We start from the raw sequence: 72,089 nt of genomic DNA on the forward strand, positions 1-72,089 counted from the left end.
CGGTCCACAAAGATCTTCCAATCCAGTAAATCTCGTACTTGTGAACGTTACTTTCATGCAACGATACTTCACGAGGACTATCGTTATAGCGTGGAACTACTTGTTCAAGTCCATACTGCCGCATCAGTCGAGAAGGACAATAAAAAGTCAGTTTTGAGATACTAAGAACATGGCAATATGGAGTATCATTCGCTCCAACCATCCTAGTAAGCCTCCACCAAGGCACCACCCAACGAATGGAAAATTCCCTCTTTGCAAAGAAATTTTTCCAGTCTTCATACGACATGTTCACAGAGTAATTCTTCTTCCTGCGGACTATATCGTTAGGGCCATATTTTTCAACATCGTCGGGGGCTTCAAATAGTTATAAACGTTCTATCAACCAAATCTGCAAAAAAAAAAATTAAATAAAATAAAATAAAATCAGTCGTTGATAAAAAAAAAAAAAAAAAAAAAAAAAAAAAAAAAAAGTGCAGATTCCCCTGACACGGCAGATCTCACCGTGTCACGGCAGACACCCACCGTGACACGGTGCCTGTTTTGTGTCACGGGGGCTAATCGGAGCATATTTTTACCTGTAGCAGTACTAGAGAGCCCTTCCTGATGGCTTTTCGGTCAGCTTTTGCCTCGTCAAGGCCACGAAATGTTTCTGATGGCGTTCAAAATCTTGGTAATAATATTCACGCAGGGTAGGCATGGCAATAAGATTTCTAGCAGGAAATCCAAAGATTGCACCGAATTCCTCCGGCAGGGGATAGATTTCATCGTAATCAAATTTAAAACAATGTGTTTCTGGACTCCAATAATCTAATGCTGCCCTAAGAAAATCATGTTCAATAGCTACATGTCGCAAGGCTAGTAAACCCCTGACATGAAATAATTCTAACTCTCTTTTGTCAGCATTGGTCAAAGAATAAGACCAGTCGCGCAATGTATTATCAAAATTCTGAGACATAATCATTGAAGTATGAAATTCTAATGATTTTGTGTTTCGTAATTATGCATATCATGAATATACGGGTCCTATTTTATAGCAAAAGCGCTCGAAACTACTCTGAAATTATCTTTTTGTACGCGCAAACCACACCGCCGTAGAATACGCGTACGGTGACACGGGAAATTCCACCGTGTCACAGGAACTTTTGCCGCGACAAGGCAGTTTTTGCCGTGACACTGTATATAGTGCCGTGTCACGGCACCCCACGCGTTTTCTTGTTTCATCTTTTCCCATATCTATCCGGATTTGTTTTAGTATTTTATCTTCACCGTTTATTTTTCAGTTTTATGAGAGTTTTATTCCTAATAAAATTCTCAACTTTTTTATTTTTATTTTTATTTTTATTATCTTTATCATCTCATTTATTCATCACTTTAATATTTTATTTTTTATTTCTCTTTATCATTTTATTTATTTATTCTATTTATTTTTACTTGTCTTTTTATTTCTTTTTCTTTTGGGGAAGGTCGGTACCCTCCAATTACTCCACTTACGTTTTTTGTCGCGTCATTAATAAATACACGATCACACACAATCAGTCTCAAGCACACACTAACAAACAATAATAAACACATAAACTGTGAATAATGTACAAAATGAGTCATAATAAATAAACAGCGTCAAGTGTCATCATAGTATATACAAATAAAAACCCTCGGTCAAAAGTCTCTAGAACTAGAATCAGTATCATCTCCACCCTGTGAATATGGGAACGGTGAGCCAAAGAGTCCCTCCATCATACGAGTACGGGGAGTAGTGTCCCTACTAGTCCCTGTGACCCCAGCAGTAGTCAAACTCAAGGCAGGACCCGTCCAACCGGCAAACGGTGTAGACTGACTCAAAGACACGGGAATCGTTGGTGAAGGCATCGTCCCATACATCAGAACTAAGAACAAGCCCGACACCGGTGGTGGAATCCCAGACAATGGAGCTGAAAATAAACCAGGATCCACGGGAGTCAAAACAGACCCAAGCTCAGGCTGTGAAAACGACTGCCCGCTGCCCCTGACTCTGGCCCGGAAAGCGCTGGGAAGACTAAGGCTGCTGCCACTGAGCCTCCTAAAACGGCTGAGTAATCTGAGGCTCTCGCTAAGAATGAGAACGACGGTGAATCTCAGGAGATCGTCAACCGCGACCATGCTACTCCTCGTCTGAGCCTCTATGCCTCGAGCGCGAGCGGGACCTCCGTTGCTCCTGAAAGATACAAAATCAAAAGGTGTCAACAATGCAAAATAAAACAAATGGTAGAAGTGAAAAAAATGAATGATACCTCAAGAACGTCGCTAGAACTGCTCCGACAACTCGCACCACGCCGAAGCTTGATGATGCAGTACTTCAGGGCGTCAACCAGCTTCATGAATCACATCATCTCCGGGCGGTTAGGCTGAGGATAAAACAAAGAAAAGTCAGTAACAAGCGGTGTTAAAAGGATGAATAATGCATCAAAAAAACTTACCGGCTCAAAGACCTCGGGCAGAGACTCCTGCGCCTAACTGTAACCCTCTGGCGCGTCAGCAATATGGTCCTCGGTAATACCAATCGGCCCCGGGTAGCGGACAGACTGAGGCGGAATCTCGATCCTCCCCACAGGGCGAATAATCGTCTGAAAATATGATCGGATAATCAAGTTATTCGACTTTTTAAAACAGAGACTAGTAACAAAGATCCTCAAAAGAAATCATACCTAAGGAAGACGGGGTGGAGGAGCCAGAGAGGGAAGCAAGTCCTGCGCATAATCACCCTCCATGTGCACAAGCTCCTGCCAAAGAAAAGTGTAGCGCTCTCCCCTGTTAATCAACTCCCTAATCAAGCGCGAGTTCAGCATCGACTCCGGTGGAGATGAGGGTACCACCAAAGCGATCGCCGCTATGCTGACGAACGACACGTTCCCCCAAATACCAGAAAAAGCGTCCGGTACCAACTAAAATGGTGCGGTGCGCTGAAAGACGCAAGGCCTCAGGAAGATCAGTCATCCCGGCCCAAGGACGATACTGAACATTAATGGCAACCTGAAAACCATAAAAAGTTGGCATGAAACATCGGAAACAACGTTAGAGGGAAAATAACAGGCAGCAAAACTAATTCTTACGCCAATAGAAGAGGTGCCTCGGCGTAGCAGCCCACGCAGCGCAGGGACAGACTCCACCCGTGACTCTCCTCGATCACGCCCGCTGGCCCCGATAGGGAAATCATGAACCGCTCCACGACGCCGGCGAGGAGCCAAGCCTGGGAAGTACTCGTAGAACCATAGCTGCAAAAAAAAGTAATCTTTGAGCACATGAGTCGAACAAATTAAAGTGAAACAAGAAGAAGGAAATATCATCACCTCTACGACTCTCCACAAACCATAGACAGTGATAGGAGACTCGTCGTTCAGCTGCCGACAGTCATGACGTAGCGATAAGAGAAGGTCGGCGTGTCCGAGGCTGGCCTAGCTATAGGATCCTATCTCATGGATCCTGACCAAAGAAGGGAGGTAGCAAAGGAGTACGCGTGAACTCCTATCAGGAGAAAGAGTCATAGAGATCAAAATCAGAATGAAGATCCGCACTCGCTGCTCAGCCGATGTCTCCTCCATATCGAAGCCACGAGCTAGAACTGAAGCCAGCTCCGATCGCCCGCTCCTAGGACCACCTCGAGACACTGGTCGGGTCCTAATATGCTGAACGATCGGACCTAACAAATCGGCTGCCTCAGCCGATCCCCAAGACATATCAGACATCTGAGCTACGGCCCAGTCAGTGAAGCGCAGCCCGCTAATCATACTGAAGTCCAGAGGGGTCACTGTCATCTCCCCCCAAGCAAAATGAAAAGTGTTGGTAGTATCCCAAAAATACTCCAACATTGCGCAAACGACCGTCGCACCGCAACCCCGGGGGCCGCGAAATCCTACGACTGCCGTATAGAAATCTACTAAACCAGCCGATTCCCATAGGGCGTTCGTAGCAGGATCCCTCGTAATGATCTGGTGAAGTCGAGGAATCAAATCTCCGGCTCCAGAACCGTGGTGGCGAAGCGTGCCGTCGACTATGCCGGAGAGTGGACGATGAGAAACATGGTTTTCACGGTAGAAAACCAACTGGTCTGGGGTCCACAGAGGTGGAACCCACATACCTCTACTCGTAGAAGCCCGAGGCTCGAACTCTAAGGCATCGTCGTCCATACCCTCAGGAATAGTGGGAGTGTCCTCTCGAAAAGCCTGACGTCGGCCGTGGGTGGAAAGATCGCGATCCCGTCGCCTAGGCATGCTATTATAAAAATAAAGATCTAAATGCTTAGCATCATTTCCTAAGACATTTAATTCGAGTTGCATTTTAATAAAAAAATCTAAATGCTTAGCATCATTTCCTAAGTTATTTAGTTGTTTATTGCATTATACGCTTAATTTTTACCTCAAGGCTAAAAATTGGCAAAATTATGGAAGTATTTATAGTATTTAGTTTCTCCATGACAAACTAATACTACAGTTCACCTAGCCGCATGATACTATGTTCTCCATGACGATATAGTACGTACGCGAAATATGTTTCGGAGTTGCACAAAAACAATGAATCAACACATCATCTACCATCAATATTTCACCATTTCAAGTGCAAAGAAGTAACATGAACAATAAGAACATCATTTCACAAAAAGTAGTACCCAAAAATGGTGATTTGCTCAATTCTCCATCAAATCATGCAATTTCACACAAACGCATATACGTACATATACAAGTAAATTCATGGCAAGAATTTCAACATAAAACCTCAAAATCAAAAATCTCCAAATTGATTTTTCAGGGTTTTTCATGAAATTACTCATTTGAAGCAAATTCGAGACAAAAATTAAGAGGAACTTACATAGATCCTTGTAGAGGTTCAAATATGAGGAGTATGGCAAAAATTTGGAGTGAATTTGGTGAAAAATCGAGCAACAAAAGCTCGAAAAAACTCCGGCAACCCAGCAGACCACCGCGACACGGTTTGTCAATGCCGTGACACGGTAAGTGTGTTCCGTGTCACGGTGAACCTGAGAAGAGACGGAGCTCCGGCGACACCGGCAGCAGCTTCAGGCAACAGCAGCACGACAAGCAGCAGTGATTAGCAGCGAGTTGCGGCGAAAAAAAAGGGGAAGCAGAACCGCCGTGACATGGTAATTTATGCCGGCCGACGGTAGAAGCTCCGAGCACCGGTGAGTACGTGCCGAGACACGGAAATCCGAGAAAAAAGATTTTTCTTTGGGTGAAAATCGGACAAGAAAGACGAATGGTGGATGAGCAAAATGGGAGAAAGGGTTGATATTTAAAACCAAAAATAAATAAATCCCGTGCAACGAACCCCGTTCCCACGTAATGGTCATATATTGTGTGGTGCACATGCTTTGATTGGTCAAAGATGCCAGTTGACCGATTTTTCAGCCAACAAATTTCCCGCACCACGGGAATTTGTTCCGCGTGACGGAACCTTCCTGCCGCGTCATGGGAAACTGCTCCGCGTGACGGGGACTCGTGCCATGTCACGGGAATCTTTTTCGTGACACGGTGGCATTGTGCCTGCCCTACACAGTTATCTGCGAATATTCCTGACATTTTGACTAAAATTGCACGATTTTTCGCGTAAATTGGACAGTTATTTTTCGCTGGAATTACGCGGAAAATTCTAACTGATACTTAAAGGGGACTAAAATTACCATTTTACCCCTAGCAAGCATCAAAGTCTATTTTTCGGCATTTTAAACACCTAATATGGTCGGATAATCGATTTGAAGGTGTGAATCATTTGCGGTCCACGTTCGGGGATAATCGAACCATTATATACTTGCAAATTTCAGCAATCGTCGGCTTTCCTCAGGCATGGAAAGCGTTATCGGTGGATTTTTCTTCAAGTATAGAAAACCGCCAAGTCGGCTTTCCTCAGGCATGGAAAGCGTTATCGGTGGATTTTTCTTCAAGTATAGAAAACCGCCAATTCGGCTTTCCTCAAGTATGGAAAGCGTTATCGGTGGATTTTTCTTCAAGTATAGAAAACCGCCAAGTCGGCTTTCCTCAAGTATGGAAAGCTTATGGAAAGCGTTATCGATGGATTTTTCTTCAAGTATAGAAAACCGCCAAGTATTCGGCTTTCCTCAAGCAAGGAAGGCATTATCGGTGGAACTCTTCAAGCATAGAATGACACCAAATTCATACGTCGATTTTCCTCAGGCATGGAAAGTATCATCCGGTAGGTTTCTTCAGTCTTAGAAAGCTACCAAATTCCTCAGTCGACTTTCCTCAGGCATGGAAAGCGTTTCAACATATGTCATCCGGTGGATTCCTTCAAGCATAGGAAGCTGCCAAACTCATTTGTCAATGATACACTGGTGTCAGATACGTATTCTATCCTTTTACCCTTTTTATCTGTAGAATTTACATTTTCTGCAGGTGTCGGCGTATACTGAGTGATTTAGGATCGCAAAACGTCTTAAATCATTCTCCGTCCCTATCGACTACTTTGACTATCGTTTTCGAAACTGACATTTCTACAAACTCAGTCAAAGTGGGGGCTTCTGTAGACACCTAAAAATGTCTCCCCAAAACCAAACCCGATGGTGAACAACCTTTCACCGCCACTATTGGTCGGGTTCGGTATTTAATCCCGAGAGTACTTAAAAAATCGTATTTGATTAAATTCGTATTTTTGAACGGTTCATGGATTAGCCTGGATGTTTGGTAAAAGCATAGTTTCAATTTCAGCCCAAACTTATTTAATTTTAACCCAAACCTTTTTTATTTTATTGATTTGTTATTTATTTTTGGCCTAAACCTTTTATTTATTTTTATTTAATTATTTTCTTATTTTTAGCCGAAATAATAATAAGTCAGAAAAGGCCCGAAATTATTAAGCGACACTTAAGAATGTCGAATGAAATTAGGGTTAAAAATGTATTTAGACGGAAAAGTGGAATGGGAATTCCCGTGCCACGGCAGGTACCCACCGTGTCACGGGAATCTGTCCCGTCTGACGGTGGGATTTCCCGGGACACGGGAAGTCTGCCGTGACACGGGAATTTTCGTGTCTTTTCCGCGTAAACCCTTAACAGGTTTTCTTTCCTGTTTTCTGAAAATTTCCCGCGTCACACCAAAAATGTACCGTGTCACGGGAATGCTTCCCGTCTGACGGTGGGACTTCCCGTGTCACGGTACAGTTTGCCGTATCATGGGATACTTTTTTAGGGTTTTTATCATTTTAGGGTTCCGTGTGCTCCCTCAGCACATTTTCCCTATAAATACCCCCTCATTTCTGATGTACGGGGCATCAATGAACTCTCTAGTTTTACTTTTCTCTCTTCTATGCTTTAGCCTAAACACTAGCCTACTCTTCTCATTTCAAAATTCCTTCTTCAAGTGCTCAAAGGAGTTCATACTTCACTCGTGGTTCTGTCCTTAAGCCAAGGCGTGAAAGATAGAACTGTTTAAGGGTTTGGCCCCAAATCAACTCTACTTTGTTTAATTTAATTTAATTGTTGTTTTATTATTATTTCCTTGAAGTTACTAACTCGTTTATTATTTTGTAGTTGCAAACAAACAGAATCAAAGTAAGAATTATGTTCCTTTTGTTTCTATTATTTTTCTAACGATTTTATATTGTTGGAATTATTGTTAAATTGCTTCCAATATTGATGTTATTCTATTATTTTTATGATCACCATATTGCATGTTAAAGGGAATATGTAATTGAAAATCACGCCTAATAAGATAATTTGGACAACCAGTTTAGGATCCTTTTTAATCTTATTATTAATTGAAGTGGTCACAAATATTTTAGAATAATGTGTGCATTAATATTCAACCAATTTAGTTAAATAATAGTTTGGAGCGAATTGAATATTTTGTTAGTATGCCTTTGAGATTACAGGAATGCTTTTCAATATAAGAATCGAGTAGAGGCCAATACGGGCGAATGTGACTCCATGACTCACTTCGTACCATCATCCCCGATCCTCCTTTCGTGGTTCCGACCATATGGAGTTAGTAATCTCATGGATTATGAATGGGGTGTAACCTTCACGGGTCAATCGTTGTTGCCTATCGTTGTCCCTTTCTCGTGGTTGCCTTTTATGATATGTGAACGGTTTACAAGTTCCTTAAAAACTTGTTGGCGGCTCCCTACTTTCCTTGTCCCTAATCGTGTCCCTTACCATATATGTCAAGTCCCACTTCCTATGAGTGCCAAGCATATTCACAACATGCTTTAACGTAGGCGCACTTCGAACGACGCCTACAAGACCAATAAAAATTTAACACATGGCAAACAACCTAATAAAACCGGTTACCAACTTAAGAAAACTGGTCAAGGATTGTTAGTGGAAGATCCATGTCAAAAGTGGGACTGTTTGTAATTTCAAAAGATGGGAATGTTTATTGAAAATCAACTAAAGGTGGTATTATTAGATTACATTTTTCCTACTCCCTCTGTGTTTTTTTTTTAAGTGTTATAGTTTAACCATGACATAGTTTTAGGCAATTTAATTGACTTAAATAAAATAAGAGATAAGTGGGGTAGTTGGAGTATTAAATAATTGTAAAAGAAAGATAGTTAGGGTAATAGTTTATTGAAAAGTAATGAATGTGAGAGGAGATATATAATAAAGAAAGTATTAGTGGGTTTGGGTGGAGACCATGAGAGGAGAGAGATATAATATTTTAAAGTAGCTTGTTGCCAAAAAAGGAAGTGTAATACTTATTAAAATACGGCCGGATTTGGTAAGTGTAACACTTATTATAACATGGCCGAATTTGGTAAGTGTAAGACTTAAAAAAAACAAAAAAACACAAAACGCGGCGTTTGACAAATGAGATTGGGATTTTGGGGAATATAGGGTGAGAATGGGAATGGGAATTAATAGGTGGGAATTAATGAAATAATCTCAATCCTTTGTTTGGCATATTTTGGAAATAAGATTGAGAAATTTTAAATCCTATGTTTGGTATGTGGGAATAATAGATGGATTAAAAGCAAAATTTACAAGATTGCTCTTATTATCATATTGCATATTAAAACATATGCCACAAAACAGGGGTAGTATTGTCTTTTTAACAATTTAGTGAATTCTCCCTAAAATATTACCTCCTCCCGTCAAGTAATAAAATGTAAGGAATACAACCTAAATATTCCCAAGCTCATTCCGATGTTTTTTTTTTAATTCCCACCAATCAAACATGGGTTTAAAAAGATTAGGATTATTATTCCCATTCCCACCCCCTATTCCCATTTACCAAACACCCCCAAAAGGAGTATCATTTATCACCATTTTTAAAGAAAGAAAAAAAAAAAAAAGAGTGTGATGAACAGACAGGCGCAGTGAGAGAGGAGCACACGGCAACGACGAGAAAATGACGGTGGCGCTGCTGCGTTGCACAGTTTCTCCTCTCACTTTTCAGGTCAGCTTCTAAAAACACCTCCAACTCAACTTTGTTTAATTTTTACTCTATGTGTTTGGCTAAATTGCTCTTCAATTCTAATTGCTGCTTCTACTGTCACGTCTTAGAATTATGGTGGGTATTGGTTGAAATTAAGATATTATCATAATATAGTTGAATTGTTCGCTTGATTATAATTCTAAAATTGTTGGAAAATATTGTGCAATTGGGAGTTTACCGTGTTTAAGATTTTTGTTATTAAGGGTTGGTAAAGTCTCTTGAGATTGACATCCTTATTTAGCTTTTACTTGTAATGTTAAGAATTTTATGGGATAATGTTGTTTTTTTTTTTTTTTTTTTTTTTGAGCGTTTAATGCGGTCAAAGTTTAGTTGTATTAGGAGATTAGAAGCACTTCTATCTTGTTCTAGTGCATGAGTACCAAGAGGTGTTTTTTTTTTGTTCATTTTATCCATTTTGTTTAAATTAGCAAAATTGAGAAAATGAACCTAAGCACTCATGGGTACACACGGCTCTTGGTGTACTCGGGAACAACTGAGAATATGTAGGAAAATAGCTTGTACTAACGGTGTGTTTGGATGGAAGGAAATGAAGGGAAAGGAAGGGAAGGGAAATAGAGAGATGAAATATCTTTCATTTGGATAACAAATGAGGAAAAAAGGTAATTGGAGGGGAGAGAAATGGAGGGATTAAATTGCAAGAAATTTATCCCTCCAACAAGGGAGAGATTTTGAAGGAAAACTCATCATTCTTCCTTCCCCTCCCTTTCTCTCCCCTCCTCTTCTCCTCCCTCCCCTTCTTTTCCATCCCCTTTATTTATCCAAACACAGTGTAAATCTTACTAATTTTTAGACCAGGTAACCTTACTTTAGGTGAAGAGACCATAGCTACGTCTGGAGAGTGGACTGTTACTTATGTAACTAAAGGCTACTTTAGTCTAGATTTATGTGTTGCTGGACCTGATTATTTAAGGGGGTGTTTGGTATTAACATTGTAAATGAAACGGAAAGGATTCCAATAAGTAGGGGAAAGGGTAATGATAAACGTTACCGTTACTATTCGTTTGGTATCTTAGTGGAATGGAAACAAATTGGGTAGATTGTGATTGAGTAAGGAAACATATTTTGTTTCCACTTGTTTGTCGAGAGTAACAAATTGGGTGATTTTGTTACCCCCCGGAAAGAGTATTTGTTACTTTTAACCCATACCAAACAACTGGAAATGAAAACACTTAATTAAATCCGTTTCTTACATCTAAAATTACTATACCAAATGTCTCCTAAAGGATTTTAAAGAACTATTTATTAACTTGCAAATGTCTTTTGGTGGTAGTCAATTTAATTCTACAAATCATTTTCGAATTTAACCCAACAACAATAGTCTCCGAACAATCTAGTTAAAGGGTAATTAGCTTATTACAAAAGGAAATAAATGATCAATGAATTTACCTATCATTTTGGGAGTCAACAACCAGGGGATTTAGAATCGATGGTCTTGAAGTTGAAGATATTGGAGTAGACTGAAGTTGTGTTGTGGTTGTTAACATCCAAACATCCATATTGAATCATTAAGATACTGAAGACTTGTTTATTAGTAACGTGCTTCTTGATTTGTTTGATCTTTGATCTTCACAAGCTTCACTCGTTTGATACCACTTAAGGGTCCTAAATCAGAATTATGGCTTCACTCACCTTAATTCACAATAAATTCACTATGCTGACCAAAGATGTAAATTACTTGCAATATTTTGCTCTTCAGTGTAACAGCAACTTAAAACTCATATATGTACTGGGTGATGAATAGGCAGTGCTGACTTGAGCTTATGAGCATCTGACAAGTACACGTAAGATTAGCAGATGCCTGCCTGATCCTGGCCCTCTTTAAGCTAGGAGCCTAGGAGTCTAGGACCCTGGTGGAAACCAGGCAACAAGATCATGTTGTGGCCAACTCAAATATTTCTTTGTGTAGTGACTTAGCTTTGACCATGCAAGGTCAATTTGCAAGCTAGGATCTGGATCAAAAGCAAATGATGGTCATAATGTCACCAACATTTATCATACCTATGATTAGCACTAAAAATGCAGGAATCTCAAGTAGCTATGCCTGCATAACAAAGATGAATTGGTAATGTAGATGATTATGGGAATACTAATGTGCTCGTTTCATGGAGATATGTAGTGTAGAAACTTTTTCTTACCAAACCACAGGTAGCTTGCTGCCTTAAAGTGATCATTTAATGATATCAATTGGCTAGCTGATTAAGTGTTCAAAATAACCCTTTACTAAAACTCCACATTAAAACCACCCATTACTCTAAGCTTGTATCCACAAAACACCTTCATTTAGGAAGGGATTTAGTAAATGTACCTTAACACTATGTTTATTCAATGGCATATCAAAGATAATACAATGCATTAAATTTTTTGTAAAAGATTAATTCATTTATATATATTCAAGTATTTTAATTGTCTAATGCTACCGCTAGTTAGAAATTCTGGATCCGCTACTCTTCTTCTTCTTCTTCGTTTGCTTGAACACCTTAATCTCATAAGTGGGTCAGCTACATGGACCAACATGAGGACTTCCTAGAAGGTCACCCATCCTAGTACTACTGTCAATCATTGTGGCTCATGTCAAGCGATGTGACAAAGTTTTTCAATAGTTGTACTCGCCTATTGTCACCCTCCTCTTGGATCCACCACTACTTATAATTATTCGTACTTGTATTAATCATGTTGATTTTGAAGATTGACAAGTGAAAATTGGAAACTACTTCTTCTAGTTTCCATATTTTTGCCTACAATAGACAAAAAAACGATAATGAACAAGCCCTTACAATTGAGTTTCAGAAGGGGGCTTTAAGTCTCTCTTCTAATTTCACTTTGAAAATGTTTCACAATTCAATATATTATGTAACCAAAGCTAAATGGCTTATCAAAGATCCTGCAATATTATTCATTGGATCATGGGGCATAGCAATGAAAGATATGGTTGTTTGAGGTTTTGTTATGACTCAGTGAGAGGAGGGGAGGAAGATATGATAATTGGGAATCTTACACAAGTAGCTTGGAATAACGAATTCTTCTCTTCTGCTAGCATCAAAATCCCAACGCCTTGAACTTTCAAAACAACTTATCTCTGATGAGATAGTATGGTCTATATGTGAGTAATGTGACACTATTGTTCTTTAGCCTTGGTTACTACCTGTGGCTTGAATTGTGGCACCTTCATTTCCCCCTATTTTTCCACAGCGTCTATTAGTGGCTTTAATTTCTTTTATTATACTTCGTATTTTTCTTGTAAACATTGGTTCCTACAAGTTCATCTTTTTAGTAGAAAAAACATAAAATGAATCAGGTAATTATAATAAATATTAAACCGACTCCTATTTACTCTGTATTATATGAATACAATTTCCATTCTCATATTTCTAAGTCTAAGACAAGTTCTTGAAAGATTTACTTTTCTGCTACCTTTCTATTTTTTTTCTCTGCTTTATATGGGTTTTGGCCATGTTTGGTAATTGACTTTTTTATGGCTTTTTGGTTAGCTTTTGGGTTTTGGCTTTTTTAGGTGGTCAAACAGCCAAAAAATGTGTTTGGTAATTAGCTTTTTAGTCAGCGAAAAAGCTGGCTTTTTAAGCCAAAATGAAAAAGCTGTTTTGAGTAGCTTTTTTGTTGGCTTTTGGCTTGTTGGCCCACAAATTATCTAATAAACAGCCAACAACCAACAATTAATTTACCAAACACTTTTATAAACAGCCAGCTTAAACAGCCAATTTCAAAAGTCATTATAAAACAGCCAAACATTCCAGCTAGTCAAACAAGCCAAGTGAACCAGCCAACAGCCAACCGCCAACATCCATTTGCCAAACAAGGTCTTTCTCTATTGAGTAAATTTTCATTGCATGTTGCATAATCTTGACAGGTAAAATTATTTAATGCGTCTCCATTTCAACCTCAAACATTTAAATTGACTCGTAATTCCCATTGGAAGAATATCTCTTACAATTATTCAACAAGAAAAGTTGTTGCACAATTTGAGTTACCGGACAAGTCAAAGATGCAAATGAAAGTTGTCAAGGAGCAATTATGGAAATCTCTGCCTGATTCAGTGAAGGAATTTCCATGGAAGAAAGCTGAACACCAAGTACTGCATCGGTTGCTGTTTCTTGGCCTGGAAGCATTTAAATGGTCTTTCATGGCTTGGTTTTTCTTGAGCTTTGTGTCAGATATTGTAGTTACTATATCTAGGAATCAGGAACTAGTGATGCCTTTGGGTCTTTTTGCTGGTTGCTTGCTGTCTGATTTCATGAAAGAAACACTTGAAGAAATGTTTCAACAGCAAGAGGTACTGCACATATGCATTCGTTTTAAATCACTCATTTTTTTGATTTGTGAATGGCAATATCATAATTTTTTTGATGTTCTTTTGTGCAGATGAAAGGAATAAACTTAAAATTTCTGGGGATCGCTTGTGCATTTGTAGTCCTAAAGTTAATCTCTACAAATTTTGCTAGTAGGCCCTGGATCTTCTTTTTACATGTAGCAAATGGCGGCTTGATGCAGATTTTGTGGCTATGGAAAACATTTCGGGGAGAAAATGTAAAAGCTCAATGATAATACCTGGAGACCGAAAATACCTTGTAATGGAGAGAGCTATATGAACATAAGCTTGATATTGTGTATTTCTATTAGTTCCTAAAGGCTTTTCTTCATTTTGTTTTGCCATTGTAAGTGTCTAAGCTTTCCTTCCTTCCAGTGTATTGGTTTAATATGCTCATATTTCTTTTTCATGTCTATCAATCTATCCCTCCATGGCTCCTAATCAATCTCTCTCCTGTACATAGTTTTCCATTGGGTATATTAGTATTAATTGATAGAATCAATAAATTTTCCAGGATTTCCCAGAATAAGAAAAACTTTATAGGTAAGGGTGTGGTGCTTCAAATAGGGATGCAATTGACTTAATTCTTTTTGTGAAATATTTACAAATACTCCAATAAGTTAAGTTTTGAAAAAACTCATTTTTTTTAAGTTAATGAACAAATTTACTCTAAATATTTAGGAAAATTTGCTAATTATTACCGCAAGTTAATACTACTTTGTAAATTACTACCGCAAATTAAAAAAATTGTAAATTACTACCGCAAAATTTTTTAAGATGTTGCGATTGCTACCAAACCCCCATTAAACCCAACTATGACGTCATCATATCACTTTAACCCATGGTTAAAGCCCTTAACCATGACGTCATTATATCCCTAACCCATTTCATTTTTGGGGGGGTTGGTTAAATCCCTTAACCATGGTCAAACACGGGTTAAAGGGATATAATGACGTCATAGTTGGGTTTAATGGGGGTTTGGTAGTAATCGCAATATCTTAAAAAATTTTACGGTAGTAATTTACAAAGTGGTATTAACTTGCGGTAGTAATTAGCAAATTATCCAAATATTTAGTCTACTTAAGTAAAATGAGTTGAACTAGAGTCGGCAGCTATAATTCAACTTTCATCTTTCTTTTATTTATACTTGTATAAATCTTTCTATTATCAATAAGATTAGTGTTTTAAATTTATGGACTTGGTAATTATGTGAACAACTTGATTGAAAAAGTGATTGTCAAACTAAAAATTGTGATTTATCAAAAACATTGTTCTTAGGAAAAATTGAAAAGAATAATCCCATCTTTGCTCGATCTGCTCGAAACGAGCCAACCTTTGAGTATTTCGGGAACAAGCCAACCTTTACCCCCTATTTTCTCAAAACAAGCCCATGACTGGTTTTATAATTTAGTAACTGATTTTAGAAGGTGACTTTCCACGTGTCACCTTCTAATTGGTCCTATTTTTTTAATTTTAAAAATAAAATCAGAACTCCTTCCCTCTTCCCCGACCACTGTAACTAGGGGTGAAAGTTCGGTATTCGGTTTGGATTATACCCCAAACCGAATCCAAACCGAATTATTTCGGTTTCTGATTCTTGGAACCGAATCCAAACCGAATTTGGATTCAATCCAATCCAATCCAAACCGAAATAATTCGGTTTTGAAAAATGGATCCAATCCAAACCGAATTTTTTTGGGCTGTTGATTTGGGCCTTAAAATTGGGCTTTTAATCGGAAGTTTGTTTTGGCCCTTTTGTAGGCCTAAATTGGTGAATTACAATGGTTGGTCTTTAAGCCAAAAATTTGCCAAATTAAGGGAAAATCATAATAAAAAAATTTGTCCAGCCACTAGAATAAAATTACAAACACGATAAAAGTCTTAAAATGGAATAACAGTCTACAATGAGTCTACATGCAGCTAAAACCATAATAACATCAACTAAAATCAATATGGTAGATTGACAGCAGCTAGAATCAACATGGCAGGCAGCAGCTTCTTCATTTCTTCAACATGGCAGCTTCAAACAATCAAGCTCAACGATATCTAACAATAAAAAAAATAAACATGTTACATAATATATATAAATAAATCAAAGGAAATCAATATAATCAAACAAACAAAACATCAATGTCGCCAATTTAAACATTATAGCATATCAATGTCATCATATTAGCAAATTTCGAACAGATCGAACAACAAATTAACGAATTCAAACAGAACAGAACTATTGAATGAAAACTTGAAAAGAGAAGTGGGAAATGAGTACACATCTAAGAAGAAGAAAAGCAGGAAAAGATAAGTGAAATTAACAGAACGAAAGTGAAATTAATAAGAAGAAGAGAAGCAAAAAAGGAGAATTCTTACCCTTGAGTGACTGAGTGAGAGGAGATAGTGAGGGAACGCGAACACGAGCGGCGCCGCGGCGGTGAACTGGTGGTAATTTTAGGGAGCACAAAACCACGAACACAAGCGGCGGTGAGAAACGAGATCTGCGGGAGCACGAAGCCACGAACACAAGCGAACTGATGGTGATAGACGTTGACCGGATATGTGGTGAGCGGACTGAGGAAGGTGGTGGTCGGAGCTACTGAGGTGGTGAGGGAGAAAATGGGGAAATTTTGGAGGATTAGGGTTTGGTGAGGAATGTGCCGCAGAAGAGGGGAAAAAAAGACTGGGATAAGAGAGGAGTATTTTAGGGCTTTAGTATATATATGTAGGGTAGGAGAAATGGGCTGGGATATTTGGGCTTCATAAATTTCGGTTTGGATTTTCGGTTTTCGGTTTTTGGAAGCCCAAAACCGAATCCAAACCGAAATATTTCGGTTTTGATTTTTTTTAAACCGATCCAAACCGAAAACCGAAAAAAACCGATCCGAATTGCTATTTCGGTTCGGTTTGGATCGGTTTTCGGTTTTTATCCAAATTACTTTCACCCCTAACTGTAACCACACCCTTCTCCGCCGGAGAAGCCCATTCCCCTTATAGGAACAAGCTCCTATCACCCCCTTCCCCACCCAATGGCAGCTACCACTCCCTTCCTCGTCGAAAATCAGCCGCTACCACCCCCTTCCATGAGTTCTTCTCGTACTCCAAGGTGGGTTTAATTGGGACTTTCGCGGGGTAATGTGGAGTGGGTTTCGGTCCAATTGGGTCAGAATGGGTGGGGTTTTGGTCCGACGCAGCGGGTTTCAGGGATGGGATTTCGATGGAGTGGTGGTTAGGTGAGAGAAGGTTGGATTTCAGTTAGGTGGGGATAGGGTTCGATTAAAGGGGACGTGGTCTGTGGGGGTCAGTAGTAGGGCCATGGGCGGTGGAGATTTGGTCTGATGCAGCGTATTTAGGGGTTGGCTGGTGTTTCGCGCAGTTGAGTGGTGGTGAGGTGAAAAGTGGTGGTTCGATTAAGGGAGGCTTTGTGGTAGGGGTTAGTGGTGGGCTGGGGTGGTGGTGATCAGATGTAAACTAGGGTGGTGGTGAGCAGAGGTAAGCTGTGATAGGTGGTGGGAGTGACTGTTATGGAGGGGTAGTGGTGGTGATGAGGTGGCTGTTATGGAAGATTGGAGGAGTAATGGTGGTGAAAGTTAGAGGAGAGAGATTAAGGAGAAAATATTAAGAAAAAAAAAATTAACCTGCTTAAGAATTTGCAAGTCAAAAACCCATTTTAAGAAAATAGAGGTGAAAGGTGGGCTTGTTCCCATAATACTCAAAGATTGGCTCGTTTTGAGCAGATTGGGCAAAGGTGGGATTATTTTTTTCAATTTTTCCTTGTTCTTATGTCAAATTTGATTTCTTTGTTTTTAAACAAAACATTTACTTATGTTTGGATTATTTATGTTATTCAACTAATATTATTGGGTATGCGTTAACACATTCAGCGTCACATATAGAGATAAATGCCTGTCTTAAAGATCTGAAATGAGGAACACCGAACACGTGATTGTTGCTGCCTGTACTATATTTTCCGACTCCATAAATTTTGTTCGCATGTTGAGATATGAATGTGACACATATATCACATTATCACTCTCAAGTGCATGGTAAATTAGATTTAATAGATTAGCAAGTCCTTTACATGTGTGGTATCCACGAGGTTGATACAAACAGAACAGATAGGGTGCATGCCGATGGTATATTATAGCTTAACGTCTTTCAAAAATGTTTTTTTGTTTTTGTTTGATTACACATCAAAAATTTTAGAAGTGTTTTATTATTGATATTCATATGTTGACACACACATCGCCCATAATATATGGGAAAGAAAATGATATGCTAGAGTGTTAGACACTCCCATATGGGGGCCCACTAGACACTAGTCACTCGATGAAGACTTCTCAATAAGTCAGCCATTTGGTTGGCTCATAATCTTAATTCAAAAACAATAACTTATCCCACCATTGAATCTGGAAAATAAATATCCTTCCTAAACCTAAATTTTTCTATGGCAAATATACCACAACATATTTGATTTTCAAAGTTCCCTTCACAAAAGGAAGATCATTTCGTTAAATATTTACCCCCTTTGCAACCATCAAAATGAATAAGTTACTCTTTTCTTAACTACATAGAACCAAAGAATTCTAAAATAGTATAATGTTCCATTAGCAAAAAAAAAAAAAAAAAAAAAAAACTCATTTTGTATTTAATTGAAACATTACTGCACCTAATAAAGCACCACAAAAAATGTACATTAAATCTCAACACCAATACATCCGTTGCAAAAGCTACGTTTCTTCATAAAAGAGTAACAAAAAATTCAATGAACATTCATATTAAAGGTGATAATTTATTAGATTAGTCATCAACTTAATAGAGGCATTAGAACAGTCCATTGACAGATCCAACATTTTAATGAAGAAATGCGTTCTTACCTTGCCCAAATTCATACTTAGAGTACATCACATTCGTTGAGAGTCAAACTACACAACAAAGTAAATCACAGTAAGGTATTTTAATTGATTATATGGATTTGAAGTAATTTCTAATAATTCTTGTTTGTCATGACTCATGAGGAAGACATTCTAATGCTATGCATATTCACTCAAGTAAGGGAATTGTTTTCCCTTTAAAGTTGAGGTTCTTGCAATAGAGTATGAGCTTGCGAGAAAAATGGGCATTAAGAAGCTGCAAATCCACTTAGATGATCAGATTGTAGTCCAAATTCTCTCAACGACTTGGAAGGGTATAGTGCGGAGAGCATTCATAATGTTTCGCGTTGTCAAAGCTAAATTGATAAACAAGATTGAGTAGTGAAATTGAACATATCTATAGAAAAACAAATCAGACACTAGATTGACTACCTAATAAGGAGTTTATCATAACAACAAATTTGAGTTAATTCAAGTTCCCTTACCTTTTAGACGTATTTTAAATTTTTAACATGATATTAGAGTGGCCTTGCCCTTGGGCCGACTTGCCATATTTTGTGCCCCTAGTATGTTTTTTTTTTTTTTTTCCAGTTTTTCTTTGATGCTTCTTTTATTATCAAGTAGGGGGTGTTAGCGGGAGAAGTATCTGCTCACAAAATCACATACTTAGCAGTTAGCAACTGTCCTAGCTTGCCTAATCGGCTAATCCCCAATAGGCCAAAACTGAACCACTTCAAGAATGGCATAAAGCCATAAACCCTATCTTAAACCCATCCATGGCAATTCTTATACTTTCACCAATTCCCTCTTTCTTCTTCTTCTCTCCCAAACCAATCTCACGTTTTCCTCCAATTTTCCCACCAATTTTAACCTCAACCCAAATTAGAGCTTCAACCAACTCCAACAATGGCGTCCAAGACTCCCCAAAACGCCGCGGTCGACCAAAGGGCAGCAAAAAATCCACCACTCTCTCTCCCCAGAAAACACACAAAAAATCAAATGGGTCTTCTCAAAATACCGAAATTGGAAATGGGTCGACGTTAATTTCGGACGACGTTGAGAATTTCGATGATGGGATGGATTTCCCTTACTTAGACCCGCCACTGATATGCTGCTTTGGAGCAGTTCAAAAGGAATTTCTACCAAGTGTGAGAGTTTCAGAGCATCAAATGGACCCTGATATATACTCAGGGTGGAAAATGATGCAGTGGAATCCGCCTGAATTCGGGCGGGCTCCCGGTGGACCGGTGTCTAATGTGGCGATTTCGCACGTTCGATTGGGCGGCAGGGCAGCGGTTATTGGTAAGGTTGGGGATGATGATTTTGGGCTAGAGTTGGTTTACATGATGAATAAAGAAAATGTGCAAACAAGAGCTGTAAAATTTGATTCAAATGTGAAAACTGCTTGTTCTTTTATGAAAATTAAGTTTAGTGATGATGGGAAAATGATGGTGGAGACAGTAAAAGAGGCTGCTGAGGATTCTTTGGCCTCCTCGGAATTGAATTTAGCTGTTCTGAAAGAGGTAATTCTATCATAATTAGAGCTAAGATTGCTTCGTACTTTTATGCAATGTTTGCTTAGCGTATAAATTATAATCATGTTGATAGTTTATGTATAGTTCGAATAGATGGAAATGAAGTAGTACAAACTGAAATGAGCTTATTCAAACTGTTGATTATGGATCAATAGCATTAGTCCTAGCTATTGTGAGGGCATTGTCAATTCCTGAATCCTGAACACAAATGTAACCTTTATCAAATGAGCATTATTGTTTATATACCATTCTTGGTTGGAGTAGTTACTGATGTGAGAATCTGTTCGGATAATACTTCATATTATTTACTTCCTCTGTTTTTTTTAGTTGACACCGTTTGATTTTTATACTATGATAACTAAATCAGCTCATAAATAATACTCAAAGCAGAGGAATATCAGAGAGAATTTTAGGAGAAGAGGAGAGGAGATATTTTTATGATTGCTTGATCAAACTGTTACATCATCTCAGCCTTAATACATGCACTCAGCAAGAGTCTATCTAGCTGGCAGAGAATCTATTACATTCACTGTACCAAAATAACAGAAAACAAAAGGACAAAAAGAAGAATAACAGAATTGCCAGCAGCTGTAATATTCTTAATACACTATTCACACAATTGTTTATATACGTTTGATTAAAGGTATGATAGATCATGTAAACTTTTGACAGGAAAGTGAAGAGGTTATAATTTAAACGAAGGATTGCTGGAAGAATTAATCACAAAACTTATGTAATCAATTGCCATGGTTCATGTTCTGTGTAACAGTCAATGATGTGAAGGAAATACTATATTTTCTGCTTATAAATATTTTGTTAGTCTTGTCTCTTTTGTGAACTTAACATGAATGAAGGTATGACTCAATGGAGGAGTATTAGATGTTAATAGTTGATGTCACTGTATCAATTAGGATTATGCTGATTCTTGCTATATGATCTATGAACAGGCTAGAATCTTCCACTTCAATTCAGAAGTCTTAACATCACCTTCTATGAACTCCACCCTCTTCAGTGCTATTAACATATCCAAAAAGTTTGGAGGCCTTGTGTTTTTTGATCTGAATCTTCCATTGCCCTTGTGGAAGTCACGTGATGAGACAAGAGAAGTCATCAAGCAAGCTTGGGAGGAAGCCAATATCATTGAGGTTAGTAGGCAAGAGCTGGAGTTTCTTTTAGATGAAGACCATTATGAGAGGAGGAAAAATTACCGACCTCAGTACTACGCTGAAAATTACGAACAGAGTAAAGACAGGAGGGATTATTACCACTACACACGTGAAGAAATATCTCCGTTGTGGCATGATGGACTTAAGCTTCTTTTTGTCACGGATGGTACACTTCGAATTCATTACTATGCCCCGTCTTTTGATGGTGTTGTGGTCGGGACAGAAGATGTGTTAATAACCCCATTTACATGCGATAGAACTGGTTCTGGTGATGCAATTGTGGCTGGGATAATGAGGAAACTGACTAGTAGCCCTGAGATGTATGAAGATCAGGATTTTTTGGAGAGGCAGCTTCGCTTTGCGATTGCTGCTGGCATTATATCACAATGGACAATTGGGGCAGTGAGGGGCTTTCCAACTGAAAGTGCCACTCAAAATCTCAAAGAGCAAGTCTATGTTCCTTCGATGTGGTAGAGATAAAACTGTCTTTCAAAAGCTGGTTTCATGAAGTTGGCTGCAACCCTCACCGGTCCACTCTGAAGGCAAATGTGTCTTCCAAAGGAGAACCAAAACAGAGGATCCTTCACGCACAAGACCCGTGAATTGGGAGAATTGATTATAGCTTATAATGTAAAAGTATGTTTAGACACAGAAACGTAGATATAGATTAGTGCTAGAGTCAATTCCCACGATTGGGAAAACTATGATTGTTGTCAGTTCTTCCCAATCTCACTATTCTTCTTGTTATATCTAGTTCAATTTATTGTTGTGGTTTACTGTAAGAAGCTGAGGAATGCCAATTTTTGGTTAAAGAAGTACTCATCTACTCCTTAGGGGAAGTTATGAATAATGAATAGATTGTGTGATACAAATTATTTGAGAAACTAGGAAAAGGAATGCGGCATAGATTTGCAAATTTGGTATGCATTTTCCACTTGTGACAGCGGCACTTTGATAGTCGTACATTGCAGAAAATATTTTCCAGGTTTGGCCTTTTAAGTAGAGATATCACGATTTACTTGGCTTTTCAAGTCATAAACCAAGGTCTTGAAGTTTGTTGTCGATGTCATAGTGGCATAATCTAGGGGTTAGTATACAAAGGCGAGCACTTAGGCACCCACTAGTTTCATAATAGAAAGGCGAGGTGGTGATAAGACTGAAAACACAAAGACCACCCTCACAAAAAACTTGTGGCATTGTATATTCCAATAGCTACTTCAAAGCTAAATTATCCCAATTGAGAACCAGCTTGATTGCATGCCTTTGAGCCTCTTTGATGATAGGCACATTTCTAGTGACCCATAAGGCCATAAACTTAGTTTTCTCCGCCTAAGTTTTCCAGGCTAACTCATTGGTACGTGGCGATTGAAGTGGGTGGCACTTCTCCTCGATCGTCGGCGTACCACCCCCTCTCTAGCTCCACTCTAATGCCGTTCTCCGATCGCCAGCGAAGTACTATTCGCAGTTGGGTCTCAGCGATGTCCCGCTTTTGAGGTCGAAGTGGTTTGCTTGGACGGTGGTTCTCCGACAACAACCTGGTCGCCGTTCTTTTGACGGTGTTCCCCACTATCGTGGCAGTGTCCTTTCCTTTGCTGTGGCTGAGTCAACCGGGTCTCGTGACATCTTACCACCACCGTTCCTAGCTGCTTCTATACCTTGTCTAGGTAGTCTATGTAAGGCTCTCGTTGCTTGTCTTGGTTGTTTCTTTCTTGTTTCTTTTCAGTTTTTCAATGGAGTGTCATTCCTTAATTAATGATCTTGTGGTCATTCACCTAAATGATGACTATGATGATAGTATTGTTGAATTTGCTTCCAATAATTGTTCCCATAATACCCTTCACCATGTCAAGATCCTGAAAGAGGAAGGTAATGCCTACTTCAAAAATGGTGAGGTTATTGAGGCGGGAGAAAGGTATGATAGAGGTCTAAAATTCCTTTGCTTTGTTTCTCCTAGAAATGGGGAGGACAATAGTTTATTTTGGAATCTTGCAATTACTTTGGAATTAAACCTTGCAGCTTGTGCTCTTAAGGTGCATGATTATGAACAAACTAAGGAACTCTGCTCCTTAGTCATTAAGCATGATGGTTGTAATGCAAAAGCTTTCTACATATGTGGTCCTTGGTAAGGCAGCTAAGGTTGAACCTAACAATCATGATATTCTCCCGGAATTGGAGAGTATTAAGGGGTTACTCCGAGAGATTAGCAAATTAAAGAGTGGGAGGGAAGTCTAGGAAATTAAGAAGGCTCATGGTAAGAGGAGTAACATGTCTACCCACCCGACCCATCCTACCCACATTAAGAAAGGTAAGGTCAGTGAGGTTTCTGTTTCAGGGACCGATAGTATGGCAATGGGAAATGATGAACAGAGCGGGCTGACCAACATGACTATCACTGACCCCGTCATTGAAATGGAAGTGGAGAGTTCAAATATTACCAACAATGCCTTCTTTCCATTGGTCTCCGGGGAGGAAGCTTCAAGTTACTCCAAGAACAATCAAGGATCTAGTCTTGCATAGGATCATGAAGTTGGAACTACTTACTCTTTTTCCAACAGCAGGAGGACAAACCGATCCCTCAAGATCCCCTACTTGTCTTATTTCAAGCTTGAACAAGGGAAAACAATGAACTTCTTCAACACATCAACCGGCTCGTGGATGACCCTACACGTGAAGAAATCGATTGCCCCAAATAGGCACCCTTCAAAATTCACTAACATGGATAGCATAAGTCCAGATGTTGTGTCGGTGCCTAAGGAAATGGTACATTCGGTAGAAAAGAAACGCAACAGGGAAAATTGCAAGAGGAAGAAGAAGAAGGCCTCCCCCCACTAGATGTTGACCAGTTTGTTGGCAGTTGCACTACTTCCACTATTGATTTTAAAAAATCAGATGATCAAATACACTCAAGCACCACTGACTACAGCAATGCATCCACATACATCGAGGAAGGTACCAAAATGCCTACAAACGACTTTCACGTTACTGATCAAGCTAAAGTGGAGTCGGTAGGATCTAATAAGGATGACCCCATGGGTTTAGAAGGGGAGCTAGAGGAGCCTCTCATCCCTACCCCCGTTACCTTCATATTTAACTCCAATAAATTGAAGAATAGAAGGTTGGGTCGGTCCCATGCGAAAAGAGGAAGAGGAAGAAGCCAGCTGTTTCTCATCATAGGAATCAATTTTGCAGGACAAGAAAACGTAAAGGATCAAACCTTGAGTATCTCATGCCTAACTGTAGACACCAAAATGTGTCTCCCAAAAACCAAACCCAGTGATGAATAACATTCATGTCATTTGATTATCGAATAAAGCGAAAGTGTGAAAATTCTAGTGATGAGGATATTTTTATAAAAATATTTCTTCTTTATGTTTTTGAAAATATTTCTTTTCTTACAATATTTTTGAAAAATGTGCATTCTTGTTTAGTTTGGTCCATGATATGGGTCCAATAATAGTGTAGTTGGATGAGTTTTGAAAAGATCTTTCCAACGATATATTATAAGCCCAATTCCGATGAATAATGAGAAAGTTATGTCCAAAATACTAAACGAGGCCCAAACCGGATTTTTCCTAAGATCCAATGATCATGTGGAGGGTCCAAAGGTTTAATCCTATTCCTAAACTAATTAGGATTAATTATAAGTTTCTATAAGTTTCTAAAAGATTTTAATTATCCTTTTTGAAAAGATAAAATTAAAGAATTTGAGTTAAATAAAAACTTTCCGTTTTTAAAACTTTCCTTTTTTTTAATCCTAATTCTATTCGAATTCAAAGATGTTCAAAGACAGTCAAATTTTATTTTCGTACCTCATTATATTTATCCAAATTTTATATGGTTGGATAGGTCTTGAAATTATCTTTCCAATGATATATTATAATATTAAATCCGAGTTATAACGAAAAAGATATGAATAAGATATGAAACTCTATCCAAAACTGACACCGTCCCACTATTTCGGCCATATCTTTTTATATACAAAAGATTTTAATCTGATTATAATTGGGTTGGAAAGTAGACTTCAAGAGCTTTCCAACGACATATTATATGTCTTATTTGGACTTCTAGATCAAATGTTATGATAAAAACAAAATCCGCAAAAATTGTTGTCCATCAGTTTTATTTCGATTCGAATTCGGATTCTTTTCTTATTCTTCGACCCTCTTTTTTCTCTACAAATAGAGGTCATTTCTCCCTTTTTTTAATCATCAAATCTCATCAAGAATCTCTTGATTTCTCTCTCTCTCTCTCTCTTTTCTAAATCAACCCTTTTTACAAACACAATTTCTCATACATTAGCACTAGACACACCTAACCAAGTTCGAAGTTGCCTTCGCCCTAGACGTGAAAGGTTTTAATTTCTGAGGGTTTGGTCTTAAATCTCTATTTCAATTATTTAATTTAATTGTTTTAATTATTATTTTCCTTGAAGTTACCAACGTGTGTATTTTGTTATTAGAAAGAGGTACGAGGCATCCAAGTAAGTGCTTTAATTGATTTATTGTTTTTATGATATAGAAATCATGCTTAGATTGTTATTTTGATTCCTATTATTATGTTAGGATGCTTTCTTTAGTATGATATTTAGGGTGATTTGCTTATATCAATCATGATTCCTACGATGCCTTTTGTTGCTCTTCCTAATATTCATGTTAGTATCATGTTAAGGTTATATATTTGATTTTTATTCCTTAGTGACATGCTAGGGTTTGTTATTAATCTTGTTAGTATCATGCCTAGGATATTGCTATTAATATTATGCTTTAGCATGATTATTATAATTATGATTATTTATTGTTATTATGTTGCTTGATTATTTATTGTTATTGCTTGATCACGCCTTTTATGCATGTTTAAAGGGAATTTGTACTTGTAATAATCTTGTTTAGGGTTAATTTGATTATAATTCAAGTGATCGCCAGTAATAGTTTTGTTGGTGCATTAATATCAACCAACATAGATAAACAGGTTTAGGGTAAACCTAATGATTGTATGTTAGTCAGAAAGCGCACAATACGATCAGAATAAAGTAGAGGCCTATTATTAGGGCAGGCTCAATCTCTTTTAGGTTGGAGTTGTACCTTCATCCCCGAACTACTAGTCATGGTCCAAGACCTATTGGAGTTGACGATCTCCTGAATCGTTAAGGGGTGTAATTTTCACCCTGTGAACGGTTTACAAGTTCCTAAAAGTTGTTGGCGACTCTTTTGCTCTATCTTCTTTCCCTTTGGACGCCACCGTACTTTAGTGTATGGTCACAGTGGGGTTCAAGCTAGGGGTAATGCTTGAAATATTCCCTACAGTTTTTTGGCAACTCCACTGGGGAAGATTTCTATTTTAATTCCTGAAATTTATTTCGGCAATGATTTAGAATGAGTGGATGAGACTTGAAAAGTTCTAAGTATTTCATGTGCGTAATTTTGATTAACATTATTGTCATATGCATGAAAAAAGATCTCATTGGAAAGACCATCCGTAATGAGTTAAAACATAGGATTTTTACACGTAGGAAATTTGAGGAATATCTTTCACAACTATGACCGAAATAATGTTGCGCGAAACAGGAAAATTTTATCGAGCACAGAAAGCTGCTGAGGCATGTAGGAACTAGCGTCAAAAAACAGAGTTTAGCGCCACTTATTCGACTTTAGCGCCAGGCGACAACTTCTGTCGCCAGGCGCTAAAGCTAAATTGTGGTGTCGGCCTCTGTTTGCTGGCGTCAAGTTCTTCCAATACCGAGCCAGAAATATGCGTTCTAATTTTGACCAGTTTTTAGCAATGTTTGCTCGATCCTACTTCCTGATTGAGTTTTTCTCACTTTTCTGAAACCCATATGTGTTCTACATATGGAAATAACCCCCTGGGAATTCATGCTCCATCTACCTGATTGAACGCTCTGAGCAACAAAGGGTACATCCGAGAATGTTGAATTCACCAAACCATGGAAGCGAGTTTTTCTTAACTCGCGGTGTCCCATCCACTCGCGCCAACCCTTCACGGTTAGGCTTCCGCGCGATGCATCCGGACAATTAACCATGGACCCTCTATTGACTAACCCATATCCTGAACTTTAGAGAACTAGAGCCATGGTTAGGTTGCAAACTCATTGCATCATATCGTGCCTACTTGACTAATTGTGCATTATTGGTTGCGCATACTCTATGTGTTTTTCCTAACCGTTTGTTTGACTTGTGTTAAGACTAAATAAACTGATTAATGACTAAAGGACTTTGTTTAATTAATTAATTGATTTGAGCTAATAAATATGCCTTAAGTTGAGTCACAGTCTCTTTAAGTCAACCCGGATTTTTATTCCCGTATACTGCACAAGCGTCAATTTGTTTTGGTCATAGCCGGAGTTCTAGGAAGAACTACGAGTCGTATAAGCTATGGATCTGTAGCCCCGAGTTTTATCTTTAATTTGGCGTTAGTTTCATCCCAATCAGAGCAGCCTGTCAAGTTTAATGCATATACGCGAGGTCTTAATTTAGTCTTTGTTCGAGTCTAGTTACATAGTCTAGCCACATGGTCATGACACGAGTCTTAACATGTTACCTACACTCACAATAAAGCACCCACTAATATGTATATACACCATGACCATGTCTTAGGTTCATGCATGAGTCGGTTTTTTTTCGTCATTATTTGAGTTGGGGGTACATTCTACTCCTAATTTTTCATATCTCTCCATCTACATCATCTTTCCATTCTCTACATGCTTTCTCCATATTACAACCTTCATTCTTCCTACCTTCTTCCATCCATGCATGTTGAATCGAGTTTGAGTCATGTGATTGACAAACAAAAAAAATGAGGGTAATGATGAAACAAATGCACAAGGCAAGCTTCTCACCAAGATTTCATGCTTTATTCTTCTTCTTTTTTTTCAAACCCTTTCCCCAATAAGTCTAGCATAGACACCTTTTTATTCCCCTAAGATTTATTTTGTAGGATCATTATTTCTTTTCCTTTAATAAAAATGAGCATTTATTTTCTTGCATATGATCATTTCATTACATTAAAAAAATAAATAAATAAAAATAAAAATCCTTTTCGAATTAAGCACAAGGTATACCAATGATTTGAGGCACCCCTTGTAGCCACATCATATCACTTCTCACCCTTCAAATATGCAATCCTTTTTTGATAAACCACTTTGAGCCTCGTCTAATGATAGACCTTTCATTTTTCAACCTATATCTACCTAACCTTGGGATGGGATGGTGTGTAACTTATGCAATTTTCAATTTCATAAAAAGCTTGAGTGACTTCAAAAGATTAAAATAGCAAAAAAATAAGCAAAATAATAAAAATAAAGTGTACAAAAGGGCAAGTGTTCCAATGTCTTTGACATGAACATGTCTTTGATATGAACACGTTTCGGATTGCGTTTCTTATCGAGTGCTCGGTACCGTGCTGCCAAGTGAATGATAGACCGCATGATCGGGATTGCCCGCACTTACAAAAATTGCAAAAGCAAAAAAAAAAAAAATGTGAGCAAATTTTTTTTTTTTTTAAAAAAAAAGCTAAAAAAGAGTGAGAAAGCCTCAAGCATAAAAATATAAATATTCAAAAGCAAGGTTGCACACCTTGGGGGCTTACCTAGGGTCTTGAGCTTTTATCCCCTTCTTCTTCAACCTTTAGCCTAACCACGTTACAACCCTTAAAAAAAACCTTTTTGAGGTATACACACACTTGTGCGAGGTTCGGCTAGAGCTACGTTCGGCCTGATTTCTAAAGGATACGTAGGCAACCTCACATCGAGGTGCAGTCGTAATAAAAATGCTTTCATATTCACATTCACACACTCACACCATGATCATATCAAGGGATCCCCTGTGCTCATCCTTATTCACTTAGAGTTAGACTTGGGGGCTTGATCCTTACATCATTAGCTTACTTAGCCTAAGAGTCACCATCATTTGACTCTTCTTGAAATAATATTTTCCCACACACTTAGCCCTTGCGGCCTAACTTTAGAATCACTTTCACACACCGCATAGATACATGACCAAATATACTTTCCCTAAGGAACCCTTTGTCATGAAATCTTAACACAACGTTGAAGCATGCCTTGTCATATCAACATCACTCATCAATCATAATTATCATTGCATCGAAGTATGAAGTGCTTAGCCTTCGTGCCTAAGTTACCCAAATACTTTCATCATAGAGTCAACTAGGATAGCCTAGGATGAATTAAACTTTGCACCTTGAGAGACAGCATCAAACGCATATATTTGACTAAGCTCATTCAGCATGCACCTTCAAAAACTTTGATTCTTTTTCGCACCTTTCTTTTTCGGGAGAAAGTCGGTACCCTCCACAAAAATGACGGAATTTTTTTTGCTTTTTTGCATTTTTGAGTCCCACGATCACAATACAATGCACACACGAGTCATGTACACGTTGAGTCATGTCGTGTCATATCACCATGATTTGAGTCACACGTGTCATTTCACTTCGAGTCGAGTCAACCTCGAGTCAATCACACCGAGTCAAGTTTATACCTTGAGTCATGTCAAGTCAATGAGTCAAGCAACACTAAACCTTAGGTCAACCCTAAAGAAAGATGAGCAAAGTCCTATAAGTCAAAAATATAAATGCAGGTGCATCCTAGCAAGCGGGGACATTCCCGGATTTTTATTTTTTTTGAAAAAACCGCGAATATGACACAGGAGATTCCTCCAAGATAAGAGGAGTTACATTGATCGGTAAATTAGAAATGAAGAGCTTTAATTTACAAAAGACTTGAGCGGATTTGGTTGAAAGGAAACGACCAAGCTCAAAGTTCGGAGCAAAACCAAGCAACAACGGCAGCAAGAGCAGAATAGGGAAGATCCGACTCCAGCACCATACGACAAGACTGTCGTCTGGAAACAACATCTGGCGTCTGGCAACAAAGTTCAGCGCCTAACTCTAGATCCCAGCGTGTGGCGACAGAGCAAATTCTTGACGCCAGAGATATTTCAGCAGCGACAGAGCTCGGAGCCTCTCAGAATGGTTATTTCGACCTCATACAGCAATTTCGGGTTCCTTGGTACGCCAGTTAGCCCCTATAAGCAAATTGACATGATTAGTAGTCGGCTCGATTACAATCGTAGTAAGTGATTGACCTGACAAAAAATTGTCTCACTTAGCTTAAGCGCCTAAAACACTGGCTCATTACAAGCACCAAGGCATCGGTTCAAAAGCAAGCGCATCACTTATACGACAATTTTTCCAAGATTGGATTGTCATCTCCAACCGACAATATTTCCAAATATGGATTGTCGCCATTCTTCTTAAACGACAATTTTTCCAAAAATTGGATTGTCATCCCCAACTAACAATATTTCCAAAAATGGATTGTCGTGCAGCTACTTCAACGACAATTTTTCCAAGATTGGATTTTCATCTCTGACAAAGTTTCCAAGCGTGGATTGTCGTGCTCCTTCTCTATTTGGCAATTTTTTCTATGTTCGGATTGTCATCGCTGGCAAATTTTCCGAGATTGGATTGTCATACACCCAGTTCCCTATGGCAAAATTTCCCAAAGGATTGTTGTAGGACTCTATTAATCATAAATTTCGGCAAAGGTTCCTCAATGTGGATTGTCATTCATTTCAGTAAGTGGAAAATATTCCCGAAGTGGATTGTCGATCGACTCTTTTTTGGCAAATGTTCCAAGACGCGGATTGTCAATAGTGGCAATAATTTCCTAAAATGATTGTCGCATAGCGTTGGCAAATTTCCAAGGTGGATTGCTTTCAAGAGTTATATTCCAAGATGTGGATTGTCGATCGTAGCAAAATTCTTATGACAGGTTGTTACAAAGCATTGGCAATTTTTCCCAAAAAATTGGATTTTGGCAAATTTTTCGAGATACCTATTGTCGCTTCATCGTAGCAAAATTTCCAATGAAGGATTGTTACATAGCATTGGCAAAATCGGATTGTCATACATCATACAAGAGTTGTGTTGGCAACTACTCCCAAAGAAAAGAGGATTGTCATCACAGTAAAATCGAATGTGTCTCCCCAAAACCAAACCCAGTGATGAATACCTTTCATATCATTTGATTATCGAATAAAGAAAAAGTGAGAAAAGTCTAGTGATGAGGATTTTTTATTAAAATATCTCTTCTTTATGTTTTTGAAAATATTTCTTTTCTTACACTATTTTTGAAAAACGTGCATTCTTGTTTAGTTTGGTCCATTATATGGGTCCAATAATAGTGTAGTTGGATGGGGCTTGAAAATTTAAAAGATCTTTCCAACGATATATTATAATCCCAATTCCAATTAATAATGAGGAAGTTATGGCCAAAATACTAAACTAAGCCCAAACCGGGTTTTACCTACGACTCAATGATCATGTGGAAGGTCCAAAGGTTTAATCCTATTTCTAAACTAATTAGGATTAATTAGAAGTTTCTATAATTTTCTAAAACATCTTAATTATCCTTTTTGAAAAAATAAGATTAAAGAATTTGAGTTAAATAAAAACTTTCCGTTTTTAAAACTTTCCTTTTTTTTAATCCTAATTCTATTCGAATTCAAAGATGTTCAAAGACAGTCAAATTTTATTTTCGTGCCTCATTATATTTATCCAAATTTTATATGGTTGGATAGGTCTTGAAATTATCTTTCCAATGATATATTATAATATTAAATCCGAGTTATAACGAATAAGATATGAAACTCTATCCAAAACTGACACCGTCCCACTATTTCGGACATATCTTTTTATATTCAAAAGATTTTAATCTGATTATAATTGGGTTGGAAAGTAGACTTCAAGATCTTTCCAACGACATATTATATGTCTTATTTGGACTTCTAGATCAAAAGTTATGATAAAAACAAAATCCGCAAAAATTGTTGTCCATCAGTTTTATTTCGATTCAAATTCGGATTCTTTTCTTATTCTTCGACCCTCTTTTTTCTCTATAAATAGAGGTCATTTCTCCCTTTTTTTAATCATCAAATCTCATCAAGAATCTCTTGATTTCTCTCTCTCTCTCTCTTTTCTAAACCAACCCTTTTTACAAACACAATTCCTCATACATTAGCACTAGACACACCTAGCCAAGTTCGAAGTTGCCTTCGCCCTAGACGTGAAAGGTTTTAATTTCTGAGGGTTTGGTCCTAAATCTCTATTTCAATTATTTAATTTAATTTTTTTAATTATTATTTTCCTTGAAGTTACTAACGTGTGTAATTTGTTATTAGAAAGAGGTACGAGGCATCCAAGTAAGTGCTTTAATTGATTTATTGTTTTTATGATATAGAAATCATGCTTAGATTGTTATTTTGATTCCTATTATCATGTTAGGATGCTTTCTTTAGTATGATATTTAGGGTGATTTGCTTATATCAATCATGATTCCTACGATGCCTTTTATTGCTCTTCCTAATATTCATGTTAGTATCATGTTAGGGTTATATATTTGATTTTTATTCCTTAGTGACATGCTAGGGTTTGTTATTAATCTTGTTCGTATCATGCCTAGGATATTGCTATTAATATTATGCTTTAGCATGATTATTATAATTATGATTATTTATTGTTATTATGTTGCTTGATTATTTATTGTTATTGCTTGATCAAGCCTTTTATGCATGTTTAAAGGGAATTTGTACTTGTAATAATCTTGTTTAGGGTTAATATGATTATAATTCAAGTGATCGCCAATAATAGTTTTGTTTGTGCATTAATATCAACCAACATAGATAAACAAGTTTAGGGTAAACCTAATGATTGTATGTTAGACAGAAAGCGCACATGAATACGATCAGAATAAATCAGAGGCCTATTATTAGGGCAGGTTCAATCTCTTTTAGGTTGGATTTGTACCTTCATCCCCAAACTACCAGTCATGGTTCAAGACCTATTGGAGTTGACGATCTCCTGGATCGTTAAGGGGTGTAATTTTCACCATGTGAACGGTTTACAAGTTCCTAAAAGTTGTTGGTGACTCTTTTGCTCTATCTTCTTTCCCTTTGGACGCCACCGTACTTTAGTGTATGATCACAGTGGGGTTCAAGCTAGGGGTAATGCTTGAAATATTCCCTACACTAACACCCATACTGGAATTAGTCAATCTCATTGTATCCCCCCCCCTTAGATGATCATGTTAGTAGTGCCCCTATTTCTCGGATGTATTATGTTTTTACTAACTCTGCGAAGAGGTATAAGTCTGCCTGTAGTTGTAGTTTTATTTCTTGTGTCGAGTCTGTTGGGAGCTAGTCTCCTTTTTTTCCTGCTGTCAAAAAAAAAAAAAAGGCCATAAACTCCAAAGCATTGGTAAGAAGATATGGATGTGTTTACTATAAACCACCTTGGTTATTAAACACGAGGATATAGTGGAGAATCTAGTGTCGTAAAGGGGTAGATTCAAAGTAAAAAAAAAAAAGGAGTAGATTCATTTACAAAGCAAATAGTCAACGATTTGCTTATTGTAGACATCAAAATGTGTCTTCCTAAAATGAAGCTTGACAATGAAATGTGAATCATCGTCTAATTTGGTTTACGGTGCATAATGGACTTGAAAATACTTGAATACACGTTTGTTCTAACCCAAATCCAATTTGTTCTATCACATTAGCCTTTTTTTTTTTCAAACCACTTAACCTTGTAAAATAGCCCAAAGCCTTTGTGTTAACCCAAAATCTATAAGCATTAAGCCAATATATTTATGACAAATTTTAACATGCACCATGGTGCATGTAAAAAAGTGTGCTCCAACCAATCAGATTTAGATTACAAAGCCCCACATATTCTCTCCTCTCAGTATTTTCTCTCTCATGTCTTCTCCTCCTCTCACACTTTCATAATTTCTGATTTCTCTCTCCTCTATTTTTCTCTCTCTTAATTTCATTCATTGTTTTGTTTTTGATTTAATTCCTTCATCACCATTGTTATCAGAGTAGATTGAATTCCTAGATCTCCTCTTTTTTGGGTAAGAATACCCTAGACATCTGGCTCAATCAGAGAAGGACACGTGTCATTTCTAGAAAGGTCCAACATGGACCACTCTCCATAACACGTGTCACCCTCAAATAACCTCAGGAAATTGCAGCCTTCAAAGCCTAATTCCCAAGAACGCCGCAAAATGGCATAGCCTATTAGGTCATCCCGACCTTAAGAAGGGCACATTTTCCAACGACCCTATAAGTAGGAAGATTTCCCCCATTTATAGGACATATTCAATTATTACAAGATATCTACACTCTCTCACATTAGAGAAAATACCTGATCTCGAAATCTAAGAAGACCTCGCATTTACCTTTTCCGCACCTTTTCGTACTCTTCGATCGATACTAACTTGATCGTCGGAAGCGGAGCTCCTACTAACCAGAGTCTCTGTGTCTTGCATGTACAGACCGCGTGGGACCAGTCTTGGTGAAGTATCTCTCCCGAAGGATCAAAAAACACCCAAAACATCCTCCTCTTACAATCAGGGTCATTTCTGATATTTTGGTGGCCTAAGGCAAACATATAGATTGGGGCCCTAATGAATAACACAAATTTTGTTTTATTAGTTTCAAGGGTATGCAAATGAAATATTCGCTTCCGCAATTCTAATTTCAAGTTCACATATCAAATATGAAAACACATTAGTTATATGTTGTTAATCTTAAACAAAATTATCTTATATTTTCGATCTTTAAATTACATATTAGTATTTAGTTGTAAACGATATGAAAAATAAAAAATAAAAATCAGATTGCTTCTTTTACTACAAAAATAATTAAATTTTTTTTAAAAAATATCTAAATTACAACTACTAATTTACTACTACTGTGAGTATGATAAGCTTAAAAAATTACTAGTAAAATAAACCATTAGTTTAACTTCTGGAAATGCATCATCACATTTATCTTAATTATATGCTTTTGTCTATTTAAAAAAAATGTTTTTGTTGTTTCATTGTTAAGATCTTAATCAAAGTTTAGACGTAGAGCATAAACCTAAAAAATTATATATGTTATACTTTTATCATTCCGGAATGCTCTAGATCAGATCTAGGGTTTATTATTATCTAAGCAAATCCTAGTTATATTGTATTCTCTTCCAATTTCTCTCATGTTCCCTTTACTTCACAACACGTTATCATCACCAGGACTCTACCCAACCGATTAAAATCAAGTCTTGTCAATTCAATAAAAGGTAAGCTTTTAAATTCTCTTTAAATTGTTTGTTAGTCACTGAAAGTTTTCTACTTTACCTTGATTCTTGATTTATAATTTAGTTTTTTTTATTCCTAATAACATGACACTGAACATTCATTATTAATTTGTTTGCAAATGATATTCGAAAGTTATTAGGAACATTTATATTCTAGAATATCGTGTAATTAGGCAAAAGGTATTTCATATATTTGATCTTATTTTAGGATAACTTCCTAAACTCTGACTTGATGTGCAAGAGCTAAGACTGAGGTGGTTGCATTGTGTAAATTTTATTATGTAAACGATAATAATAACCAAGTTTTGTATGTATCTTAACAAAAGTTTTTTTTTTAGGTTGATTTGCCAAACTTAAGAAAGTATTAATGAAGGAATACTAAATTATTAAAGGCATAATTTTAATGTGTGCGTGCAATACAGATTGACGAACGAGGGTTTTTCCAACTTTTGAGTGCAAAGTTTAATAAAGTAGATTAGAGTACATATTTCGTATGAATTTCATTGTGCAATTATTGTAATTGTTACTCCATAGAATATATCTTGCATGTATTTTATATTTATCATATTTATTGTAGGATAACTATTCAATGGCTACATAAAAATTGTGAAATTTGTATAATACACCAGGGTGTACCATGCTCATGGTACACCTGATGACGTGGCGTAACTAATTTGCTAAAATCTAATTATAGGAAAACAAAAAAAAAACTATCTTCATTATAGGTAGTTAGATGAAATTGTCATTAAAAAAAACAGAGAGTTTTTTTTTTATTTTTTTTATTTTTAATAATTATCCATAATTGAAATTTTCAATTTTTGAAATATTTTAGAGAGAGAAAACTACAGAGATTTTAAAAGTTTATAGAGAGAAAATTATAGAGAGAAAGATACAGAGATTAATTTGATACCGATCCATAGAAAACTTTGTAGAAGAAGTTAATAATGGTTTATTCGCCATGATTCTAATGCTAGATTTGTTGGTGGTGGTGATGATGATCATATCAATAATGAAGGTGAATTCGAGGATTTCGTAAACGAAAATGAAGGTAAATTGTTTAATAGATTATCTTTTCTTTTGTGATTTCATCCTTTTTATTGTTTAATTTAGGTTTTATTGCTAAATTAAATTTTCGTTTAGGTTTATAAATATATATTTATTTTTACATCAATAGGTTTAAGGTTGAATATGATGTGCTTTTATCATTTAGTTATGTTCTTTTATGTAACTTATATTTATTAGTGCTTTAAAAACGCATGTACACTTGCTAAATATATATGTACTTTGTTTGACTCCTTGTGCACTTTGTTGAAATCTAGTTGCTTAAATCACCGTTATATTTACGCATATGCACTTGCTAAATATATATGTACTTTATTGTACTCTTTATGTATGTTGCTGAAATCAATTTGTATATATCAAAGAACATCATTAACATATTAAAGAACATTATTGATATATTAAAGAAAATCATTGATAAATTAAGGGATTTACGTTCTTTTTTAAAAAAAATAGAATAACAAACGTTCAAAAGATATATTGCTATCTTACCAGAAACATATATTTCTACTGTTTTAGGTTTTACTGAGGCAAGTGAATCAGAATTGTTTGACAGAAAAGTTAAGTCTGATGAAGAGGCTTATGAGTTGTATAATAGTTATGCCTTTAAGCACAGTTTTGGTATACGTAAGGATAAGTTGAATCGTAGAGAAGACAAAGTTACAATTCGACAACGCTTTTTTGTATGTTCTTTTGCTGGCTTTAAACAAGAGAAGAAACCTGGTGAAGAGCCAAAAGTGTACCAAAAGAGGAATTTCTGCACAGGTTGCAAAGCTCATATTCAATTTGATGTTGATAAGAATTATGGGTTGTTTGTTGTGGTCAATCACACTATGGATCATAATCACAGCAGGGTTCCTGTTTCAAAGAGACATTTGATAAGGTCTCATAGGAAGGTAAAGGAACATTCTATCTTTGTTCTTTTTTAATGCAAATAACTTCATACATTCTTTTTCTAATAACATTATGTTTATTTTTGTAAGTAATATGTTCTTTTTTATACAGGTCACTGAGGAACAAATTGCCATGCTTAGCAGTTTGACTGAGAGTAGTATACCTGTTGCTGATGCAGTGCGCGTTTTAAAACATCAAGCTTGTGGTGAGGCAAATCTTAGTTTTCTTTGTAGTGATGCTTATGGTGCTTTATCTGCACACAAGAAAATGAAGTTTGATGGATGTGATGCAAAGCAATTGCTTAGCTACTTTAAGGAGAGGAAATGCAACGAATTTGACTTCTATTATGATTTTGATGTTGATGAGAAAGGTCATTTGCAGTCTTTCTTCTTTCGTGATAATAGAATGAAAGTAGATTATGATGCATTTGGAGACTTATTGGTCCACGATACGATGTATCGTACAAACAAATATGGTATGATATGTGGTCCTTTTATTGGAATGAACCATCATAATAACAATGTTATGTTTGGTATTGGCTTTTTGATTAACGAAAATTGTGAGTCATTTGAGTGGTTGTTTACCACTTTTCTGAAATCTATGGGAGGCAAACAACCAGTGAATTGACCAAGCTCAAGCAATGGCCAAAGCAATAAGGATTGTTTTCCCGAACTCTCGTCATTGTTTATGCACTTGGCATATTGGGGAGAATGCAAAAAAAAAATATCAAAGGCCTAAAGGCCAAGGAAGGTTTTAACGATTTGTTTGATATTGTTTTGAAATACACAGATACTATTGAGGAATTTGAGCATTATTGGTCAAGGTAATTTTTTGTGTTATTTATATTTAACTATGTTCTTTATTTTTTTAATACCTCACCATGCTTTTTTTATAACAAAAATATTCCTATTTATAAACCAATAAAGCACTTTTTTAATATTTTAATATAGCATTATTTTGCATGAGTATAATACATGGTGTTCTTAATACGTTTTACTTTTATTTTTCTTTATTCCTAATTAATTTATATATATATATTCTTTTATTTAACATTAATGTTCTTTGTGTAATCTTTAATGTTCTTTTGCAGCATGCAGAATAAGTACAAATGCGTAGATAACAAATGGCTCCAAAATTTGTATAATATAAGAGAGATGTGGTGTCCTGCATATTCCAAAGATTATTTTAGTGGTGGTGTTATGTCATCTCAGAGGAGTGAAACCACTAACAAGTCAGTTTCTCGTAGACTACTTGCTACTCATGGTCTTTGTGATTTCTACACTACTTTTATTGAGATGGTTGATGAGTGGAGGATCAAAGAAAGTAGTAATGATTATAATAGTTTAACTGGTAACCGACATCTAGAATGGGCAGATATTGGAATTTTGGAGCACGCAAGGAGGATTTATACAATCCAAATTTATTTACATTTTGAAGATAATTTTGTGAGTAGTGTTCCTTGCACAGCTAGGGTTATAGGAATGCAACCTCCTCTTTATGAATATCATGTGGGTCATCCCAAAAAAGATCTGCTAATGCATCAACTGTCACGGTTGATTGTTTGTAATTATTTTGGTGAGGTCGGTCTACTATGCAAGCATTCACTTTGTGTCCTACACTTGAACAATGTTACTTATATACTTAAGAGGTACATTTGTAAGAGATGGACAAAAGGTGCTATGTGCACAAGGGTTGATGATAATGTTGTTGCTGAAAAGGGTGTCACACCTTCTAGTGTATGGAGATTGCATTTTATTCGAACTTTTATTGGACTTGTCGATCGGGCGCAAAATGACTTAGCTGCTCGAACAACCATTGAGGAAGCAATTACTGAGTGTTCTAATAGGATTAATCTTTTACAATTAAAAGATAAAGATGAACCATGTTCCTCGACAACAAATCAACATGAAGTTGCTCCAGACAATGGTGAAGGCAACCTTGTAGAACCACAAAATTTTGAAGAAGAAGTTCTTGAAAAAGAGGATATTGTGGAAGAAGAACCTGCATTTGATGTTGAAGTGAAAGATCCAATCCAAAAGAGGAAAAAGGGACAAAAAAACACAAGATTGAAGAGTACCCAAGAAAAGATTTGCAACAAGCTCAAGGGTCAAAAGATTAAGTCGTGGAACAAGAAAAGTACGAAAGGGGTTTAAAAAATGAAACAAAAGGCTCAAACTACGATTAAGGTAATTTATGCCTTATGTTCTTTATGATATTTGACAGGTTTTTTTGGTCGGGGTCAAATGTTCTTTTTATAAAGTTATATTGTTCTTTTTACTAATACAATGGTTTTCCTTTTTTGCAAGGATTATTTGGCTGTCCCCGAAGGAAATATTCTGGCGCATTCAACTGAATTTGGAGGTTCTTTGGAGGTTTTTGAGCCTGACGATTATTTTGGAGTAAATGTAATACGTTCATCAAATTAATAATTCATTTACACTTGTTGACTGCTCTAGATGTATGTTTTCTTGGAACACCATCTTTTTTAATATTTTTTTCCTAATAGAACACTTAATTTCAGTTCAATTAATGTTGCAAGACATATTGTTTTGACATACAACTTTATTCAAGTGACATACAACTTTATTCAAGTGACACAATGTACAACTATACTATGTTTCAGTCATTTAACGTTAGGTATATGTATTGTGATAGCACATGGTCATCATTCTTCATTTTCAATTTTCAATAATTTACTAAGAACAAAGGATGTTTCCAATAATTTGCTCACAGTCTTCATGATATGATTATTGCAAGTATAATACTACCCTCCATTTCATATAATTTGTAATGATTAGATATTTTTCCTCTCTATTTTATGTCAAATCATTGTGAATAATATGAACGGAAGTAGTATTAAGAGACTAAACATTTATAGTCATTACTTTTTTTTTGGTGCATAATTTTAGTTGTCATTTAATTGTCTAGCTACTCCGTATTAATGCAATTATGCAAGTAAATAGATCATCAAACCAATGGATAAATACATCTATTTGGATTATCATTTTCATTTTATTTCAACTACTTGGAATACCAATATTATTTTATGCAAAACTTCTCTGTATATTGGTAATTGATAAATGGCCACATCACATGCTTAAACTAAATGATTTCTGAAAACTATCCAACCCGAAAACTGGGAATGGACGAGTAAAAAATCATCTACTTGCCTACATAAATGCATTCTCACACTTCTCAGATCTTTTACCTATATCAATTCCTTTAATCCAACCAACCACCACCTGAACTAGAGCAATATAAATTATTACTCCAATTCTTAGATGCGTAGTATACTCACATGTAACCAAGGTAGCTTGGTAAAGTAGTAGAGTTCCTACCAAAATCGTCTAATCTCCAAGGTATTATCCTCATCTTCGACCCAACTTCATGCCGGGTTTGGCCTATTTAGGCACTTAACTAAACTAGGTACCGGGTTTAGCTTCTTTTTGTTAACCATTTAATGTTTAGAGTAGTTGCTGCTAGTTTAATATTTTTCTTAGTGTAGAGGTGATCATTTCTTGAGAAAAAGAATCAAGTTTTTTCGTTCTTTTATAATCACTTTGACTCATAGTTTGAACTAGCCGCTCTTCAATAATAACAAAGAACATCGCAGATATTTTAAAGGAACATAGCATATTATTAAAAAGAACATCGGTTTTTATAAAAAAGAACATAGCATATATTTAAAAGAACATCACATCTATTAAAAATAACAACGCATATATTAAAAAGAACATAAAAAAAAGGATACAAAAACCAAAAACCTCATTTCTCCAAATTTAAATTGCAATTTCAGATTAATTTTTGCAACCCAAATTTAGGTACAAAAATAATTTAGAATTGAATCCCAAAAAAATACTATCAATTGTTCATATGTAAGAATCACAGCAATCACTAGTTTTTGCTTATTGCACTGTAATATTTCCTAGCCTTGACGCTAACATCCGCCTTGTATTTATTGAGATCGTCTACAATAAGCTCATATGTATACCGCATCCTTAGACTCTTCAACGCATCAAACTATCACACATAAATTAAAAAAATTATTAGTGAATGTAATTAGAATAAAAATGCATGACATATTAATATATATCTTACATTATCAGCTCGAAGGCCACAATTCCATCTTCGCTTTCCAAAGTACGTCTCCATGTGGCGCATTGTGTATATGCCACAATCAATACTGTTGCTTAAAGTTCTCCATGGCATTTCAACCAATTTGACAGTACATGTCGGCATTTTTTCCCCTATCTTAATTTCATACTTGTTCAAGTACATTGCAAAGGCATCCCTCTATTAACAACAAAAAAGTACATATTAGTTATATAGAAGAACATTACATAAAATGATGAAGAACATTAAGTTTATATTATCATTTACAACATACTAATTTCTCTGGAAAGTCATGATACTTTTCCTCAAACGTAACACCCTGTACTAGCGGTCTGTTATCAAGTATTTCAACACACTTTGACTTTGTGTTTATGACCATGACATAAAAATGATCATGTGCATACACAGGAAAAAAGAACTGTAACAATTGGAAAAGAAAAAACAATATGTAAGTACGTAACATTAAATAACATTGACTACATTAGAAAGAATATGTCGTATGAAAATAAAGATCATTGAGCAATTATTATATTAACCTTATGTATGAAATAAAAATTAAAACAAATTTATGACTTACCAATTGATATCCTTGAACAGATTCCATTTTGCAATCAATTAACCAAAATTCGATACTTTCAATGAATTTATCGAGCCTAATACCATCTGTAGCTACTTGACTGTCATCAACGTATTATTCATTGAAGCATAACAAGTTCTATCATACAAAAAAAATATAAAAAAATTAAAAAAATATCACATTAAGAATATTTTCAAAGTTAAAGTGACAAAACAGGAGGTTATTATCAAATGAACTACTCTTACAAAGGCTTCGTTCGGGAAGAACAATCTCTTTTTGTCATCAATTGCATTCCTTGCATTTAGGATGAGACTCCAAGCATCAATGATGTTATTGTAGATGTAGACATTGTCACCAAGTGTTTTAATGTTTTCTCTTGTCATAATTGAATGTCCATCATCATATATATAAAGGCTCGCTAAATAAATTAAAATGAAACAAAATAAGGAAAGTATAGAGGTATAACCAGTAAAACATATAATCTCAAATATTAACTTGAATAAACGGGAAAAAAAACAAAAAAAAAGGACTAAATTATCATACTCTTTATCAAGTTCACTTGAATAAACATATTCTAAGAAAGCATTCTTAAACTCTTTTGTTCCATCTATCAAATGAGAGTACTTAACCAGGAAAGGAGACTTGAAAACTTATCCCACCCTCCTAATTCTCTAAGTATTTTTAGGAGAAACCCTGCAAATTTAATTTAAAAAGAATTATATAACTATAAAAAATAATTCCATATATTTTATATAAAAGAACATAGATCTAATTAAAAAAGAACATAAATCTAATTAAAAAAGAACAAGAATTTATACCTCTTTTCCTCCATTTTTTCCTTTCTTTTTTGACCTTTTTTCACATCAAGGTTTTCCAGATTTGCAGCACTGTAATAACACATACATAATTAAACAAATACATAGTATAATAATATAAAGAACCTTGTCAATATAAAAAAATGAAATAGATAAAATATATACAAAAAAAAGACCATACCCTACACTTTTTTCACTTTCTAACTCATCTGCCCCCACATCTTCTTTTTCCAAAGCATCATCATCTTCTTCCTTATTACGTTCGCTGAGTTTAGTATTGTCTACCCCAATCGGTAAATCTAAATCAACTAGAAGATCATTAACATGATCATGAGCATGTGGCGGTGTGAGCTCCTGACTGAAAATAAGGGGATGGATAGGTGAAACATATGTTGATGGATTGTCTTGCATACTAGCCATCATCACATTCTTCACGACATCGTCAATCATGTCCCCAAACCAATCTGATTCAAAGAAGTCAGTGTCCTGACTAAGTATTGATGCTCCCACGGCATGTTGATCTTGTGTATGTTGTATTACATTCGGCAAATTGACTCCGGCACACTTGGACCACATGGCTGTAAGATTGTACATAGTGTTCCCATCAACCAACGGGGTTGTATGGAACCTCTCGCCTAATTTTAAGATATTAGTGAGGCTGACAAAATCATTGGCAATCCTTTCGGTTACCTCTTGGAGCATTTGATTATACTCCTGACATTTTAACAATTAACTAAATGAGTATTAATACACATACACTATATTATAGAATAATATAAACTACATCATTAAAAATCACCAAAAAAGAACACATTAAAAAATTAAATTTAAACCATTATTGAGTATCCATAATATATAAAAAGAACATCATTTAATGACAAAAAGAGCATTTGATAAAAATCTAAGAACATTGAATAAAAAATAAAGAACATTTATTTCAATATTTGAAAATTTCAGCAAGAAATGGAATAAAAAATAATTTAATATCAAAATGAATATTGTTTGAACTACGATGAACATAATATTTTAGTAAGAAGAACATAATACTTTATTAAGAAGAACATAGCAAATAAAATTAAGTACATTTCATCAAATAATACATGTAAATTGTACATGTACATTTGATTGGCCTTTTTTCTCTTGTTTTTGTTGTTCTCCACCATTTTGATGTTCTTTTTGTTGTTGCTCTCCTTGAGGTTTTCGCTGCTCTACTGTTTATTGCTGATGTTGTGCTTGATCTTGCCCACGTTGTTCGTTTACATTACTTCCAGGAAGCTGCTCTTCCTCCTGTTGTTGCCTCATCTCTGGTTGGGTCGGTACCACCACCAACTCTTGGTTCATACCTAATAGATGTTGTGGAATTGGGATGTCCACAACAATTGGTGGTTGCACTCTGTCCAACAAAATACCAAGACCAAAGCCTAACCTCATTTCAAGGTCTATTATATCCTTAATAAGATCATTAGTCCAGACCTTAATAAGAGGGAAGTCCCTTCTTTGCTCCAAAGTCATCGTTTATAGCCGATCAAAGTAGCACACCTATCACAACATAATAGATTTTTAATTTTAAAAAATAGATATCAAGACAATTATATGCACATAAAATATTATAAGATAAATGCAAGACTTATTAAAACTCGAGTGAAGCATCCAAGAAATGGTAAGGGCCCACAGAAAAACCTGCTAACACCTCTTTTCCAACAAATAACCCACTCAATCAAGCTCTCTATAGTGTAACTACACCAGTCATATTCAGAAATGCGATTTACATCGATCGCAGTGTGTAAAAACCTACGTATAAAAAAAAGGAAAGAACGTTTCATATTAAGATAATGCACATACATTAAAAGTTACTTATTAAACGATTTTGTGCAACATACCTGAGATAAGGTTGTTGATTTTGAATACTCTTTATGCAACAGTTTACAACCAACACCAAAAAACTTCTCTTCTAATCATCATCAAGAGGAGTTTCAGCAGGTGCTAATTTGCTCACAAGTTTGTTCACATTATTTGGGAGTACTCCTCCATGGTATCTCTTATAACTACGTAACACCTCCTTATAATTTGCATTGCCATCCTTTGCATCTGCAATTTCCTTTCCTCCACTTGGTATTCCATATACCATGTGCACATCAACAACTTTTACATCAAGTGATCTATTTCTATCCAAATCTATTTTCATTCCTACAGCATCAAAATTTGATACAAGTTGTGCTGAAAATTCAGGGTAATTGTGGGGAAAATCTAAATGCAAGAATCCACCAAAACCCATATCCTTTATAGCTTGAAGCTTATCAACTTGGTTAGCCAACTGCTGGACCAAGCGCATCAACGGCATAACAGTTTGCCTCGTTGTCAGCTTTATTCTAGTTCCTTCATCACCATTATTATCATCTAAGGATACTACCTTTTTTTGTGCAACTCCTTTTATGTCTTTCTTTAATTTTTGTTGAGTCTCTACTGCAACCACCTGTGGAACCTGAACAATTGATTGTGCTTCTGATTGATCAGCTACATCTTCCGCATGTTTATCTTGAACTTTCCCACTCTTTTTTACTAGAAATGACAAAAAAAAAAACAAAAAAAATCAGCATGCAATACATATATAAAAATAATATGGACTACTAAATATTGAATTATAAATGACATTACCCTTTTTTCCTTGCAATTTGTTTAAATCGGTAAGGCGTCTTTTTAGGCCCATCATCATTCCAATGTTCTTTGTCTCGCTTTGTTTCATCCTCAGTATTAGGCTCTACTAAACCAGATTGCTTTGGTACTTCAACATCATCCTCAGATCTTCAATATTCAGTTAAAGAATCATAAAATTAAATGCTTATAAAATGAACATTGAGTCTCTAACAGATGTACACAAATACTATCCTTAAAATGTACACAAAGTGAAAATTTGTCTAACATATTATAAATAATAATAACAACAAGTAAGGGTTCCGATTTTCACAATTGTTTTCCAACAAACCTATCAATAAGAGATTGGGAAATAATTTTCAGTTACATAGTATAAATGTATAATAAATTTGGAGTTCTATTTATGTAATCAAATACGGGAGTAGCAAAAATGATATACAATGGTACAGATAAAAGAGATGATTAATGATTGAACTTTGGCGCTGAAGTTCTGATCACTAATCTGTTGTGTATGACCTTTAATTTAATTCTTTGAAAACAATGAATTCATGGTTTTTGATGGAGTTGTATGATGATCAAGTAGTATAGACTGTATAGAGGAAGGGGATAAAGCATAGTTTTTTAAAAATAGAATATTTTTGTCAAAGTCAACTAAATGAATGATGTTGATTTAATACTAACAAGTGTATGACTAAGATTTAAAAATTACAGTGGCTACTAAATTTGTGTAGCCATTGTAAAATTGTCCATTTATTGTATATATCTTTAGTGATGTTTACTTTTCATAATACTAGCAATTAGTTAGCTTATTAGGATAATCAATATTTATCCCTTACGTTGAGGAAATCAGTTAGCAACACTCCTCTAACTTCTTGCTTGTAAATTGTTTGTATTATTTGATTGGTAATGTTAGTTCTCACGGAATCATTTCTTTCGGTAATTGATAATCAAAAGAGTTTTACCTACACTTTATTCTATGATTTATGAGTAGTAAATTGTTTCATTCTAATTCGTATACCCTTTACGAACTATATATATAATGAAAAATATTTATTTATATATTATACAACATTACCTATTTATTGATATTTATTTATGAATGATGGATTATATGTATAGCGCTGGAGCATGTTATTGAATTTATTGCCTTTTAAATTTTTATTTAATGATATTGTGTTTGATTTATAATCTTCCTTCCTTAATATTATAAACCATGATGTTTCAAAAAAAAAAAAGGATAAACCATGATATAAGTAAAACTGGTCCACTGGATGGGTGTTTTAATCTTAGATTACATATGAATTAGATATACTTGCTTTGTTAATTGATTTTTAAATTACTTTATTATGTATATCTTCATTATACTTCTACTGCATTTTATGTTAAGCCCTTAACGGGTGTTGTTCAACGAATCAGGTCACTAGTTAAATAATTTTTTATTACATGGGCCAATTACATGTTTAGTTAGTCTTAGCTCGCTTGTATTTGTTTATTATATTTCTATAATGGACTATGAACTTGCGTTGTAAGTTGACACTCAAGACATGATTTTTTTATCTTGTTAATGTGTTTATTCTGTGTCCTTGATAGTCAGTTAATATTGGTCTTTGAAGTGTCATAAAGTTAACTTCCTCTCTAATCTAGTAGGCATACAATGGAATGAAAAAAAAAACCAAGTGTTTTTGAGAGAACTCTTATATGGAGACACTAGTTCCATCTTTCGAAATTAAGTTATAATATTTGATTAATAGGACCTAAAGTTTGCATATTGTTTGTTAATTTGAGCATCTTGACATTGTCAATATTAATTAACCATGAAATTATTCATATGAGGTATGAGATATAAGACAATACTATGTATGATAATATATGTTTTGTGAATATTTGTTAGATTAGAGGATTTTATTTGAGTAACTTAAGCGTATCATAAACTTTCACCCATAAAATTAGTTGCTATTTTTTGAAATCACAATAGGAGCCATGTTTATTGCCATGTGATATACATCTGTGCATGATGTGGGGGTGTCCAAATATGAAAAAATTCATTTCCCTAAAGTGTTTTACATATGGCATATGATTTGTAAAACTGTTGGTGATGTATATGCTGAAATTTGTGCTACCTAAGTTTAATATATGACCTTGATTAAAACTATGAAATTCTCAAGTATATTTTTTCTGTTAATATGATATGTTAGTAACCTTAAAAGGGAACCTATAATGAACAGGGGCGGACCTATTAAGCCCTTATGGTGAGCAACTGCAGCCCCATTTTGTTACAAAAAAAGAAAAAAAAATCACGTCCATAAGCCCCAGTAAGTTAAAAAATAAATAAGCCCAAAAAATTGGACCCCCATTCTAAATGTGTTTGTTACATTAATTACAAACAAGTAGTGACTCCTTATTTCTCCTAATTGTTCACGTGAGTGGGGAATATAAAAAGAAATATTTAATTTTTTTTATTTTTTTAAAAAGGTTCTTGTACAGACACCCTTTTCACAAAACCCTTACCTAATTTTCTCTCTCCAACTCAAATGCCTCAACACTTGCTCAAATGCCCAATTGCTCATTTCTACTGAGTACTGATTAGCTTAGTACTACTACCGCCCAACCCAACCCCACCGCAATTGCATTTGCCGATCTGATTTTGCTAACTTGCTGCTGGAAAAGTTCGTCACCGCTTCTGAGACCCGACTTTGTTGTTCGTAAATTGGTATGATTAAGTTGAAAGTTTATTTTGGACCCCCATTTATAAATTCCTTGATCCGCCACTAATTATGAATGATTAATATCTTTTTTGTAAGATATATATTATATATGCAGCAAACTATTTTTATTAAATAAATAAATTAAATAATTGATGTTTACATTGAACTAGATAAACCATTACCAGAAGTAGATGAGATTTTGTATGATTGAAAGGATTACAATCTTGGTTGCATGATGATTTCCTTGGTCAATTTACTTTTTTTTTTCTACCAACCCTTGACCCTTGTAACTATTTTTTTTGCCAACGAGACACAAGGTAAGTTGATCGCATGATGATTTCTTGATTATAATTCATTAAAAGTTGACAAGAATTGCAAACATAATTTTAACTAAGAAACAATCTATATGGGTTTAAGGAATTTAACATGACATTGTGAGCTACTTAAATAACATGATCAATATTTTTATTATTGTAGACACCCAAATGTGTCTCCCCAAAACCAAACCCAGTGATGAATATCTTTCACGTCATTTGATTATCGAATAAAGTGAAAGTGTGAAAAGTCTAGTGATGAGGATGTTTTTATTAAAATATCTCTCTTTCTGTTTTCAAAAATGTTTCTTTTCTTACCCTATATATGAAAAATAGATAGTCCAATTTAGTTTGGTCCATGATAAGAGTCCAATAATAGCGTAGTTGAATTGGGCTCGAAAAGAACTTTCCAACGATATATTATAAGCCCAATTCCGATGAATATTGAGAAAGTTATGGATTAAATTAAATTAGGCCCAATGATCTAGAGGAGGGCCTATTTAATTATTATTCCTAAAGTGATTAGGATTGATTTTAATTTTCTAGGAATATTTATAAGGTTCGTTTTAATTCTAATAAGATTAGGATTGATAATTATATTATTGAAAGATGTTTTATTTTGAATAAAATATATTATTTGTCACAAATATGATTTTAAATCTGCTTAGACGCGGAATTACCTATTAACCAGTTTAAAAGATAATTCCGCGTATGAAAGCGCGTTGTACTTTTGAATTAGCGCGAGACGACAAGGCTTTCTCCTAGCGCTGAAACTGTCGCATAGCACTAACTCCTGCCATTGGCGACAGGAGGTATTTTATTCCAAATATGACTTTCTTTGATCCGGTGCTATTTTTATTATAAACAAGGGTCGTATATCCCCGTTTTTAATCATTTACAACCATCATCTCTCTCTATCTCTCTCTAAAGCTAGAATCTTTCTCTCTCTATTCTTTTCTAAACCTTCCCTCTCTCAAAATTCCTCACTCATTAGTCCTAGACACACCTAGCCAAGTTCGAAGTTGTCTTCGCCCTATACGTGAAAGGTTTAATATTTCTGAGGGTTTGGTCCAAATCTCTATTTCAATTATTTAATTTAATTGTTTGTTTATTATTTTCCTTAAAGTTAGTAACGTGTGTATTTTGTTATCAAAAAGAGGTACGAGGCATCGAAGTAAGTAATTTAATTGCTTTATTGATCTTTTGATATAGAAATCATGCTTAAATTATTTTTTTTATTCCTAATATCATGTTAGGATGTTATATTGCTTCCTAGTATCATGTTTAGGGTAATAACTAAAATTTCTAATATCATGTATATTATATGATGCTTCCTATTTCTTTCCTAATATCATGTTAGGGCTAATTGATCTTTATTGTCTAGTGACATGCTAGGGTTTGTTATTAATCTTGTTAGTATCATGCCTAGGATCTTGTTAATATTATTATGCTTTGAGATTGAGAATATTATTATTATGATGATGATTGTTATTATGTTGCTTGATGTTTATTATTGTTATTGCTTGATCACACCTTTTATGCATGTTTAAAGGGAATTTGTACTTGTAATCACGCTTAATAAGATAATTAATAATCTTATTTAGGCTAATGTGATTATAATTCAAGTGATCGCCAATAATAGTTTTGTTTGTGCATTAATATTCAACCAACATAGAAATACAAGTTTAGGGTTAACCTAATGATTGCATGTTAGTCAGAAAGTGCATATGAATACGAGAACAATAAAGTAGAGGCCTATTTTTAGGGCAAGTTCAATCTCTTTTAGGTTGGATTTGTACCTTCATCCCCGAACTTCCAGTCATGGTTCCAAACCTATTGGAGTTAACAATCTCCTGGATCGTTAAAGGGTGTAACCTTCACCTTGTGAACAGTTTACAAGTTCCTAAAACTTGTTAGCGACTCTTACTCTAGCTTCCTTCCCTTTGGACGCCACCATGCCTTACTGTATGATCACAGTAGGGCTCAAGTGTGGGATGCTTGAAATATTCCCTACAATTATGCCCATAGTTTTAAGAAATTTCAATTAATATAACCGGGCAAGAGTTATGAGTACGAGTTTATAATAATAATTTTATTATGTTTAATGCATGCATTGTTAAATGAATTTATGGCTTAAAAGGAGCAAGGGATTTAAAGATTGTTGGACTATTTTTATACCCCATATGCAAGGATTAGGGGGAGATAGTATTTATTCCATTGTTTTTATTTAATCTTTGCACATGAATAATTAAATATGTTGATGATCAGCTTGGTACATACACTAGCCTAAATATTAATAATTTTTTTAATAGAGGTGGTCACATGAAAATCAAATATTTAGAATAATACCATCTTGAAGATGGATATGAATAAATGTCATTACTTATATACTAGCTATAAATGTACATATTAAGTTGATGTTCTAAATGGACAAGATTAGTTTCTATTGAACTAGCACACCTGAAGTGTGGTAATCCAAAGGGTTACAACGATAAAAATCCTTGGAAGAGGAAAGGAGCACTAATTGATAATGACAAATTTGAGAAAGTGGCACATTTCGATGTATCTCCTGAAGAGATCATTTATAACACATTAAAATGTGATATGCTTATATAAAATACTCCATAAGAGTATAAAAATGTTGTCCAACAAGGTTAGCATGTATCAAGATTACAATCAATGCTCCAGTGGAGTATGAAGTATCACTACTAGAAAACAGGCAAATTGCGACAGAAATTTTTTGTCGGAAAACCCATTTCCGACGGAAATTCCGTCGCAACCGGTTGTCGCAATAGTTGTTGTTGGAAAATCACCCTTTTTCGACGGAATTTCCGTCGGAAGCACTTTTTCCGACGGAATTTCCGACGGAATTTTGTCCGTTGGAAGTGATTTATGGCCCGGAAAAGTCCGTCAGAAAATTCCGACGGACTGAATTCCATCGTGAATTTCCGATGGAATTTCCGTCGGAAAATGCTATTTAAAAAACAAAAAAAATGCACACCGCCACCCCGTACCACCGCAAGCCGCCACCTAACACCACCTACCCCCACCTCAGACAACCAGCCAAACCTTCACCATACCCACACCCAACCCCACCAACCGTATCACCAGCCCACACCAGAATCCCTACCCACCAACCACCTAACTAGATCTACCACCCCACCACCCACCTAAATCACCACCGCCACAGCCACCTACGTAACCAAATCTACCCATCTACAACCACCACCGCCACAGCCACCTACCTAACCAGATCTACCACCCCACCACCCACCTCAATCGCCACCGCCACCACCAAAAATCATCACAACCCAGAAATTAACAAAAAAATAAAGAAAAAAAATTAAAATACCAACCCAAGCCCCTACACACGATCTCCAACAGCCACCACCCACAACCACCATAAATTGTAAAAAAAATCGATAAAACAACAAAATAACATCAAAATTGAAAAAAAAAATAGACACATACCTTATTTCGACCACACATAACCTCGAAAATGGGTTTAAGAGGTCAAATTCGACCATGAAAACTCTAGATCTAGAGTTTTCATGGTCGAATTTGACCTAAAAACCTTTGATTTCAGCATGAGAAGAGAGAGAAAGGGCGAAATAAAATAACCCCTAACCTTTGTTGTTGTTAATGTCGGTGATTACTTGTTGAGTTTGGTGTTAATGTTGTCGTGGTGGTGGTGGTGGTAAAAGAGGGGAAAGTAGAGAAGAGAAAGAGAGGAGAACGAGAGGAAAGAGAAAAAGAGGAGAATGTGAGAAAAAGCTAACGAGAGAGAAGGAGAGGAGGGGAGATCGAGAGAAGAAGAAAAGCTACAGCGAGAAGGACATAGAAGGAGAAGAAGAGAGAGGAGAACGAGAGGAGAGAAAATAGGAAAGACGGAAAGAGGCGGATATTTTTAGGGTTTTTTTGGAGGTAAATGTGTTTTATTTTTTTAAAAAAAATATATGTTCCGACGGAATATTCTGTCGGAAATTTCCGACGGACTATAAATCCGTCGGAAAAGTTAATTTCCGACGGATTTTTCCATCGGAAAAAGCGAAATTTCCGACGGATTTTTATTCCGTCGGAAATTTCCAACGGAATTGAAGAATTCGTCGGAAATATCCGACAGAATAATGGGTCCGTCGGAATCAATCTATCGCAATTAGCCTGTTTTTTAGTAGTGTATGAGGATTAGCTAATTGTCTTTCCTATTGTAGAAAGAAACACATTAGTGTACTTATATCACATCATATTCATGGACATGCATAAAAGATCTCTAATAAGGTGATCACCAATATTATAAAACTGACCATAATTTAAATACTAAAGGAAAAGTGATTGGAGGTAATAATTAATAATTAGGCCATTTGAGGTTTAATAAATTCCCGTTATGAAAACCTAAAGTTTCATTTGATATGAAAGAAATAATGTGTTGACGCTCTCTCATGTTAAATATATGAAATGAATTGAATGGAAAGACATAACGTTGAGATTGAGCTGTAATAATTTGTGTTGATGAAGATTTCAAGAGTTAATAGGTTTTGATTGTTATATATACGAAAGAATAATTGGTAACCAAAAATTCACTAGAATAATTTATATGTTGACAAATATTAGGTGACCACAAGCTCACCCTTACAAGTTATAAGTAGAAATTTTAAGTAACTAGTATCATACTATCAATATTTCTAGTGATCCCGAAGATCACCACCTAGTGAAATTACAAGAAAGTTTATATTTGTATAACAATTCTCTTGATTGGGACTATTGTATGTCAGCACATAAGAAATAGGATATGAAAATAGACAACTGCAAAATTTATTACCCCCTATTAATATTGATCTCTAGAAGAGAACAAAGTTTCATTATTCTCCAAAAGAGATAGAAATTTGTTGAATATATATGATTATCCTACAAGATGAAATTTGTTGCACATGAAATTATATTCTAAGTTGGTGAAGAATTGCCCCAATATTTGAGATATTTTACCAACTTAGGGGGAATAATTGAAGTAAGTTGGCAAAATTATAAATTTATTATTAGTTGGTCCCACTAATGATACTTTGTAAAGTTATATGCCAACTTTTGTATCAACATATGTTGCACATCTATGATTTGATTTTTATACCGTTATGACCCATCTACAGGCATAGAGAGATATATTTATATTATAATGATAATGATATTATGTGCATATATTAAGTTAGATCTTGCCAATTTTTCATTAAATCACTGCACCCAAAGTGTAGTTTGTATAATCGGTTCCAATATAAATATGTGATATATGGCAAGATAGTGCAATTGATACTTTTAAAGTGTAATAATAGTATATTTATACCATAGTGTGAGAAATACCCTTGATAGGTGATATAGACATTTGAATTATTGTAATAGATGGCCTATTATGTAAGAAAAATTATGATGAATAATTAAAGTAATGCATTCAGATATCATAGTAAAACAACATGCGATGTAGATTAAAGTATTTTATGATACCGGTACATAATGGAACCGATGAATAATTTGCATGTGCATGACAGAATGGACTATTGAATAAGAGATCTAAAACATATATCCATTATGATGTCGACATAATGATAATCATCAAAAGTTATCATGTACCAGAAGTCCAATGAAATATGGATCTTTATATCCACAATGTACAGTGTCTTGCATTAATTTGAGTCTTATATCCATGTGCATGCGTGAGTCATAAGTTAATGGATTTCTTATTGCATGTTTAGGAAGTTGTTAGGTGCATTACTTTTTGTATATTTTGATTAATATGTTATCATGTTTACTATATCTCGAATTGGATGCATTAGTTTCAATATAATATTTGTGGTATATGTAAATGTTCATTATATATATAGTATGGCATATTTACAACTTTGATGGAAAATTAAAAAGACACATTTATATTCCAATGGGCTTATAACTATGATGAAATTATATATGATGTTGATCAGATATTATATATAAATAATGTAAGAAAAGTTCCCGAAAAACTTATATACAACGTATTTATAACCCTACAAATTTTATATTTTGAATAATATAATTATTATCAAACTTTTAGTCTATGTGACTACATGTGTAATACCTCGTATTTTTATATGTATTTTAATTAAAATAAGTATTTTGAGAAGTATTTACTTAAATTGAATTGTTTTATTTAGTGAAATGCTAAATACCGTCGTCCAAATTTATATCGTCACATTATGCAATGAAGTTCGCAACCTAAAGTCAAGTTCTATGTTCGACTATGGTCAAGCCTCCCTTGAGGGTGTATGCCAATGGGCCGCTCTACAAGTTCGTGATGAAATCGAACTCGACTCCATGGTTTGGGTGGATTTAAAAACTCGGATAAACCCTTATTTCCATGAGCATAGAGCTTAAATCCCTCGGGCTAGCCACATACGTAGAACACGTACTATTATGGAAAAATAAGTAATCAAAAATGCATATGCATATGTAACAATGCCAATTAAATTGCAAGAATACAATTCAAGAATCTTTCAAGTCTCATCCACTCATCTCAATTAAATACCGATCACTCAAATCGATAAATAACCAAGAATCCTCCCCAGTGGAGTCGCCAAATTGTAGGCGTCGTTCGAAGTGCGCCTACGTTAAAAGCATGTTGTGAATATGTTTGGCCCTCATAGGAAGTGGGAATTGACATATACAATTAGGGACAGGGAAAGTAGGGAGCCACCAACAAGTTTTTAATGAACTTGTAAACCGTTCACGGATTATTTAAGGCAATCACGATTAAGGGACAACGATAGGCAACAACGATTGACCCGTGAAGGTTACACCTCATTCATAATCCATGAAATTACTAACTCCATATGGTTCGGAACCACGAAAGGAGGATCGGGGATGATGGTACGAAGTGATTCATGGAGTCACATTCGCCCGTATTGGCCTCTACTCGATTCTTATAGTGAAAAGTGATTCCTGTGATCTCAAAGGCATGCAAACAAAATATTCAATTTGCTCCAAACTATTATTATGCTAAATTGGTTGAATATTTGTGCAACACATAATTCCAAAATATTAGTGATCACTTGATTTAATAACAAGATTAAAAAGGAACCTAAACCGGTTGTCCAAATTATCTTATTAGGCGTGATTTTCAATTACATATTCCCTTTAACATGCAATATGGTGATCAACAAATATAATAAAATCAACATTAATATTGGAAGCAATTCAACAATAATAGCGTTAGTCAAATCAAATAATAAATTAACCTTATCATGATACTAGAAATATAAAAATAAAGGGTTTTTCTAAGCTATACCCCTTAGGTATTCGAGTTTTTAAGGTGTACCCATGCTTTTTCAAGTTTCTAAGTTGTGCCCCTCAACTCACTACCATTAATGAATGGTACCCTCCTTGGGATTCCCACGTCACCTAAAGTTAACTATAAATTTAATAGAAAGATGATAAAGGTAAGGAAATGGTAGGAGAAAGAAATCTTAGCCATCGCAACCCTAATAATGAAAACTGAAGCCACGAAATCACACTCTCAAATAACTTTTAAACAACTAATAAGGGTACATTTTAGTATTGATAAGGAGTTGAAGGACACAACTTAGACACTTGAAAAAGCATGGGTACACCTTAGAAACTCAAATAACTTAGGGGTATAGCTTAGAAAAACCCAAAAATAAAAGTAACCAAGTGATTAATTACTCACTTTCCGCGTTTCCTTGAATTGCTACATCATGAATAAACTGTTAGTAACTTCAATAAAAAAATATAAATCAAATTGAAACAATTAAATTAAATAAAAAGTAGAATTGATTTATTCCAAACCCTTAGTCAATTATACCTTTCACACCTTGGTTTAAGTATAGAACTTTGGGTATTGTATGAACTCCTTGGAGTGCTTAAGGGAAGTATTATGGAAGATAGGGTAGCTAATGTTTAGGCTAAAGAGGGAGAAAGAATAATTTTGTGATCAAGCTTTTTGATGATTGAAAAAGGGGAGACATTACCTCTATTTATAGAGAAAAAAGAAGGGTCGAAAAAACTACATAAAATCCGAATTAAATCGAAATAAAACTCGATAGACTGCAGTTTTGCGGTTTTTGTTTTTATCATATCTTTTGATCCATAACTTGGAATTAAAAAAATAAGATATAGTTGGAAATCTATTGAAGTCTAATTTCTAACCCAATTGGAATCAGAGTAAAATATTTTATAGAATAAAAGATATGGACGAAATAGTGAGACAGTGTCAGTTTTGGATAGAGTTTGATATTTTATTCATATCTTTTCCGTTATAGCTCGAAATTGATTTATAATATATCATTGGAAAGATAATTTCAAGGGATATCCAACCATATCAAAATTCGGATAAAAAATATGAGGCACGAAAATCATATCTGTCTATCTTTGAATGTCTTTCAATTCGAATAGAATTAGGAATTTCAAAAAGAAAAGTTTTATCCAATTTCAAACTCTTTAATCTTATCTTTTCAAAAATGATAATTAAGATCTTTTATAAACTTATAAAGCTTCCAATTAATACTAATTGGTTTAGGAATGGTATTAAATCATTTGGACCCTCCACATGATCATTGGGTCTTAGGTAAGGTGGGCTTAGGTTCGCTTTGGACTCAATTTAGTATTTTAGCCATAACTTATTCGTTATAACTCGGATTTGGGCTTATAATATATCGTTGGAAAGCAATTTTCAAGCTCCATCCAATTATTTAATCATTGGACCCAGATTATGGACCAAAATAAACTAGAATAAATATTTTTATAAAAAGGACACGAAATGAATAATTTTAAAGGACACAAAATGAATTTTTTGGGTTTAAGGCACGAAAAAAGGAAAATAAGTTATGGTTTGGGGAAATGGGATATGAATTGGGTTGATTTATGAAATGTATTGGGATTTGAATATGGATTTAAGCACTCCAAGATTAAATACTCAACCCGACCAATAATGGCGGTGAAAGTTTGTTCATCATCAGGTTTGGTTTTGGGGAGACATTTTTAGGTGTCTATAAGGGCAAGATTGTCAGTTTGCTTAAAATGATGGCGGTGGGGATAAATTTGGACGGTGCTATTTAACACCCCCCCCCTTATTTAAAGTATTTTAATTATTTATTTTAATGATTTTGGAAATATTTTATAAAAAGGAAAGTTTATTTAATTAGTTATTTTATTATGTTGGGGTTTAATTTAAGAAAGTTTTATTTTAGTAAAGTTTTATTCAGGAAGGGATTAGGAAAGATTAAAAAAAGGAAATTTTAGGGAGAAGGGTTTCTAAAGAAGGGGTATAAACATTCAACACTTGAGGTAAATCAAACTTTGCCTAGAGTGGAGAAAACCCAAGGTAACTTCTCTCCCTTTTCTCTTTATTTTTCTTTTTCTTTTTCCCCTTTCCCTTAACGGAACCCCCTCCCTCACCGTCGATCACCACCAGCAGCAGGTGGTCGTCGACCGCCAGCAGCGTCAACCGCCGGCAGCAGGCGTGGCTGTCGCTGCCACCTCTCCTTTTGAACAAAAAAAATTAAAACTTTGTTTTAAAAAGTTGTTTAATCCTAGATCTAATTATTAATTATGAGCTTTGTAATTTGATTTTTGATGATTGATTATGAGTAGTTATGTTAATTAATTTTTAGATTTTATTTTTAATTGAAAGGCCCCAATTTTTGAAACCCTAGGTTCTTGAATTATGAATTATTGAAGGATTATGATGTATAATGGTTCAAACATTTGATTAAAGTGTTTTAAGGAATTACAGCAAGTTTTCATTAAAATATAATGCTGGAATTTTCGGTAGTGCATTAAAAATCAAGTTTCTTTAGGTTGTGTTTGGAAACAAGATATTTATTTCAAATGTTAGAATTGAATTTTTGAATTTGAAATCTTGATATTCAATTTTAATATTGGGTGTTTGGGAAATATCAGAGTTTCAATTCCAAAATTTCAAATTCTAACCTATGTTTGCATATGAGTGAAATTTTGAATTAAGCAAATGAAATTACACTTTTATCTCACAAAAATTTCCTTTCTCTCTCCTCCTCAATCTTAAATTTCCAAATGTACATCTCTTTCTCTGCTTAGATTATCTTTTTTTCTTCAATAAACCCTAAAATTAAACCCAAATTTCTTCAATTATTCAGTAAATAACTACCAAAGAAGTTCAAAAATACCCCAAATTATTCCCAGAAATCCTTTATTAAATCCAAATTCCTCCAAATTTTAAGTAAATTTGTGCTGAAGAAGTACAAAATTTCGTTGATTCTTGCTTCAATGTTGGTATTTTTAATTTGTTGTTCAATTGGAGGAAAGAGAAAGCTCGCATGCATGCCGCTTTAATGGAGAATAGAGATTGCACTTCAATGTTGAACAATTGGAATGAGCGTACACTTCAATGGTGTACCAAGAGGAATAATGAGAGTATAGAAATTTGAAGCTTGCTTCAATGGAGGAGGTGTTTCCATGGTGAAGAACCCTAGGAGAAAGAAAAAAAATTGGGGAAGATGTTGTGTACGTTGTACGACATAGGGGAGAGAGAGTTGGGCTTTTTTTTTTAAATGAATATCATAATTTGAAATGACAAGTGTAGGTTTGGAATTTCAATACATCAAAAAATACTCTTGTTTTCATAATCTTGGATTTGGGACAATTTCAATTCCCAAATTCTAAGCATATCCAAACACCACAATTAGACCAAATCCAGAATTTCAAATGAAATTCTAGTTACCAAACAGGCCATTAAGGAATTTCAATTACCAATTAATTGGGATTAAAGTATGATGTTTTAAATATAATTTCAGCTTATTTTAATTAAATTATGAGGGGTTTTATAATAGTATATATTGCTGGAAATTTGTGTAGAGAGAATTTTAATACTCTTATATGATTTTAAATTGTAGGAGACTTTGAAGTGAATGAATTCTATTAGTCGTGGCGATTTTAAGATCGTATACAAGGTATGTTCGCGTACTTAGCATAATTTTATTGATGTAGTAGCATGATAAATGTGTTTAATTGATTACAAGTAGTATCATGCTAGATTTGGAATGGAATTTATGATTTAGTTTTTATTGGTGATTGAATTATGAAGCATGATTTATTTGTGATGGATTAATAGATGGAAATTTATAATTTGGAATATTGTTTATGAACCACACTTTTATTTATGGAATGATAGAGAGCATGTTTAATCAAACTAAATGTTTAATTTGGTTTAGAGTATTAAAAAAGAATTTAATTATGGTTTATATAATTTTTATTGATGCTTTAAGCATGGGAAAGGAGCTATGTAAGTGTCTATGCACACGAGGAATAAATTATAAGTTGGTGGCTTAGTGCACTTAAGGTGTTTTTAACACCGAGCGATAGGATTTGTTGTGCTTAATGCGTTTAAGGTGTCATTGGCACCGAGGTAGAAATAAAAAGGGTTCAACATAAAACTTTATGTGGTCACTAATTATTCAAGAATTAAATTGGCATTTTGATTGTTTGAATAATTATCGTTGATTGAATGATTATGGTTTGAGAGTCATCACCAAGTTTAATAATCTGTAAATAACGTAAAGTGAAAGAGATTACGTACCAAAACTCTTGGAACGTATATGTTAGGAAATAAGGGTGTAATTGTGTTTGATTAATGCGGAACAAGTCAATGAAATTAAGGACGAGAAAAACAATAAAGAAGATAAACAAAGAACACAAGTATTTACGTGGTTCGGTCAAAATAGACCTACATCCACGGGTGGGGGATTCGAGAGCTTCTTCACTATAATGGAGAAAGAAACAAGAGAATAATACAAGGAGTCCTAAATCTAATGGCTCAAAAAAGGTATGATCTAAATGATCAGCTAAAGGGTCATTTTATAACACAAAGAAACCCTAATAAAACCATAAGATTGTTCCCCAACTATACTCAAATAACCGTCATAAAAAAGATATGATTTTAGAAAATATTCCATAAATTATCCTAGAGTAACCTAACTACCGAGCTATAGCTCGGCAGTTAGCTCATGCCTGCCGCAAGTCCTCATAGGGCCAAGCTATAGCTCACTTGCATAGAGCTAAAGCTCGCAGCCTCGTTGCAAATTTCCAGCTTCGTCAGGTTTTCGTAAAACGGTCATAACTTTCTTGTTTCTTATCGGAATTGGGCATATGACCTATCGTTGGAAAACTCTTGAACCAAACTATCATCTCCAACTTGAATCACCTCAAAATCAGTTGTAGTTTGAAAGATATAAGCGTTCAAAGTCAGCCCTACTAGATTTCGAGTCACAATTTAACAATCTCCACCTTGACTTGAAATCGACCAAAAAAACAAGGTAACTTCACCTTGAACCAAAAATCAAGAAGTAATTCTCATGATAAAACATAAAACCTCCCCCTTCAACAAAATTACATAATCCTACTCTCATTAGGCTATCACCAAATGGATATCTTCCATAACTCGTGAACCGGTGCGTCTGCGAACATAAAATTTCGTACACAAAACCATCACATGGCCTAGATTGAGAGTATAATGTCCCGACGCCAAGCATGCTTATCAAAATTGACCAAACTCTCTTCAAACACTTCTTCATCTCAAAAAAATAAACTAAAAAAACTTAAGCAATTTTAGAAAAATAAAAACTACATCAAGAATTTCTAAATTGCAATTGTACTTAATAAATCACAAAAGTACCAAAATTGAGATAAGAAACAGCATAACTAGAACAAAATCTAATGCATAACCAAGATTTCTACTTTATTACAAACGAAAATCAAAAGCAATCTATCATAAACTCCATACCAAAAAATCCACACGGTTTCTCGTTTTACCAAGAGATCTCAAAGGGGAACTTATCATGAAGAGATCGTAGAAACCGCAACCCCAAAGCTCATAACCCTAAAGTGTATAATCATAATCATCGTCGTTGTTGGCCATATTTGCGGATTTGTCCTCATTGGACTTCTCCTCATTCTTCTTCTTTAATTTCCAACACTCGGCTTTGATATGACCCTTCACATGACAATAGTTACAAACTTTTCCTTTACCAAAATTCTTATTACCACCGTGAACAACTAAAGCATTATTTTGAGCAGGATTATTAGATTTATTAACCAATTTATTGTCAATTAAATCTCTTTGAGTTAAGGCATCCTTAACATCCTCCAAACTCAAATCATCTATACCATACAATAAAGTATCTCGAAAGTGCTTATACGTAGGCGGTAAAGAACAAAACAACCTAATAGTCGTATCCTCATCATCGATCTCAACATCGATGTTTTGCAAATCCATAATAATAGAGAAGAATTCATCTAAATAAGAATTAAGCGGTTTACCTTCTTCTAGACGAAGATCATGAAGTCTAGATTTGAGTAGTAGACAGTTGGTCACGCTCTTTGTCATATAAAGTGACTCCAACTTCAACCACAAACCTGCAGAAGTCGTCTCCTTGGCAACCTCTCTCAAAACATCATCCGAAAGACATAATTAAATTGCCGAAAGAGCCTTCAAATCGATCTCCTCCTACGTATCCACCGTCATGCCCAAAGGCTTGTTGGATACACCTTCAAGAGCCTTGTGACAACCACTTTGAACTAAGAAGGCTTTCATCTTCAATTGCCATAGGCCAAAGTTCACTTGTCTATCGAATTTCTCAATATCAAATTTCATTGGCATAATTTAATCAAACTAATCTATAAACACCTAAACCTTAAGAACTTAAAACCTTGGCTCTGATACCACTTATTAGGAAATAAGGGTGTAATTGTGTTTGATTAATGTGGAACAATTCAATGAAATTAAGGACGAGAAAAAACAATAAAGAAGATAAACAAAGAACAAAAGGATTTACGTGCAGTGGTTCGGTCAAAATAGACCTACATCCATGGGTGGGAGATTCGAGAGCTTCTTCACTATAATGGAGAAAGAAACAAGAGAATAAGACAAGGAGTCCTAAATCTAATGGCTCAAAAAAGGTATTATCTAAATGATTAACTAAAGGGTCATTTTATAACACAAAGAAACCCTAATAAAACCCTAAGGTTGCCCCCCCAAGTATACTAAAATAACCGTCATAAAAAAGATATAATTTTAGGAAATATTCCATAAATTATCCTAGAATAACCTAACTATCGAGATATAGCTCGGCAGCTAGCTCATGCCTGCCGCAAGTCCTCATAGGGATGAGCTATAGCTCACTCGCATAGAGTTATAGCTCGCAGCCTCGTTGCAAATTTCCAGCTTCGTCATGTTTTCGTAAAACGGTCAAAACTTTCTCGTTTCTTATCGGAATTGGGCATATGACCTATCATTGGAAAACTCTTGAACCAAGCTATTATCTCCAACTTGAAAAACCTCAAAATCAGTTGTATTTTGAAATATATATATAAGCGTTCAAAGTCAGCCCTACTAGATTTCGAGTCACGATTTAACAGTATATACCTTGAGTATGAACATATTGGGGGAGTTATATGACTTTATATTTGATCATAACTTCTACTGGAGTACAGGACGCTGTACATTCCTTTTATTATTATTATGCGCAGGAATTCCACCACTTACGAGTGGTTATTGATGCTGGCACGGTTAGCTCCCGTGTCAGTAACCTCAATTTATTGGGGGAGGTTAGTTGGAAAACCCGTTCGATGCGTAGTCAACACTAAATAAATTATATAATTGTCTAGTGAGAAGTTTTGTTGAATGTTGTATGCCTGAAAAATAGGTGCAACAAGGTAAGTTGTGTGTTGATAGGAAATTGCATGTTAGTGTGTTAATTATGCTTATGTACTCAGTTTGATGATTGTGTGTTTTGTGTGTTCACTACAACAAATTCACCTTTCTGCCATGAGTAAAATCGTGGCACAAGTTTAAAATTCTCGTGGCAATGTAGTGTAGCCACGAGAATTTTGAAATTTACTCCCGTGACACAAGAGGTCGTGGCTAGGAAATTTGCCACGGGAAAATGGATGTCGTGGCAAATTTCGATTTTTATGCCACGGGTATGTACGTGGCAAACAAATTCAATTGCCACGAATATTAATGTGGCTAAAAGTTCTTCGCCACAAATTCTACCGTGGCTAATTAACTTGGTTGCCACAAACATTACCGTGACTAGTAATCTTCTTTGCCACAAATATTACCGTGGCTAATAAACTTTGTCATCGCAATATACGGTAGCTAATTATTTATTTTCCACAAATAATACCGTGATAAATAAATCCATTGCCACATTACTACCGTGACAAATAATATCTTTTGACACTAATGACTATCGTGGCTACTAATTTCAATAGGCATAAGCTTTAATTTGTTGCAGCATTTATGGTATACGCATCGCCGAATATTAGAGATGGAATTTTTCTCAAATATGTCATATTTTTCATTCTTGAAATAGGTATATATTATATAACATTAAAAAAAAGTAATATTAATGTCTTGGAATCCCATACATTCAAACATACTTGAATTCGATACCCATACATACAAACATAATAGAAATCAATTGTCTCATTGTCTCATCACTAGCTCACTCTTACTAAAAAAAAAACACTCAAATCGTTTTGCTAAAGAACAATATATACTCTATATGTACAATGTGACAATATGTATGTGCTCCGCTCCTTGTCACCTACAATAGATAAACAGATAAATGATCAAGTTAATATGTTTTCAAAAAGAGCACTAAAAAAAAGATATGTTTTCAAAATGAAAAAAAGGCCTGCAGTAAGAATAAAATTTGGTTAGGATTGATTTTGTATTAGAGTTACACCTGTGCATCAAAATAAAATATAAGAGATTAAAGGAGCTACAATCAAATTCTGTCTAAGCTCTGCATCATACGCACAGGCACACAAACACAAACACAAACAAACATACTTGAGAGAGGGGAAATGCAAAACTAAAACAATATAATGTGCAAGACAAATTCAACCTTCAGACGCTCGATTAGAGATTAGTACAATTCAAGAGGTGTATTTCACAAGAGCAGTGATATGCTCAAATAAGTGTGAATGAACCAGAACAACAACCCATGAGAACGAGACAGACATCTGATGATCTGAAGGCTTATCTTTCAAAGAAATATCATCAAACATTTGAAGTATAGATAACTATGAGAATGCATGTATATATTGCCATCAGGATAACATACCCTGTTATTGGTATAACAAATGCCTTCAGTGCTGGCTCACTAGTTATATCAATCAACTCTCCAAGACCCAAGGTTGCCTGTTCCCTCAGTTTTGTTGATTCACAGTACTAAGATTGGTGAGAATCAATTAGGACTGAACAATTTAAAACTGAGAAAATATAAATAATGATTTTGTGAATTTACAATTAGGATTGAAAGCAGATTTATATCTTATTTCAAGTTATAAATCTTCTATTTATCACAATGCTAATATTTGTGAGAATCAATTATAGTACTTAGGATAGCTTAATTGCTTGTTATGTCCAGTGCCTTCTATTTGTTTATTTTTTAGTTTATCTTCAAGTTATGTATTTTGGTAAAGCAAGTCTCTATAAGTAAGTTAACTTGTTGTTGTTAGATTTGATATGTCATGGATAAAAAAAAAAAAAAAAAAAAAAAAAAAAAAAAAAAAACCTGGTACTAAGGTTGATTAATAGGTTTCCAAACAAGTTTTTGATGAATACAGCATTTACAAAATAATACAGCATGTTCTAAGAAAATAAAACATGTTTCAAAAATATATTAGGTTTTAAGAGAATATTTTAGGTTTTAGGAAGGCTTATAAGCCAATCGTAAGAGGTCAAGGTTCTTTAGTTCAGTTCAGCTCCAAATTTCCTTCATTTTTAAAAAAATATTCATTTCAGCTCAGTTTAGTTTAGTTAAGTTCAGCTCCAATCAGTTCAATTCAATTCAATTCAACTCCAATCATTTCAGTTTAGTTCAGTTCAGTTAAGCTCGCTTCAGTTCAGTAAATGTGAACAAGCCCTTAGTCTAAGAAAGAGTTAAAGAGTAATTTAACTTTACTAATAGAGTTCCTCGATCCAATACTATTTTAATAATACTATAAAATTGATTAACAATATTGTTAGAGTAATATTAGGTTATTGTTAATCCATGTTTTAACAACCCCATTCTAATTATTTCATATAATAGTATAGTCTCCTGTCTAGCTTAATTTATATATATAGGTACTTGTATAATCATTGTAATGTAATTTTGAAACTATGCTCATATCTATTACGGAGCACTAAATTATTTCAGATTATACTTATATTTATAAAATAAAACATTTAGATATATTCATGTGTATCGAATGCTATGTTTATTGTACACTGTTTTTTTTTTTATATATACTCCCTCCGTGTTTTTTTTAAGTGACACAGTTTGACCGGCATGTAGTTTTAGGAGATTTTATTGACTTTAATAAAATAAGATGTTAGTGGAGTAGGTTGGAGGAGTGAAAAATGATAAAGTAAAAGACTATGAGAGGAAATGCGGACCATGAAAGGAATGAGAAATGATAAAGTAAGAGATAGTGGGGTGAAAATATATTATTAAAATGTAAGGAAATTCTAAAAGAGGAAGTGTGCCACTTAAAAAAAACAATTGTTTAAGGAAAGTGTGTCACTTAAAAAAACACGGAGGGAGTATATGTAAAATCGTTCATAAATAAAAGTTATACGACATCTAAAAAAAGATTCAGATCTACTAAATACGTAATAATTGAATCAAATCGAATCATTCGTAAGCAAATTCTCCATGTTATGATCGTTGTCTCATATCATACTATCTTATATCTATTAAGTGAGCAATTCGAATATAAAATTATAATTTTGTAAATAAAGTTCGAATCAATAAAAAATAAAAAAAAAATACAAAATATAAAATTAATTTTACAAAGATACAAGTAAAATGTAGGAGGGAAATTTACCACCATTATCAGTAAAGAGTTTAACTTGGTTGAAAATTTTGTGTGAAATTCTACCGCTAAAGTAAAACTCATGTAAAACTCCCTCCAAATCAATACTCAATATAACTAATCTATAATAAAAAAAATTTAAAAATCAAAAGCAAAATTAAAAACAAAAAACATTAAGAAAAAGGGTGTAAAACACTTAAACACTAACAGCTTCAATTCCTCAACCTGCGTTCTTTATCCTTCACTCCATTTTTTTTAAATTTTTTTTTTTTTGGGAAAGCCAGTTCTTTACTCCATCCTCTATTCTCTATCAAATATTGTTTCGGGTTTCAATGGGTTGTGAAATTTGTTTTCAATCTATCATCATCCGTCAATTAGCTGATTTCATAATGTAACTCGAATTCAATGGGTTTCAAATCAACATTTCAACCATCAATAAAAGTTCTAGTGAGAGTTGTGTAGCAGCTTATCATATAAGAGACCTATACATTGATTGAACCACGATGTGGTAATTGGAAATTGTGTTGAATTAGTGAAGTTAACAGGATATGCATTTCCTTGGGAAAAATATGCATTTCTGTAGTATTAGTATTGTTTATACTAGACATATAATATCTGTACTTAATATTTTTGTAAAAGGTTTTATTTTTCCCTTCTTGTGGATGATAAATGGAAAAATGGACACATAATAGAAATTAGCTTAGACACTTTGGAGGGCCTGTAAGGGCTTCTAAGCAGTTTGAGAAAGGCTACATTACATGCATTTTCTCTCTGACACGGTGTGTGTGACTGTGGGAATGGTATTGAGTCTACTCTACATGTTACATTTGAATGTTTTGGATAATGAGTATCCCCCTGTCGGTTAAGGTGAAATGTACCAAACTTTTTTATTTGATCTGTCTCAGATGTATGTCACTATGCTATGAATGAATGGACTCTAGACCTTTTCTATGGCTCGCCTTACCTTGAGTTGCATTCTGCTGTCTGGAACTAGCTTAATACCCTGTTCCATTCTTTGCCCCCTAATACTCAATTTATTTGATAGTAGAATGCAGTTGTTATGTTGTTGCTTCCCTAATATTTCCCTCTGTTGCTACCCTGCTATTTCATCCCTTCCTGTTTTTGTGCTAAAATTGATGCTGACCACTTGTTGTCGCACTATTGTGTGCTTGTTGTACTTGATTCGAATCATAAATTAAAATCTGAGAGATGATGATGTTCATAAAGTTAATTGAATTATTAATCAAATGAATTGTTATGGCTAGTGTTTCTTTATTGCTTAAATATCCTAAAAATTTATAACTGCAAATAGAAAAACCATACCAAAATCTTAGTTCTGTTGTATAACTATTGTAAATCATAAATTAAAAGCTGAATTTTGGCAGTTGAATCATGGGGCAACCTCAAATGGTTGGAGGTGGCGGGGCTGGTGCACCTACACCATAGAGATAAATGACCAACAATTCCCTAGCTTACCTGAAGGCAGTGAAGAAATTGTTCCCGAAGAAGGAGAAATATGATGAAGTCATCAGGTTATTATGAGGCAATAAGCTGGAACATTGGTATTTTAATTCAGCCTAAGATGCAGTTCTATATGTTTCAAAATTCTGTAGCTTATCAATTCTAAACATCAGTTCTGATTGTCCGCTCTGAAATCAGATCTGAATTATAGTTCTGAAATTCTTTTCAAGATATCAGTTCTGTTTTTTAGTTGTGAAATCAATACTAAATTTCAGTTCTGAAATCAGTTTTGAAATTCAGCTCTGAAATAAGTCCTGATAATTATTTCTAATTTAGTTCTGAGACGGTGTTCTGAAATCAGTTGAGAGATTGTGATCTGAAATTAGTTCTGAAATTTAGTTCTGAATTTCATGGTTGGTTCATTTCAGGAGTGCTATATTGTTAGGTCTTTTAAGAAAACAAGTTGGTTTATGTTATAATGGCTACTCAGATGAGCAAGAACCGGAAGTTCGGTGCTGATGGTCGCTGAACTAAATAAAGTTTTCAGGAGAGAACTCACTGAAGATAGCTACTATGGTGGCGAAGTTAAGGTTACTCCTATGTGCACGTAGATCATCATTAGGGCTACTTGTATCCAGAATCTTCTTCGTAATTTACCCCTTTTTGTGTTTTGGATTCGATTTTTTCAATTCTTTGTTTCTGATTTTGTTATTTTGATTGATTGTATTAGGTGAGAAGGGAAGACGGATTAAGAAATCCTGTTTTTTGAATATGGATGAGTGTGATGTAGCAAACTTTATAGCCATTTGTTGGGCTATTTATGGTGCTAGGAACTCTCAGATCATGGAGGGGGAGTGTAGGGACTATGGGGAAGTGCTGAGCTATGCTATAAAGACTGGAAATTCCAAGCCTGTTTTTTGCTGTGCTGCTGCTGTTAGTTCAAGGAAGGCTGCTGTCGATTGGACAACATATGCAGGACTCTTAAAGGTTAATGTTGATGCTGCCTTTGTAGGTGACTTTGGGCGTGGTTTGGGGTAGTGATCAGGGATGGTTTTGGTGAAGTTATGGCTACAGGGGTCTAGCAGGGCAGTGAGAAGTGGGATGTGAAGGTGGCTGAAGCAAAAGCCGTGTGATGGGGGCTGCAGCTGGCTGCGAATATGGGTGCCCAAAATTTAGTTGAGGGTGATTGTTTGCAGGTCTTCCAAGCTTTGAAGAGCGAAGAGATTGGCTATAGTGAATTTTCTTTAATTTTAGAGGATGTTTTGTTATTTTACACTAACTTTGTTATTGTTTATTGGTCTTTTGTGAAACGAGGTGGGAATAGGGTTGCTCAGGAATTGACCCGGTTTCATCATAGGGAAGTGGGTCAATGAATGTGGTTTGATGTAATTCCCTCTCGTATTCTTGATGTAGCTCTTCTTGATATATCTAATTAGCTCCCCTTTATGGGTTTTATAAAGAAAAAGGAAAAAAAAGAAAAAAAAAAAAGGAATGGACCATGTTTTATTGACTTGATATAAATCTAACTTGGATTCTCATTACTTTATTTCTTCATGTACATGTAAGAGGTTCTGGATTGAGAATACATTGAAGAAAATAGGACCCAAGGAAGATATAATCTCAACATTAATTAAGCTTTAAAAATGCTAACCAAAAAAAAATAATTCTTTTGGTTTAGTATTTGCACATTAAAATCGCATCATATGATAAGAAAAGGCTATGTTTTTTTTTATAAAACCGTAGCAATTAGGTAAAAAATGCTATGATTTTGAATTGTAGCAAATACATGTCCCTATGTGTTACTCCTAGTTTTGCGGTTCAAAACCAGAGCAAAAAGCTTGAATAAAACCGTAGCAAGTGTACTAGTGTATTTTGCATTGGTACCGCTCTACTTGTTCAGAATTATTGTAACATATGACTTTTAATATCAAATATATTCATCAATTTTACAAGACTAAGCTAATGTTCTAAAAAATGCAAATGAAAAAAAAAACAAAAATTAATAATAATAAAATGCAAAACAAAATATTTTTTGGCAATTTTACACTACATTGTTTTTTTTCAAATAATCAATAATTATAAGATACAACATTTTTTAAACAAATTTATTTGAATGTTATTTGGGTAAATGTCATATGGTTAAAAATTTATAATAGTGCATAACCAACAATTTTATTTGAAAGAATTTGTAATTTTTTTTGTTTTACATATTAATTTGTATTTCATGTTTGAAACTAATTGTAAATTTAACCATAATAAAAGAATTTTTGTCGTAAGATTCCTATCATTAGACTAAGTTTATTTTCTTTAAAAGAAATATGGTCGGTTTATATTAACATATGTTTGCCACATAAATAAATTTTGATGTGGCACAAGTGTTATAATGATTGTCACATTGAATAAAATACCCATGACACAAGTGTTTGTTTGCCACGAGAATAATATTGTCGTGGCATCACTGTCTATTTGCCACAGGAATATAAATACGTGTGGCATAAGTGTTTATTTGCCACGGGAAAAACATATAGTCGTGGCACTAGTTTCAGTTAGCCAAGAACATCATTTTTCCCGTGGCATAATATTTGTTGTCATATCAAGTTTATTATTGAATTTAATTTTTCCAGTGGCAAGATCAAATTATGCCACGAATTTAGAATTCCCGTGGCATAATTCGTGGCACAAGTGGTGAATTGTTGTAGTGGTTTGTTGGCCTTGTCTTTATCTTGGCCTTATGATGACCCATTTTTAATGGAGAATAGTGGAAACAAGTAAAGAGAAGCTTTTCAGGTGATGAAGCATATTCATGAATGGGCATGAGTGAAGAGCGAATCATGCTATTTCTATAAGTATATGATGTGTTAATGCTTTAGTTACTTATGATATTATTCTTATGCATGACTAACACATTTATTGGTTTGGTTTTTAATAAGGACCTATAACGTTTCCAAGTTGTAGGTTGATTTTATTTTACTTCGTTTGACTTTGGTCTGACTTTACTTTCGTTGATTGACTTTTCAAGTTGACTTGTTTTGAACGGTTTTGAAATTAGTCTTCCGCTGTGTGTCTTTGGTAGCTGCCTTAGCCGTTTTCACGGTGGCGTTAATGTCTTAGATATTCCTATTTAAAGTTTTAAACAGGGCAAAACATGTATTTTAAAAAGAAGGAATTTCTAGGGTGTTACAACATCATTGACATCTCAACCTGAAGATTGAGCATATGAAAGTTACTGAGAATTACTATTTGTATTTGCAAGAGAACTATCATGTCAATTATAAATATTCTACTGAATATCAACGGGATATTTATGCGTAAGAGTGCTTTATTATGGTCTAGAAGAACCATGATCAATGTATATAATTACATGTGTTAATTACATGTGTTATATTAGTTCATACGAGATTAAAGAGCAACATTAACAATATCTTATGTTGCCATTAAGGAATGTTTGATTAAATAATAATTATCAATTTCTATTATTCACGACCTCCAGAAGAAGACATAAGTATAATGGTTAAGACAACTTTAAACAGAGATTTTGAATGAAGTATGAACAAACACATGTATTATTATCATAGGTATGGTGATATGAAGACTCACTTGTTTGCGTGAAGATTTGAAGATTTGGGAGGATCAAAGATCAAGGAATGATATTTTCTGCTTCATATGAGAAGACACCTAGCCATATTGGATTCATTGCAGCACTAGATAATCTCAAGTTATGTATTCATCAGGGGGAGAAAATACGCGTTGTACTCTTTTTCCCTTAACCATGATTTTGTCTCACATTAGGTTTTCCTGGTGAGGTTTTTAATGAGGCAGCATCTCGAGCGCATTACGAAGAATGTTGTACTTTTTCCTTGATTAGGTTTTTATCCCATAGGGTTTTCCTAATAAGGTTTTAACGAGACACACATTTCGGGATTGATAATGGACATTCAAGGGGGAATGTTATGAAATATTGTGTGGATATCCATTATCCTCTTTTATCATTCCGAAATGTTCTAGATCTAGAGTTTATTATTATCTAAGCAAACCCTAGTTATTATATATATATATATATATATAGTTGATCCATTCTCTTCCCGATTTCTCTCATGTTCCC

The 72,089-nt window shown here is 34.8% G+C and overlaps 2 protein-coding genes and 1 long non-coding RNA gene across 3 annotated transcripts; 2 read left to right on the forward strand and 1 right to left on the reverse strand.

Annotated features, from left to right (window-relative positions):
• Nucleotides 1–9,228: 9,228 nt before the first annotated feature.
• LOC110732059 lies at nucleotides 9,229–14,201 on the forward strand. The gene is made up of 3 exons (XM_021911972.1): nucleotides 9,229–9,398; nucleotides 13,324–13,746; nucleotides 13,836–14,201. Exons 1-3 carry the CDS (start codon nucleotides 9,351–9,353, stop codon nucleotides 14,013–14,015), a joined length of 651 nt encoding a protein of 216 aa, XP_021767664.1. The 5' UTR covers nucleotides 9,229–9,350; the 3' UTR covers nucleotides 14,016–14,201.
• A 1,408-nt stretch (nucleotides 14,202–15,609) lies between these two features.
• LOC110732022 lies at nucleotides 15,610–16,615 on the reverse strand. Its single transcript, XR_002513416.1, has 2 exons — nucleotides 16,150–16,615; nucleotides 15,610–15,828 (listed from the first exon to the last, which is right to left on the reverse strand). It is a non-coding gene; the product is annotated as an uncharacterized LOC110732022 (long non-coding RNA).
• Nucleotides 16,616–19,423: 2,808 nt separating this feature from the next.
• LOC110732060 (fructokinase-like 1, chloroplastic) lies at nucleotides 19,424–22,198 on the forward strand. The gene is made up of 2 exons (XM_021911973.1): nucleotides 19,424–20,170; nucleotides 21,130–22,198. Exons 1-2 carry the CDS (start codon nucleotides 19,424–19,426, stop codon nucleotides 21,820–21,822), a joined length of 1,440 nt encoding a protein of 479 aa, XP_021767665.1. The 3' UTR covers nucleotides 21,823–22,198.
• Nucleotides 22,199–72,089: the final 49,891 nt, after the last annotated feature.

Source organism: Chenopodium quinoa, unplaced genomic scaffold (genome assembly GCF_001683475.1).
Source record: "Chenopodium quinoa cultivar QQ74 unplaced genomic scaffold, ASM168347v1, whole genome shotgun sequence".
NCBI lineage: Eukaryota > Viridiplantae > Streptophyta > Magnoliopsida > Caryophyllales > Amaranthaceae > Chenopodium > Chenopodium quinoa.

Bases quoted from the DNA above. Each gene is read 5' to 3' on its own strand.
- LOC110732059 (XM_021911972.1), top strand. From the start codon at position 9,351: ATGACGGTGGCGCTGCTGCGTTGCACAGTTTCTCCTCTCACTTTTCAG. The intron at 9,399-13,323 runs GTCAGCTTCTAA...TAATCTTGACAG, and splicing joins TTTCTCCTCTCACTTTTCAG to GTAAAATTATTTAATGCGTC. The intron at 13,747-13,835 runs GTACTGCACATA...TCTTTTGTGCAG, and splicing joins AAATGTTTCAACAGCAAGAG to ATGAAAGGAATAAACTTAAA.
- LOC110732060 (XM_021911973.1), top strand. From the start codon at position 19,424: ATGGCAATTCTTATACTTTCACCAATTCCCTCTTTCTTCTTCTTCTCT. The intron at 20,171-21,129 runs GTAATTCTATCA...ATCTATGAACAG, and splicing joins ATTTAGCTGTTCTGAAAGAG to GCTAGAATCTTCCACTTCAA.